Source organism: Carya illinoinensis, chromosome 15 (genome assembly GCF_018687715.1).
Source record: "Carya illinoinensis cultivar Pawnee chromosome 15, C.illinoinensisPawnee_v1, whole genome shotgun sequence".
Classification (NCBI taxonomy): domain Eukaryota; kingdom Viridiplantae; phylum Streptophyta; class Magnoliopsida; order Fagales; family Juglandaceae; genus Carya; species Carya illinoinensis.
Window position 1 is genome coordinate 20,238,239 of NC_056766.1, and position 72,089 is coordinate 20,310,327.

Here is a 72,089-nt window from a genome sequence, read left to right on the forward strand (position 1 = left end):
GGACATCTTTCCATGACATTGTTGAATATTAGAGTTTTCAATATTGTTAATAGGTTGGAGATGATCATCTGATGTATCATCGATTGATGTAATCATTTGATCAATATCAGATGGCATTGAATGTTGAAAATCAATCATATTTCTTTTTGAAACATGTTTCTGAGCATGTCTTTTTGTTGTTCTTTGCTGCAATTGATCTTTTTTGTTTTGTAGAAGATCTTTAGACGACATTTTTTTTGTTGATTATTTTTTAAGCAGAATTTTATTTAATTATTTCCTGAAGTAAATATTTTGGAATTAAATAATAAAATTTTATCATTCAATATATTAATAAAGTAAATTATAAGTTCAAAATTTTAAATTAACATAAAATAAAGAGTACATAAAGCAATAATTACAATCTAATGTAAAATATTTAAACAATGATGCAATTTAATTTTCTCAAAAAGGTTATTGATTGGAATAGAAAAGAACATATAATAAATATATTTATTTATATTATATATTTTATTGAATAAAATATTACTTGCTAAATAAAGATATAGTTTTAAGCATGGATTGAACAAACGAAATAATTTGTAATATATAAGGGAAAAAAATACTTACAATTTCTTTAGTTAGCAGGATATTTGTTGACTTCAGATCTTTTACTTGAAAATGTAATCCCTATTTTTAAAAAATAAAAATGTATGTTATTTTTAAGAAGAAATATATTTTTTTAAATTTTTAAAGAGATGAAAATGTTTTAATTTGTTGCAATTAATTTTGATGAGAGATATTATAATAATTATTTGTAAACACAAAAATAATACAATTGATAAACGAAATTGTAAGAAATTGATGTTTAGTTGATATGTAATAGTAAGAATACTCATTTGTTATTATAATATCAAATTTAAAATGTTAATAACATTCAAATATTTTTTTAAGAATTTCTTTTGGAATTTTTAATTAATGAATTATATAAAAGAAGTGATAAAAATTTATATTATATATTAAGTTTGTATTTATTTTAATTTTTTTAATTCATACATTTATTTTAAATGGTTAAATTTATTTAAAATAAAATCTAAACAGTTTAAATCAGAAATAACATAAAATTATAATGTTTTATTTTACAAATATTTACAGTTAAACAATTGGTCATAAATTTTTTTTTTTGAATTTATAGCTATAAATTTTATAGCTTGATAAATTCAAATTTACATAGAAATCAATATCTAAATATGGTATTATTTTTAAAATCACTATGTTTTATAGTGATTTTGAGATTAAAATTTGATGCAAACACCATTATTTAGATCGAAGGCTATATTAAAATTTTTATTGACCATATGTTAATTAAGAAATATTTGCAAAAAATAACATTTATATAATAACTATCATGAAATATGTTTGAATAAATAAAATTGTTGTTAAAAAAGTAAAATATTGAAGTATCGATGGACAAATAAAATGCAAATATTTTGAAAGAAAAAAAAAATTAATACATTTATCATTGTAATTGTATAATTAATATCTAAGAATAATTTGATATTTATATATAATATTGCGATAGAACAATATTTTATAACTGTTGGTATTTAATTCTATTACATAGAAAAAAAATATATATTCATCCTTAAACAAAAATCCATCCAGAACATTAAAATTTATATGCAAAGATTTTATATTTAAATATTAAAGTTTAAAGAACATATTTATAAAATTTAAAATTTTTAAGAACTAGAAAGAAGAAAAATAATAAGCAAAAGTTTTTTTTTATTATTATTTTTTGATGTTAATAAATGTTTTAAAGATATAAATTATTATTAAAGTTTTGGATGGATTGATGTTCAAGGACAAATAAATGTTTAAGAAAATACAAACAGTTAATAAGTCAAATAATTTTAAAAGAAATGTATGAATTTACTTTTGTTAGGAAATAAATTTCACCTCAAAAAAATGATGTGTAAATTTATGAACTAACAACGTATAAAAGACATATTGTAAATATATACAAAGATTTTAAATAAAAGAAAGATACATTAATATGTAGTAAATTTATTATTTTTGAAAAAATTTCATAGCATTTGTTTATTAAAAAATTAAAGGACAAATATGATAAATAGATTTTTGCAATATTTTAGCAAAAGCTACAATAAAAATATTTAAGACTAAATATGTAATATTAAATATATATTTATACAAAAAATAAATATTTAATATAATACTTAGAAATTTTATGTCAAAAGATTATAATGTTATTTAAATTTTGATTTTTTTGTTAACAAGAAAGCCTCTATTTTTTACAACAAATAATGCATTAGATTTTTTTTTTCTTTTAAAGAAATATGTACCAATAAATATATAATTGAACAAAAAATAAATGTTTAATATGATAAAACAAATGAATATTTACAAATTTCTTACCAAATGATTATAATGTTATCTGAATTTTGATCTTCCTGTTGACAAGATAGTCCCTAATTTTGACAACAAATGATACATTAGAATTTATTTAATAAGAATATATATTTTTTTTAAATCTAAAGCAATGTAAATTTCATTTATAGAAATGAAACCACCAAAATAAATGTGATAAATTTTATTTGAAATTTAATCAAACTTTTTAAGCAAAAAAATTAACATTTTATTGTTACAATCAAAATAATAAATTTTTGTAAATAAATTTTTTATGTTTTTGTAAAGATATAGTTTTAAGCATGAATTGAATAAAGTAAAGAATTTGTAGTATATAAGGAAAAAAAATACTTACAGTTTCTTTAGCTAACACGATATTTGTTAACTTCAGATCTTTTACTTGAAAATGTAATACCTATTTAAAAAAAATGTATGTTATTTTCAAAAACAAATATTTTTATTTAAAATTTTTAAAGAGATGAGAAAGTTTTAATTTGTTGCAATTAATTTTGATGAGGGATACAACTGATAACATTCAAATTATAATGTTTAATTTTGCAAATATTTACAGTTAAAGAATTGATCATAAAATTTTTTTTTGAATTTATAGCTATAAATTTTATAGCTTGATAAATTCAAATTTACATAGAAATCAATGTCTAAATATGGTATTATTTTTAAAATCACTATAGAATTTTTAATGTCTAAATATGGTATATACATATTTAATTTTTGTACATACAATGATTTTAGATAAAAGAAAGATATACTAATATGTAGTAAATTTGTTATATTTTTAAAAATTTCATAGCATTTTTTTATTAAAAAATAAAAGTCAAAATATTATAAATAAATTTTTGCAATATTTTAGCAAAAGGTAAAATAAAAAATATTTAAGAGTAATGTGATTTGAATTTTGATTTTTTTATTGACAAGAAAGCCCTTATTTTTGACAACAAATAGTACATTAGATTTTTTATTTTTATTTTGAAGAAATATGTACGATTAAATATGTAATTAAACAAAAAATAAATGTTTAATATTCATAAAACAAATGAACACTTACAAATTTCTTACCAAAGGATTATAATGTGATCTGAATCTTGATCGTCCTGTTGACAAGATAGCCCCTATTTTTGACAACAAATAATATATTAGAATTTTTTTAATAAGAATATATTTGTTTAAAGATGTAAAATAATGTAAAATTCATTTATACAAATGAAATCACCAAAACAAAATAATTTAATAACTTTAGATACATCAAAGTAAAACTAAAACGTAAACTACCGTAATTGTCAAATAAAGTGAAGGGTAAAATGGGAAAAAAACATTGGACGAAAAAAACAAAAAAAAAAAGGTGAAAAAAATATCTATTGTTCCTAACACTGTACATCGCGGATTCACGCTTATATTATCATTATAGATAAGATTTATATATTATATATTTGTATATTACATTATATATATTATATAAAATGAGAATTCCAATATTATATTTGTTGCCGATATAATATATTATTAGATGAATTTTAATCCTTTTTATGAAAAAATAGCCACTATTTTTAATAACAAAAAATACAAGAAATTAAAACTAAAAAAAGAAGAAGACTTTATTAGTTGAAAGAAGAATATTAATTTTTAAAAAATTAAAGCATATAATTTTTTTTATTATTATATTTTTAAATAATATAAACAAATTTAGTCGTTATTTTTATTGTTATGTTTTTATATATTTTTTCTTTCTTTGAAATTGTTTTTTTACAAAATATAACATATCTTTAAAATTTTGAACAATTTATTCGTAACTTGAATCAATTTTGTTTTATTTTTTTTTACAGCAATTTATGTTTTTTTTCCTAAATAATTTTGTTGGTTGTTGATGTGTTTTTTCAATAAATATGTATATTTTAATTTGTTTTGTTCTTATTTTTTATTTTTTTGTATACACAAATAAAATGATAACTTGTCATTTGCTGGTATGAATTTTTTATATATTTTAAAATCTATTTTTCTTAAGTTACATGTAAATTTTTTACTCTATTTTATATTATTCAATACGATTGACCATATTTAAGCTAATTAATGTTAATACTTATATAAATTGACTATATTGACTATTTTTATTGATTATTGGCATATATAAAAATGAAATGTTATGTTCTTATTTATTATTCAATTTTATATGTATATTAAATTATATTTTTATTTTTAGCTACATCTACAATTTTTTTTCTTTATATTACTTAATATCATTGTTTTATTATATGTAAGAGTTTTAGATTGGGTTTATTCATGTTTCAAAAATTTTTTAAATATTGAAATAAATGACTACTCTAATAATTGATTACATCTGTGTTGAAACAAATAAAAAGTAAAACATAAAAAAGACAAAAATAGCACTACAATTGGAAATGAAAAGCATGAAAAGATTTAGTTACTGTGATGACCCGTTTTTGAGTGTATTTTCGCTGAAATAATTGTTTTTATTTTAATTAATATATTAGCTATTTATTTTAATTTATTTGCGTTTTTAAAGTTGGTTTTTAATTTAATTTATTTTATTTGATGTTGTGTTTTATTTAGTTGTTTTGTGGTTTTTTAATCTTTTTAGCGGGTTAGTTTTGCTTTCCGGAATGAGGTTTGGACCTCATCTTTTCCCTACATCTTTTTCCTTTTTCCTCTCTTTTTTCTTTTTCTTTTTCCTTTTTTTTTTCTTTTTTCTTCTTTCTTTTTTCTTCTTCTTTCTTTTTTTTTCTTTTCTTTTCTTTTTTTTCCCTCCTTTTCTCTCTCCCCGACCGGCTCCCCCTCCCCCCCGTGCTCTCTCTCTCTTCCCTCCCTCTCCCGCGTCGTCTCTCTCTCTCCTCCGGCCCAGCGCCGTCCGGCCACCTCCCGACCTCCCACCGGTCCCATTTTCTCCCCCTCCCTCCGGTGCACCTCCCCACCGAAAACCACCCCCAACCGGCCGGCCATTTGGCCGGAAAAAGCTTCCAAAGGGCGCACAGATTTCACTCCGATCCGCCGCCGTCGCTCCACCTCCGGCCACCATTTCTTCACCACTTCATCACCGACCTCTTGCCGTCCTAACCCACCCATTTCCGGCCTCCATCGACCACCGGAACAGCTCCCACGAGCTTGTTTTCCGATTTGCCATTTTCGGCCATTTTCGGCCATTCCGCCGCCACCCACGGCCGTCCGTCACTTCCTATAGCTTCACAACCACCTCTAGACCATACCCTATCAATCTCGTGTCCTAGTTTGTCCCCGTTCAAAAGTGGGTTTTTCGGACCCACGGCCACAATGAATTTTCACTGTGACGTTGCTGTTTTTCCGCCGTTTGCAACGCCGTGAGCTTTCTAAAAATACCGTATAGCGCTGTAAGTATTTTCCAAACCCTATTTTCAGATTTTAATATATATTGCTCATTCAATTGATTTATTTATTTAATTATTTATTTAATTGTTTGTTGTTGGTTGTTGATTCCGGACTGAGTCCGAGGAGTTTCGGGGGTCGGATGGATTGAGGACGGAGTGTTTGTTTGGTTGGTTGTTATTGGTTGTTTCGATTGGGCCGTGTGGTGTGCGTTGCATTTTATTTGTGTGCGTTGCATATCGCGTGCATGTGCATCATGTTTATCGGCGTTTTGGCGTTTGGGTGCGTGTGTCTCACGAGCCCAAGCCGTGATGGGTTATTATCACGGTGGAGCTCCTCTGGTCACTCGGGAGCGGTCAATACTGAGTGACATCCCCTGAGTAGTCGTCTGGGCGCTGACGATGTTCGGTACTAGAGGATGGGTCTAGCCCGGTACGTGCGGAGCACGAGTCTAGGCATCGCTCTATTCACCGATTCTGAGGCCCTGCGCGATGACGGAGTAGTATTAGAGGATGGGTCTAGCCCGGTACGTGCTGAGCACGAGTCTAGGCATCGCTCTACTCACTGACTCCGGGAGCGGAAATTAGAGGATGGGTCTAGCCCGGTACGTGCGGAGCACGAGTCTAGGCATCGCTCTATTCACCGATCCCGTGGCCCTTCGCTGGCGAGGGCTAGAGGATGGCCCGGCCCGGTACGTGCATGGCACGAGTCTGGGCATCGCTCGTTTAGGTGTCGCACGCGTAGCCGTTCTCTACGGTGTGGCACTGAGCCAGGGTGTGCGGATGATCCCTAGGGGAGATCATGGTGCATACGGAGCGGGTTGTGGTATGGTTTTTCGGTTATGATCCATTTTCTGGGAAAATGGTGGTTTGGGCCATTATCGGGGATAATGGCGAGGTTTGGCTTTATGGAGGTTGGTGGGCCTTATGGGTTTTGGCGTGCGTGGTAAAATATATGTGTTGCGGGGTGTGTGTTTGTTTGATCTTGCTTTCTTGTTGTTTGGGTTATATGTATTTTCATCTGGTAGTGTTTGGGTCATACTTACCTGCGGAACCTTTCTTGGTTCCGTAGCTTTTGGTGCAGAGTTCGAGGAAGAGGAGGAGGAGGCTGAGCCCGAGGATGCGGCTCCGCCGGGTTGCTGATGCTGTACTTTATCTGTATTGGTGTTTTTGTAATATTTTATTTAAGTATGTTTTAAACAGTTTGTATTACATTAAGAAAAAAAAAATTCTGGTACTTAATTATTGACTTGCTTTCCGCTGCGTTTGTCTTGTGCACTTTGTCGCTCTTGCACACACTTGGCACACGTCGTTAGGATGGTGGTCCGGGTTGTCACCATCCGGACGTCTCGATTTCCCCGTGTTTGGGCGTGGGGATTTGGGGGCGTCACAGGTGGTATCAGAGCAGTTTGGCTCTGGGTAAAACCACATGTCCCGTAGGTAGTACCAGAATGTTTTAAAGTTGTGTTTTAAAAATTATGTTAAGTATAGTTGTTTTATTTGTTTATTTGTTTGAGTTTGTTTGTTTGTTTTATTTATTTAGTTATGTTTTAACATGCCGGTTTCTTTTGTTTCTTGTTGTGTTGTGTTGTTTTGTTTTTGTTGGTTTTATGATGGTTTTATTTGTTTTCTTAAAGGAGGGTCAAGTGTGGTGTTGTGTCAGGAAAATGGGAAGACCAGGAAGACCAAGGAAAAATACTCAGGAACCGCAAGACAATACCTCCAGAGATGACTCCTTAGCCGAGGCGATAAGGCAGATGACGGAGTTCATGCAACAGAACATTAGGCCACAACAGGCAGGGCCTTGGCCACCACAAGGAGGTCCTTGGCCACCACAAGAAGGACCTTGGCCACCACAAGGAGGGCCTTGTCCACCACCCGGAGGGCCTTGTCCGCCACAGGGAGTGTATTGGCCACAACCAGGAGGTCCTTGGCCATATCAGGGAGGGCCTTGGATGTATCCGGGCGGGTCAAGTAGCATGGTGCAGGCCGGATGCACCTATGAGCGCTTCCTAGCGCATCGGACTCCACACTTCACTGGAAATGAGGATCCTCTTCAGGCTGGAAGATGGATCAGAGACCTGGAGAAAACCTTTGAGGTGTGTGGATGTACTGAAGCTCAGCAAGTACTCTACGCCAGCTATCTTTTGCAGGGTATTGCCTCTGATTGGTGGGATACCAGGAGGGTGATGCTGGAAGCTGAGTTGGGATCTTTCGCTGCAGTGACCTGGCAGCGTTTCAAGAAAGAGTTCAATGACCGCTTCTTTCCCGCCTCAGTAAGAAAACAAAAGGCAAGAGAATTCTCTAATTTGGTCCAAGGGGGCGCAACAGTGGAACAATACGCCCGGAGGTTCATAGAACTTGAGCAATTCGCTCCTCATCTTGTTGCCACTGAGGAGTTGCGAGCAGAGCGTTTCCAGGAGGGACTACACCCTGATATACGCCGTTTGGTGGTCAGCCATCGGATATCCACTTTTCAGGAATTAGTGGATGTGGCCACCCTTATAGAGCGGGAAAATAATCTGGGTATGGGCTCCCCTCCAGGGCAAAAGAGGCGGAGTTTTTCTGGTGATGGAAGCAGCTCGGGTTCGCCCCAGAAGTTTGTTCAGCGGTCCGGGACTCGATCGCAAGCATCCTTAAGTGTTCGCATGGGAGGACGTGTACCTGTATGTGGAATTTGTAATAGAGCTCATGCGGGCGAGTGCTCTTCTGGTGGAGCTCGATGTTTTACTTGTGGCCAGCAGGGCCATTTTTCCCGAGAATGTCCAAGAATGGTTCAAGGGAACCGTGGAGGTAGGCGCGGTGGAAGAACCAACCCGAGACAACCAGTGCAAGCCCGGGTTTATGCTGTCACACCCGGAGAGGTGGATGATGAGGCACCAGCGACCCATGATGCTGGAGTAATCACAGGTATGGATTAAATTAATTTTAAGTTGGATTTAATTTTTGGTGCATTTGGCTCTTTCTTTGTTTTTTTTTGGATTTCATGGGTTGTGTGTTTGGTTCAGGAAGAGTTCGTTTGTATGAGTTTTATGCTTGTACTTTGTTTGATTCCGGTGCTTCACAATCGTTTGTGTCTTCCACGTTTGCTCGGGTGTGTAACTTGGTCACGGAACCGTTGCCGAAGGCCATGGTAGTGGCGCTACCCGATGGCGAGAGGGTGTGGTGTTCCAAAGTTGCTTTGGGATGCCCGTTAAATTTTGAGGGAAGGTTTTTGGATGCTGATCTGGTAGTGTTCAAGCTGTTGGGTTTTGATATCATCCTCGGGATGGATTGGCTATACCGATATTCTGCGACTATTAATTGCAGAAGTCGGACAGTTAGCTTTCAACTTCCGGATGGTGATTGTCTGGAATTCGCGGGGAGTAAATTGAAAGAAAAACCGATGATTATATCGGCGATACAGGCAAGAAGAGAAATTGCATGGGGAGCGGATGCATTCTTGGTCCAGATGGTGTCCACGCCGTCTGAGAAGAAGTCCTTGGCAAACATTCCAGTTGTGGAAGAGTTCCCCGATGTGTTTGTGGATGATTTTCCCGGACTACCCCCAGTGCGAGAGATGGAGTTTGTTATAGATTTGGAACCTGGAGCGGCTCCTGTGCATAAGGCTCCTTACCGCATGGCACCGGCTGAATTGAAAGAGTTGAAGACTCAGTTACAAGAATTAGTAGAGAAGGGATTTATTCAGCCTAGTACGTCGCCGTGGGGTGCTCCAGTTTTATTAGTTAAAAAGAAAGATGGAACTCTTCGTATGTGCATTGACTATCGGGAGTTGAACAAGGTGACCATCAAAAATAAATATCCTCTCCCGCGGATAGATGATTTATTTGACCAGCTTCAGGGAGCAGCCGTGTTCTCTAAAATTGATCTGAGGTCGGGATACTACCAGTTGAGAATCAGAGAGCAGGATGTGCCTAAAACTGCTTTCAGGTCGAGGTATGGACACTATGAATTTAAGGTGATGCCGTTTGGGTTAGCTAATGCTCCTGCTGCTTTCATGGATTTAATGAATCGGGTGTTCCAACCTTATCTGGATTCTTTTGTGGTGGTATTTATTGATGATATACTGATTTATTCTCGAGATGTTGAAGAGCATGTGTATCATCTTAGTCTGGTACTTGAAAGATTGAGAGAACACCGGCTATATGCCAAGCTTAGCAAGTGTGAGTTCTGGTTGGAAGAAGTTAAATTTCTCGGGCATGTAATTTCCAGGGGCGGGGTGGCAGTTGATCCTAGTAAAATAGAAGCCATTTTGTCATGGCCACGCCCGACTACAGTACGGGAGATCAGGAGTTTCTTGGGGCTCGCCGGTTATTATCGAAGATTTGTTGAAGGTTTTGCTCGCCTATCCGGACCTCTCACAGCCTTGACTCGGAAGAATACAGAATTTATATGGTCAGATAAATGTGAGAGAAGCTTCCAGGAATTAAAGAACAGGTTGACGACGGCACCAGTGTTAGCACTCCCTGAACCGCATAAGCCTTTCGTAGTCTTCAGCGATGCATCCAAGTTTGGGTTGGGTTGTGTCCTTATGCAGGAAGGACGGGTTGTAGCCTATGCATCTCGTCAGCTTAAGGACCATGAAAAGAATTACCCGACGCACGATCTGGAATTGGCTGCGATTGTTTTTGCACTCAAGATCTGGCGGCATTTCTTGTATGGGGAAGCTTGTGAGGTATTTACTGACCATAAGAGTTTGAAGCATTTGTTTTCCCAGAAAAATTTGAATATGAGGCAAAGGCGGTGGCTGGAGCTAATCAGTGACTATCAGTGTGAGATCAAGTACCATCCAGGAAATGCTAATATAGTTGCTGATGCTTTGAGCCGGAAGTCACATTTGGAAGACGAAGCTGAGCCGTCGGAAGTGGATTCGTTACTTTGTGGGATGAGAAGGCTCCTACTAGAGAGTTCGCAGCAAGTGGAGATTTTATCATCAGTTCTTGATATTCGGGTAACCGATTTTGAAGAATTGAAAGCTCTCCAAAGAAAGGATTCGAAGCTGCTGAACATCAGGAAAAGAGTTCGAAAGTCTCGAGGGCCGTTGCACTATAGCTTGGATAGTAATGGGATATTACGGTTCCGAGATCGCAGAGTGGTTCCAAAGGACTCAGATTTCAAAGAGCGGATCATGGCGGAACCTCATGCGGCCCCTTATTCTGTTCATCCCGGCAGTACAAAAATGTATCGGGACTTGAAGAAGAATTACTGGTGGGATGGAATGAAGAAGGACATCGCCTTACATGTTGAAAAATGCCACACATGCCGACAGGTAAAGGCCGAATATCAGAGACCTGCAGGTGTGCTCCAACCCCTCCCTATTCCTGAGTGGAAATGGGATGACATCACGATGGATTTTGTTGTGGGTATGCCGAGAACGCCTAGTGGGAAGAATTCTGTTTGGGTGATTGTGGACCGGTTGACGAAGAGTGCTCATTTTCTGCCTGTTAATAACACCGACTCTTTGGGTAAGTTAACCCGTTTGTATGTCAAGGAGATAGTGCGGCTACACGGCATACCAAAGAGTATAGTGTCGGATCGGGACCCGAGGTTCACATCGCAGTTCTAGAAGAGTTTACAGGCAGCTTTGGGTACTAAATTGAAGTTCAGTACTGCTTATCACCCGCAGACAGACGGCCAGTCAGAACGCACCATTCAGACTTTGGAAGACATGCTGCGAGCGTGTGTCATGGAATTCCAAGGGAGTTGGGAAAACCATTTGCCGCTCATTGAGTTTGCCTACAATAACAGCTTCCATGCGACCATTCAGATGGCTCCCTACGAAGCTCTTTATGGGAGAAAGTGCAGGTCGCCTTTGTGTTGGGATGAAGTTGGGGAGAGTAGGGTAATTGGACCCGAACTAATTCAAGAGATGCAAAGCCAAGTCCGGATCATCAGAGATAAAATGGCGGCAGCTCAGAGTCGCCAGAAAAGCTACGCTGATACCAGGAGGAGAGAATTGTCATTTGAAGTTGGTGATTGGGTTTATCTTAAAGTCTCTCCCATGAGAGGTGTCAAGCGTTTTGGTAAGAAGAGGAAGCTAGATCCGAGGTATGTCGGCCCTTTTCAGATTCTGGAGAGAGTAGGGTCCGTCGCCTACAGAGTTGCTTTGCCAGATTATTTTGGGGATGTTCATGATGTCTTCCACATATCATCCCTAAAGAAGAGCTTTGGACAGCAAGAGCCACGCTTCGTCGACCCAGCAAGTATTCAGTTACAACCGGATCTCACTTATGAAGTTGTTCCGTCGCAGATTTTGGATTGGAAGGAACAACAATTGAGGTCCAAGACGATACCGTTGGTTAAAGTGGCTTGGGGAGATCCGCTAGCACAAGACTTCTCTTGGGAGCGAGTGGCGGACATGAGGGAGCAGTATCCATATTTGTTTGAATGATGAAGGTATGTATTTTAATCTTGGTCTCAGTTGGTTCATGTGTGTTTGTGTGGCTTGGTTTAAGTTGGTGGTGATCTTGCAATTTCGAGGACGAAATTGTTTTTAAGGAGGGGAGGATGTGATGACCCGTTTTTGAGTGTATTTTCGCTGAAATAATTGTTTTTATTTTAATTAATATATTAGCTATTTATTTTAATTTATTTGCGTTTTTAAAGTTGGTTTTTAATTTAATTTATTTATTTGATGTTGTGTTTTATTTAGTTGTTTTGCGGTTTTTTAATATTTTTGGCGGGTTAGTTTTGCTTTCCGGAATGAGGTTTGAACCTCATCTTTTCCCTACATCTTTTTCCTTTTTCCTCTCTTTTTTCTTTTTCTTTTTCCTTTTTTTTTTCTTTTTTCTTCTTTCTTTTTTCTTCTTCTTTCTTTTTTTTCTTTTCTTTTCTTTTTTTTCCCTCCTTTTCTCTCTCCCCGACCGGCTCCCCCTCCCCCCCCGTGCTCTCTCTCTCTTCCCTCCCTCTCCCGCGTCGTCTCTCTCTCTCCTCCGGCCCAGCGCCGTCCGGCCACCTCCCGACCTCCCACCGGTCCCATTTTCTCCCCCTCCCTCCGGTGCACCTCCCCACTGAAAACCACCCCCAACCGGCCGGCCATTTGGCCGGAAAAAGCTTCCAAAGGGCGCACGGATTTCACTCCGATCCGCCGCCGTCGCTCCACCTCCGGCCACCATTTCTTCACCACTTCATCACCGACCTCTTGCCGTCCTAACCCACCCATTTCCGGCCTCCATCGACCACCGGAGCAGCTCCCACGAGCTTGTTTTCCGATTTGCCATTTTCGGCCATTTCCGGCCATTCCGCCGCCACCCACGGCCGTCCGTCACTTCCTATAGCTTCACAACCACCTCTAGACCATACCCTATCAATCTCGTGTCCTAGTTTGTCCCCGTTCAAAAGTGGGTTTTTCGGACCCACGGCCACAGTGAATTTTCACTGTGACGTTGCTGTTTTTCCGCCGTTTGCAACGCCGTGAGCTTTCTAAAAATACCGTATAGCGCTGTAAGTATTTTCCAAACCCTATTTTCAGATTTTAATATATATTGCTCATTCAATTGATTTATTTATTTAATTATTTATTTAATTGTTTGTTGTTGGTTGTTGATTCCGGACTGAGTCCGAGGAGTTTCGGGGGTCGGATGGATTGAGGACGGAGTGTTTGTTTGGTTGGTTGTTATTGGTTGTTTCGATTGGGCCGTGTGGTGTGCGTTGCATTTTATTTGTGTGCGTTGCATATCGCGTGCATGTGCATCATGTTTATCGGCGTTTTGGCGTTTGGGTGCGTGTGTCTCACGAGCCCAAGCCGTGATGGGTTATTATCACGGTGGAGCTCCTCTGGTCACTCGGGAGCGGTCAATACTGAGTGACATCCCCTGAGTAGTCGTCTGGGCGCTGACGATGTTCGGTACTAGAGGATGGGTCTAGCCCGGTACGTGCGGAGCACGAGTCTAGGCATCGCTCTATTCACCGATTCTGAGGCCCTGCGCGATGACGGAGTAGTATTAGAGGATGGGTCTAGCCCGGTACGTGCTGAGCACGAGTCTAGGCATCGCTCTACTCACTGACTCCGGGAGCGGAAATTAGAGGATGGGTCTAGCCCGGTACGTGCGGAGCACGAGTCTAGGCATCGCTCTATTCACCGATCCCGTGGCCCTTCGCTGGCGAGGGCTAGAGGATGGCCCGGCCCGGTACGTGCATGGCACGAGTCTGGGCATCGCTCGTTTAGGTGTCGCACGCGTAGCCGTTCTCTACGGTGTGGCACTGAGCCAGGGTGTGCGGATGATCCCTAGGGGAGATCATGGTGCATACGGAGCGGGTTGTGGTATGGTTTTTCGGTTATGATCCATTTTCTGGGAAAATGGTGGTTTGGGCCATTATCGGGGATAATGGCGAGGTTTGGCTTTATGGAGGTTGGTGGGCCTTATGGGTTTTGGCGTGCGTGGTAAAATATATGTGTTGCGGGGTGTGTGTTTGTTTGATCTTGCTTTCTTGTTGTTTGGGTTATATGTATTTTCATCTGGTAGTGTTTGGGTCATACTTACCTGCGGAACCTTTCTTGGTTCCGTAGCTTTTGGTGCAGAGTTCGAGGAAGAGGAGGAGGAGGCTGAGCCCGAGGATGCGGCTCCGCCGGGTTGCTGATGCTGTACTTTATCTGTATTGGTGTTTTTGTAATATTTTATTTAAGTATGTTTTAAACAGTTTGTATTACATTAAGAAAAAAAAAAATTCTGGTACTTAATTATTGACTTGCTTTCCGCTGCGTTTGTCTTGTGCACTTTGTCGCTCTTGCACACACTTGGCACACGTCGTTAGGATGGTGGTCCGGGTTGTCACCATCCGGACGTCTCGATTTCCCCGTGTTTGGGCGTGGGGATTTGGGGGCGTCACAGTTACCCATTCTGCAAGTAAATTTAGTTTTATAAATTTAAACATTCTTGTAGTTTTCTATTCTTGTTCTTTCATTTTGAGTTTATTTGTACATCAATCATAAAGTTGAAAACTAATCCAAAAGAACCAATATTAAAACTCTATTTTATATAAATTGACCATATTGACTATTTTTATGGATTATTGACATATATATAAATGAAATGTTATGTTCTTATTTATTATTCAATTTTATATGTATATTAAATTATATTTGTATTTTTAGCTACATCTACAATTTTTTTTTTCTTTATATTACTCAATATCATTGTTTTATTATGTGTAAGAGTTTTAGACTAGGTTTATTCATGTTTCAAAGATTTTTTGAATATTAATATAAATGACTACTCTAATAATTGACTACATCTGTGTTAAAACAAATAAAAAATAAAAAATAAAAAAAAATAAATTTAGTTTTATAAATTTAGTCACCCATTTTACAAGTAAATTTAGTTTTATAAATTTAGTTTATATTTAGTTTTATAAGTATTCTTTTAAAAAGTTAAAAGAATAAGGGAAAACAATTTTACTTAATAGCAAAATGTATAAAATGAAGAAAGTAAATATGAAATCAATCTTATACTAATATATAGGTGGTCGAAATGATGAAGAAAAAAACCAGAATCTGATAAAAAAGAAAATAGACAAATTTGAGAGAATAACAGAAAAGTAATATTATAAAAGTATTAAAATTAGATTTCCCATAAAATTATCTTTAATTTACCAAAAGAAGACATTATCCAAATTTTTTTTGGAAAATTATACTTATTTTTTTAAAACCTCTAACATTTCATTTATTATTCTTTATCTATTTTACTCTATTATTGTTTTATTATTAATTTTTTTACCTCTATTTATAAATTTAAGAACTCAATATTTTTTCTTATTTTTTAAAATGTTACTTTACTGAATATTTAAAAAAAATTAGATATGATAAATTTTTTATATTTCCATAAATATTTAAAATATTTTTAAAATTATAATAAATATGAGTATAATAAAACTGTAGATAATTAGAAGTAAATAAATATAATAAAAAGTTTAAATGATTAGAAGAAAATATTAATATAAAAATAATATTTAAAATTAATCCTATACTAATGTATAAATGGTGTAAATGATAAAAAAAAAAAATACATATGCATATCATCTAATTACATAATGTAAGAAATTCATTCATTTATACAATACAGTTAATTTTTATAACATATTGAGGAAAACAATAAAAACGTACCTACAATTCAATGGCTGACTGAGAGAGTAGAATGGAATAGAGAGCCACAACGAAATGAAAGAAATTTCAATATTTAAACTGCAGTTCAATTCAATTTATCAGATGAAGATATCAGAATTAACGGTAAAAAGACAATAACACCAAGCGGGCAAAGCAAAACGACACTGAGAACAATGAAGTGAACAATAAAAATAAGGGCAAAATCGGAAATAAAAAAACAAAAAACACATCTGTCGGTGGGAAGCCAAAAAGACAAAAATAACTATCGATGAAATATAACTAAAACGTAAACTACCGTAATTGCCAAATAAAGTGAAGGGTAAAATGGGAAAAAAAATGTTGGACGAAAAAAAAAAGGTGAAAAAAAGATTTATTGTTCCTAACACTGTATATTGCGGATTCGCGCTTATATTATCACTATAGATATAGATATAAGTAAATAAATGTAAATCCTAATCCGGTAATAAACAAAACACAACATGGCAGAAAAGTAAATTTTACTCTAACCCTAGACAACCCTATATAACTATCATTAACTCTAATTCCCTCATTTCTCCCCCTTCCCATTTCAGCTGCCGTCCTCTCTCTCTCTCTCTCTCTCTCTCTCTCTCTCTCTCTCTCTCTCTCTCTCTCTCTCTCTCTCTCACAGCTTTCATCTTCTTCTTTGATCTCTGTTTGTATTTTCTTCTCCTCTTAATATTTTACACTTCCGTCCGCATTTCTTTTACAGCTTTCATCTTCTTATTTGATCTTTGTTTGTTTTTTCTTCTCCTTTTAATCTTTTGCACTTTCGTCCGCATTACTCTTATATTACATTTATTTGATTTATTTTTTGTTCATTTTTTGTTTGTTTAGATTTAGATTGTTCTTTACGGTATAATATACATATATATATATATATATTTTTAAGCTTTCAGATGTGAATCGTTTATTTCGTATATTTTTTGTTGCTTTTTTATATATCTAGATCAAGATTGTTCTTTACCATTTTAAATTTTTTTTTGTTTTTACTTTCAGAACTCCAAGCGAAAATTTCCTATGCTAATTTTCATCTTCTTGTTTGATCTTTGTTTCTATTTTCTTTTCCTTTTAATCTCTTGCAGTTTCGTCCGCACTACTCATCTCTTGCGTTTATTTGGTTTTTTTTTGTTCATCTTTTGTACATTTAGATCTAGAATGTTCTTTACGAGAATTTTTTTCTCTCAGTTTTCATCTTCTTGTGTTGATCTTTGTTTCTATTTTCTTTTTCTTTTAATCTCTTGCAGTTTCGTCCACACTACTCATCTCATGCGTTTATTTTGTTTTTTTTTGTTCATCTTTTGTGCATTTAGATCTAGAATGTTTTTTACGGGAATTTTTTTTAAACTTTCAGATCTGAACCGTTTATTTCATTTATTTGTTGTTGATTTTTTATACGTTTCGATGAAGAATGTTTTTGACGGTTTTTCAAAATTTTTTTTGTTTTTACTTTAAGATCTGAACAAATTTTTTTTTGTTTGAGTTTCCTTCTCATTTTTTTGTTCTTGTTTTTGTCTGTTGCCTTATTTTGTTCTTCCGTTCTCTTATTTTGTTGTTTGATGTTTGGAATTTTCAGATCTGTACAACAACTTATTTTTTTGCAAATGATGTATGTAACGTGCGGATCCTCCGTGTACAGGCACGACATCTACGGCCGTGAAGCACCATCCTCGCATTCGTCATCCTTAGCCGGTGACAACCACCCATCCCTCACGGCTTCTCTGTGTATATTTCAACATCTCTTGTGTATTAAGGCACTCTGTTTGAGTCTCCTTTTTTTATGCATATTTTTGGATATTTTGGTTGGATTTGTTCTTTGTTGGTTCTTCCTCGCGTGGTGGCTCAGATCCATTGCCTATGGCCGCGTGTAACAGCCGACAACCACAGCGGAAGGTGAAATATTTTTCATTTGTGTAATATTTCACCATTGTGTATTAACGTACTCTGTTTGGGTTTTAATTTTTTAATTTTTAATTTTTTTTATCTGATCGATATTTTCAGTTTGTTGGTTGGATCTGTTGTTTTTGGTTGAAGGAAGTTTTTGTTTTTCCTGATGGATATTTCTGGATTTTTCCGTTGAATCTGTTGTTTGTTGGGTCTTCCTAACATTGCAGTTCACATCGGCTGATAATGGCCAGTCGGCAGCCCACGACCACGCCGGAAGGTGAAATTTTTTTCATTTGTTCATTATTTTCGTGTATTGATGTATATTATCAGTATAGATAGATATTTTTCACATCTAGACGAAATTTTTTCAACTGGATAGTTTTTTTTTTCAAAAATTTTGGAACTCGGTTTTGTTTTTTCACTCTTAACTGCTGGTTTTTTTTTTGTGTTCTCAGGACGTACGAACAAATCTGAAGATTAAATTTTAGAAGATCCAATTTGTATGATGGGTTTAATATTTTTGTTGGGTTTACTCTGTAAATAAAGATGTAAATATGCAAATATAGTTTTATCTTTCCATTTTTTTTTGCTGTAATACACATGCATATCATGTAATTACATAATGTAAGAAATATATTCATATAATACAGTTAATTTTTACAATATTGAGGAAAACAAATAAAATGTACCTACAATGCTGAGTGAGAGAGCAGAACGCAGTAGAGAGCCACAAGGCGGAATGAAAAAAATTCTGATATTTAAACTACAGTTGGATTCAAATTGTCAGATGAAAAGATAAGTATTAACGGTAAAAAGACAATAACATCAAGTGGGCAAAGTAAAACGACACTGAAGACAACGAACTGAACAACAAAAATAAGGGTAAAATCGGAAAGACAATAAAGTAAACTAATATGTCAGTGGGAGGCAGAAAGACAAAAATAACTGTTGGTGGAATAAAAGTAAAACGTAAACTGCGGTAACTTCCAAATAAAGTAAAGGGTAAAATGGGGAAAAAATGTTGGACAAAAAAAAAGGAGGGGGGAAGATTTTACTGTTCTTAACACTGTAGCAAGCGGATTGTCGCTTATATAATAACTATAGATATATATACAAAAAACAATATATAGCACCGTCACTGATCCAAGGCCACATTTAGATACCATGAAATATATAATCAAATAAAAAATTATGAATAATAATGAGATAATTTTTAAATAATAATGAAATAATTTAAGTTAAGATTTTTATTAATTGGGTTTTCAAAATATGAGAAAAAAAGTTAAATAAAAATATTATAAAATTAAAATATTGTTAAAATATAATTTTTGTTTTAGAATTTGTAAAAGTTGAATTATTTTGTGTTTTATGTGGAAGTTTTGCAAAGTTGTAATAATTAGATGAAAAAGTACGAGAGAAATTGAAAAGTGTTTATGTTTGAGTAGTGCTTGGATGTTGAGATGAGATGAAATAAGACGGGATGAAATGAGATCAATTGCTTATCAAAACATAGCCTAATGCCTCATTTGGTTACACAGATGAGAAAACAAATTTATGAGTAGTGAGATAATTTTTAAATAATAGTAAAATAATTTGAGTTAAGATTTTTATTGGGTTTGGAAGATGAGAGAGAAAAAGTTAAATAAAAATATTATAAAATTAAAATATTTTCAAAATATAATATTTTCAATATATTTTTATTTTGAGATTTGAAAATGTTTCAATTATTTTTTTTATTTTACATAAAAAATTTGAAAAGTTGTACTGATTAGATGAAAAAGTATGATGCCGAGAAAAAAGAAATATGAGAGAGAAATTGAAATGTGTTTGTGTTTGAGTAGTATTTGGATATTGAGATAAGACCAACTACTTCTCAAAAAGTAGCCTAAGGTCTTATTTGGTTACACATATGAGATTAGATGTGATAAAATGAGATGAGAAATTTATAAATAATAGTGAGATAGTTTGTAAATAGTAGTAAAATGGTTCGAGTTAAGATTTTTATGGGTTTTGGAAAATGAGAGATAAAATTTTAAATAAAAGAATTATAAAGTTAAAAGATGGTTAAAATATAATTTTTTAATTTAATTTTTGTTTTGAGATTTGAAAAAAGTTGAATTATTTTTTGTGTTTTATTTGGAAGTTTAGAAAAGTTGTAATAATTAGATGAAAATGTTGAAAATTATAAATTGAAAAATATTTCTGTTTGAATGGTGTTGGAATCTTGTCCCCCCACTTGTAATTCTACTCCTCAACGGTATTGAAATGGAGATTTGGGTGTGATGGGTTGGGCCCATACCAATAGTCAGGGTCTGCAGGCATTGAGAAAAACGGGCTAGAAGGATTTAGAGAAAAGAGCCCAAATGGGATTAGTCGTATAGGAACTCAATCGACGGCTTATCTCATTTACCCCCACTTGGCACATTAATGGGTCTGAGATTGCTTAGGATTTGGTCCCCCTAGAGATTTAGGTGCGTTAAATGCATCCCAAAGTGGCCACCCTTGAGGTTGAACCCCGATGCCAGTTGAGGGTGGTTGTATTAAATGTTGCGCCGACAAGAAAGGTGATTACCATGATGGATGGGCTTTATGAGGAATAGGACACGAGAGAGTGAAGATTAGTACCTCGAAGAAGGGAAAAGATGGTACTTAATGGGTAAGGTTGTTTCTTTTTTATTATCTCTCTCATGATTTCATCTTCCTACAATAACTGATTTTGACATTGGAGGATCCCTTGCTCTAGCAACCCCCCATTCTTTCCCTGTCGTAGTTTTCAAACAACGGTTCTAGCGGATTGCTACAAACAAGCCTAAATAGTTTACGCTTTTTGTGGGATTCTACTCTGTTTAGCCTAGAGATAATAACATGCCTTTCGTATGCCAGCCACTACACGCTCATGTGCAACAGCTTCATTGGTCAACATAAAAGGAAGAATAACGGAGATGGAAGAGTTGGTAAAGAAGTTGATGTCAAACACTGAAGTCCTAAGGTAGGAAAAAGAGGCGTTGAGGAAGAAGATCACAAAGTTCAAAGAAGGCACTAGCCAGAGCAAGGCTGAGCAAATGGAAAAGAGTCACAAACCCCTGAAGACAACGAGCAAAGGCAAATCTCCTCAATGGCAATTACGAGGAGATAGATAAAAAACTAGGAGGGTCTTTGTTTGCAGACCAAATGCTGAGCAGCATAGACCTGCCTTATAGTGTAGAGGTAATGGCAGTCCCGCTCCTGCCCAAGTTCAAGGCCCCCCCAAATTGTAATGTATGATGGATCTAACTATCCAACACAGCACCTAGAGATTTTCAAGACTCACATGACGCTGCACGGATTCTCAGGGGAGATAGTGTGTTGGGAGTTCCCTCTAACTCTAAAGAGGTGTGCTTGGGTGTGGTTCAAAACAGGCATCATCCACAACTAGAAAGAGTTGGGTAAGCAATTCCTTACTTAATTCATGGCTAGCCGAAAGAGAAAACGACTGGCCGCATACCTTCTCACTATGAAGCAAAGGGAAGAGTAGAAGGAGAGCTTGAAAGCATCCATGTATCGCTTTAACAAGGAGAACCTAGCCACCAATGATCAAGTTGAGAAAATTACATTGGTGATGCTCCTGGGAGGCATTTGGCCCCTTAGCCTGTTCATGGCTGAAATTGTGAGAAGAACCCTAGTAACCCTGTGGGACTTCATGGACTGGGTGGATGACTTCATCAACATTGATGACAACCCCCGAGCCTTGACCGTGCCACGGCATGCCAACCTCGATCGAGTCACTAGGACCCTTAAGAGGACCACAAGGGCAACAATCCCTGACAAAGAGCCTCCGGCAAGGAAGGGTTAGGCAGACAAAAGTGGCAATGGTGGAAGCTCCACAAGGAGGACGCAGGCAAACATGAACGTGCAGACACGGGAATGCAAGTAGACGAGGGAAGAGGGCAATCGCAACTTAAGGGGCTCGTAATGAACCTACCATGAAGAGGAAGGCCACTGAATCAAGGATTGTTAATTCTTGACATGAAAATTCATGCACAAGATCAACAATGATGTGAGGAAAGAGATCCAGGGAGAAGCCTTGAGAGGCCCCAATGTCCATCGCCCATCGGCCCCAAGGCGGGCGAGTCTAGATAGGCGAGAACTAAGATGGAAGGGTTGATGGAGCGAGAGCCCCAAGAGAAGGCTCGTGAGAAGAAGGGAAGCAAGCCACTAGGACTGGAATGCAACAACGCACCCTTGGCAGGGATACACACCATTGCTAAGGGGCTCATGGGAGTAGCATCAAGCAGAAAAGCCTACGCAAGAAAAGTGAGGTACAAGGAGGTTTTCAGCTTTGGGAGCCCAAACAAGCCCAAACCCAGAAGACCCCCACCATAGCTTTTGAAGACACTGAGCGTGAAGGGGTCATCTATCCCACGATGACGCCTTGGTGGTAACTATGCTAGTGGCCAACTACATGAGCTAGAGGATATTGGTGGACAACAGTAGATCCGCCAACATCCTCTTCTGGGAAGCCTTCGCCAAGATGGGGATCAGTTAAGATAGGCTACGCCCCTCCCCCACAGCGCTGAGAGGGTTCTCCGCTGATGTTGTGCAACCTATGAGAGCTATAACGCTCCCCGTCACTATAGGGGCAGGAAGGGTCACTTTGACAACCATGACTGACTTCTTGGTGGTCAAGGCCTAGTCCTCATAGAATGCCATAATTGGACGACCGGCCCTGAACATCTTGAAGTTGATAACCTTGACCTACCACCTAAAAATGAAATTTCTAATGGTAGATGGCGTACGGGTCGTGTGTGGAGAACAAGTCTTAACAAGGGAGTGCTACATGCAAGAGCTCCAGGGAAAGGGGTGCAGCAAACCCGAGCCCTATACTAGGACGGTGAAGGATGCCCCCAATGCTACTTGAGCCCTTTCTTCTCTAGTGACATATATTTCTTATTGTTTCTCTTATATGTGCAAACGAACCCCAATGTAAAGAACTCTTAATGCGAAAAGGGAGGTTACCGCATTTATGTACTGTTTAATTCGTATGGGGCTAGTAACTCGCTCTATCCAAAGCTATCGAAAGAGGGGAACACATCTCCCAAGTGTCCCACTCCCCCCTTGTCAACCAAGAGCGGTTGATGCCAAATCCAGCCTGGCTCTCGAGGCTGATGCTCCGCACTTGAGCCAAGGTGACCAAAGGGGGGAAAACCTCTTCCAAGTGTCCCACTCCCCGCTCGCCACTCAGAGAAGTTGATGTTAGATCCCACCTTGCCCTCGAGGTTGATGATCCACACTTACTCCTAGGCAATCAAAGGGGGGTATACCTCTCCCAAGTGTCCCACTTCCCTCTTGCCGCCCAGAGCAGTCGATGTCAAATCTTGCTTGGCCCTTGAGGCTGATAATCCATACTCCCTCCTAGGCGATCGAAGGGGGTACACCTCTCCCGAGTGTCCCACTTCCCCCTCGCCACCTAGAGCGGTTAATGTCAGATCCTACGAGGCCGATGCTTCGTGCTTGCGCCTAAGCAACCGAAAGGGCGGAATACGTCTCCCAAGTGTCCCACTCTCCTCTCACCGCCCAAAGAAGTCGATGCCAGATCTTACCTAGCTCTTGAGGTCGATGCTCTGCTCTCATGCTTAGGCAACCGAAAGGGGAGGAACACCTCTTTTAAGTGTCCCACTCCTTTCCTTTCTCACCACCCAAAGACAACCAACTAGGGTTAAGTTGCTACGGAAGAAAAATAAGTCTATTGCATCCCCACCTAAAGGCAAAAGAGGTGGGAGAAAAGCAAAACCAAACATGCACAATAGGAGGAGGCTTGAAGAATCTCATTCATTAATAATAGATCTGTAATTACAAGATATTTGGAGCAAAAGCCTTGATGACAGGCTCCCCCCACCTCCTCCCGGGTGGGTAAAATACAGGAGGGGTGAATGAAGGAAAGAGAAAGAAAACCTACGAGTGAGTCATCGGTGAGGTTGTGAAAACATCAAGCATCAGGTGATGCCTAAGGGAGTCAAAGGGAAGGCAATCCATCTAGGTCAGTGTGAATTGGGCTAGATCCAAGGCTTTAAGAAGCACATTAGGATTTGCCACCCAGTATTCCTTAAGCTTCTCCAACCCACAAGAATACCAACAACTCTAAGCCTATTGAAGAGGGGCTTAGCCACAATGATTTGGGGAGTGATTCAATGGAGCTTTTTGTTGGCTTTGGCAAGATCAGCCTCCAACCTCATCTCCCTTTTGCCCCAAGATTGTAACTCCCCCTCGAGTAGCCTGTGAGACTCCACCAGTTCGGAATGTCTGGCCTTGGCTGCCTCTTTGCTTTCTCAAAGCTCCAAACACTATGCCTCCAGCATATCCCTTTCAGACTATAGCTGGCTCAGCCACATGTTGCGATTGGTGTCCACTACCTTCTCCTAAATGGCAACATACTCCTCACAGAGCTTCTGGGCCTCTACCATCTCTTCTTCAAGACGATGGGTCCATAGCTACTCCAACCCCATCTCCTTGGCAGTAGCTATCTTGATAGACTTGAGATGGGAGATTTCCTGCCTCATGATCACCATCTTGGCCCGGAGGGTGGACTCCACCTTGTGTTCATCTTTGGAAAGTCGTTGGAAGAGCTTGTTCTCCTCTACGATCTCGTTGTAGGCCCTCTTGGTGCATTACAACGTCTTCCTAAGGCAAACCATCTCGCTTTACACATGGTCACTCGCCCAGTGTACCCAAGGCCTCGACTTTATTCTCCATCTTGGCCCATGCATCCACCACCCAGGCTGCTAGTGACTTGATGGCCTGTCGATAGAAAAATTGTTAGGAAGGTGATTCTTGAAGGTAAAGCTATAAAAGAAGGAGAAAGTGAAACACGCTAAGGAAAAGATATTGTTTAGTTGAGCAATCATTGCTTTGATCACCTCAGCCCTAGCATCCCTCATGGATGACCAGGCGGGATGGGACTACAATGCCTCCTCGTCACTTTGAGGTTCCATATCCCGCGAGGGCCAAGAGTGGAGGTGCATGAAGCACCTGGCCCCTGTGACGGCGCTGACCCTCATTCCTTGCCCACTTCAGCCAACTTTGGACCTAGTCGTCCCTTGTGGTGCCAGTTGACGGAGACCTTGCATCAGCTTCAGAAGTGGAGGGGACGTAGTGGTTGAATGACCCCTCTTACAAAGAAGAATATTTTTCCTAACTGAGTATGACCGAGTTGTAGTGAAAATGTTAGGAGGTGTGAGGCCTGGGGAAGGGGGTGCAAATTGTCCCCTCTGCCCACCAAAACCTTTGGCCATCTGAAGTTGAATGCCAGTAACCCCTAAATACTTAGGGGCTCCCAAATATTTGACATGGGCAACGTCAGCCGAAGCCCCAGAGCCTGACTCCACCAATGTCTCGAGGAAGGTGGCCTGCAGTGCCTCGCCGTTTGATTCCCAGGAAGAAGCCCCTAGACTACTAGACGAGGTGGAGGAGGCATCCTGAGCAAAAAGGGATGCCAAAGGCACCCCTGAGAAGGATGCGCTAGAAAGGCTAGGCCTGCCACGAGTCCCCACTAGGTTTGTGAACGTGGTCCCTTCCTCTGTATGGGGCTTATTCGCAGCCTTGAAAGACGTATCCTCTAAAGGGCGTTTGGGTGCTCGCGGGGTAGGAGACCCGCTTATAAATTTTTGACCCCTCATGTGTGATGGGTCGGGTGCAATAAAAAATTGGGCTATGTTTGTCAAGGATAGAAGGACATCAGACGACAGCTACTCCTCGTGTTCTCCAACCCAGGCATACACCAGTTGGATGCAGGCCCTCTTTGGATTGAACAAGTTGAACTCTATGCTTTTATCATCAGGAACAACCCTCCAATCAGACTGGAACGAGAAATCGCGGGCGGCAACCTCTTAGGGAGGGAACTCCCATCCACCTCTCGACATGAAGAAGGACTTGCTTCGCTATTGCTTCACATTGGAGTAATGTGGCTTGAGACTGGCAAGCTTGAACTTTGTTCGGGCATTGAAGCTACAAATATTCCTCACCAATGTCCAGACCATGTGGGTGAATAGGAACTACCTCACGATCAAGTCTGGATATTCCTCCCTACGGGTTCCAGGACTATGTACCACACCACGCAGCACAATAGGAAAGTCCTCCAAGCAAAGGGGTGCAGCTGTGTTGGAGTCAGGCCCAAGAAGTCCAAAACATCGTATACTAGTCAGCAAAGGGGAGATTGAGCCCCGTGAGGGAACATGCCGACGTATAAAGCCACCCTCTTGGAGTTGCCCGCTAAATCGACCGTCACGCGGCGTGCCTCGGAAAGCTCCAGGACCATGAACTCTGGGACTGAGTACATTCCTCGAAGGGCATCAAGAGCGGTAGGGGCTAGGGCAGAAGTCCAAGCAAACCCATAGTGGGAGAAGGACCTGCCGCGGGAGACATTTCTTGAAGCCATGGAAGAGGTCTCGGAAGAAAGGCCGGCACAAGTAGAAATGCAGCTGAAAAAAAGTGATGAACGGTGGGAAGTCACATAAAAGGTAAAGTGGAATTCATGAAGGGGATTGGTGGTGAGAGTTAATAGAGTGGGAGGCGACGGTTGAGAACCCCAACGGGAAGTGTGATGGGACAGGGCGAAGCAACAATTACTCGTATTCTTGAGGCAGAGAAGTATACAGACGCTCGAGTAATTCACAAGAGGAAACAGAGCATTGCAAAGTGTGGGGGAATTTTAATTTCCCTTCGCGCCTACGAATAGGGAATTTACAAGGTAACTAGCATAGAGATTTGGGTGTGATGGGTTGAGCCCCTACCTCTTGTCAGGGTTTGCGGGCCGCCAAGAAAACAGGCCGGAAGGATGTAGAGAAAAGTTCCCAAACAGGTTGCTCAGTCGACGGCCTATCCTGTTTTCCCCTTCCCGGCGCATTAATTGGATTGGGATCGCTTAGGATCTGGCTCCCCAAGGGGATTAGGTGCATTAAATGCATCCCAGAGTGGCCTCCCTAGAGGTCGAACCCTTGTGCCAGCTATGGGTGGCTACATTAAATGCCGTGTCTCGCTGCCACGGCAAGAAAGGTGACAACCATGATGAACGAGCCTTATGAGGGACGAGACACGAGGGAGAGCATAACAGTACCTCGAAGGAAGGAAAATATGGTACTTGTTTCTCTTTTATACTCTCTCTCAAGATTCTAGCTTTTTACAACAGCTAACTTTCGTATAAGAGGATCCCCTACTCTACTCAACCCCCCTTCCCCAACTCTTCCCTCTTGTAGGTGTCTAACAGTAGTTCCAGTAGATGACTACAAAATAGTCTTAACAATTATTTTATGCAATATTTTTAGTTGGAAACAAAAGGAGTCGAAGAAGAATGAGAGTGGGGAACGACACAAGACATAGAAAGAAAGAAAATTGAAAAAATAAAATGAAATTCCTATATATATAGTTATTTATTTTCCCTGAATTTGTATCCATTGAAGCAAAATCTGACTGCCAGTACTAATTATATATGTAACTTGTAACTTGGGCTAAGCTTGAATTTGGAAATACAACATGATTTAAATAAAAGAGACAATAATTTTCCATAAAATACAATATCTCATTTCAAAGTTTCATGCATAGTCAAACCGAATTAATCTGTCTTAGGAAGACTTGCAAATGATAACGATTTTATTCTACTTATATTCTTTGGAGTGCCTCCTCTTTATCGGTTCTATTAGTTATAAGTATTGCATATTTTAATTTTAAATAAAAGAAATGATATTTACAGATAGATGTGTAAATTTCACACACTTTTTTTAAAAACATAGGTAATTAAATCTGAGTTCAGTATGAAAACATTATTATTTTAATAATACAATACTCTATATTTTTTAAAATTACATTTAATATTGGTTTATAACTATTGACTAAAAATTAATATTTATTTTGATCTTCAAATGCGAATTTCATTGCACTTTAAATATGTATTAATTAATGCTTAAACTTTAATTTTAAATTTTTTATATATTGTTCTTGTTATAAACTATCTTGAATTGTATGACCACATTTAGCTAGTCGTCAAACGCATAGTGCTAGTCATCAAACGCATAGTGCTAGCATAGTGAGCTAGCCGTCAAATGCATAGTGCTAGTCGTCAAAAGTATAGTCCCCTTTGTACTCCTATATATATCGTTGAATCCTTTAAAAAATTCATATGTTTCATAACCTCTCTGAGCTCTATCTCTTTCTCTCTCCTTTTGAAAATTTTATAACACGTTATGGCTCTCTCTTTTCAATGATTTCATAACACGTTATCAGCACGAGCTCAAGCCACTAGCACGCTGCCTGCCATTCCATCTTCTTCAGAAATCAAATACCCACTACCCTTTGCAAGATTGCAAGTCCTTCAGATCATGAGGATTTGAGAAGCCATGGGCAGATCAAAAGCTACGCCTACTTAGAAATTAAAGTTTCAGAGTTATTTGGTGGTCATTACCCTCCACCAGAGCCAAACGCCGAGCTCAATCTCTCTACACCATGCACGTCAATTAGCAGCGACCTCACCATGGGTTCTCAAGATGGGTTCAGTCAGTCTAAGGAGTTCCTGGACTTGGTGAAGTTCATCGACGAGCACAACACTGCAGAGAAGAATCGGAGAGCTGGTTTTCAGGAACCGATGCTTTCATTATTAGCTCAAGCCTCCAACTAGCAAAGACAGGAAATTTTTTTTTTTAATGATTTAGCATGCCATAATTGACTAACAAATTCCATTAGCTTTCGAGAGTGGTTGGCATATTATATTTAACTAATAATTTCTATTAGTTTTTCCTACAGGAGAAGAAAAGTCAAAAGGCATGGGGCTTGTCGGCAACATATGAACAAAGAAAAAATAATAATAAAATAAAATAATGAAAGAGAAGGAGACCTACATGGCCACCTCTGGAGCTTGTGCCAAAACGAGCAGGACCCATGCCTCGCAAGCTATATTCTTATTTTTCAATTCCGTGCTAAACATTTGAGTTTCATGGGCTGCTATTTTTCTTGACTTTCTGACATGTTTACTTGATAGGTTCTGATTATTGAGGCACTGGATAAGTTAGACTTTTCTTGAAAACTTTTGAGTAAAAAGTGGAGTTAATAACACACACAAAAAGCTTTCACATGATAAAGTCTTCAGAGACAGCTACAAGAGATTCAGTTGAAAAAAAAATTATGAAGTTAGTAATCTTTAACTTCAAGTAAGTTTTTAATATATTATTTACAATTGCTGAGGTGAATATTTATGATTATATTCATTATTATTACTTGATAAATTCTATATTTATTTACATAGTTTAGATACAAGTTTTATTTATTGATGATATGATTTATCTGAGCATGGAAATGGAGCATCCCTGAAGGATCGCCCTAAATCAATAATAGCTTTTGAGTATCTCATAGTTTTAAATGAGTGATACGTGTACCAAAAGCTCATTATGATTTATGCACCTGAAGTTGGATAATTGAAATTATGGAAAGAATATATATTTGAATGAACGTCTCGAATGTGCTCCTGAATTAGCAATATCGAGTATGCTCCTGAAGTAGCAATATGAAATGCAAACGTTCACAATATATTCTAAATTTATATCTGATCTTTCAGTGACTGAGCAAAATAATGAGCTTTTGATAAGAATCATTAGTCACGTCTTACTAGATCTACATCATTCCCTGAAGTGAATGATAATGAATTTATATCATTCTATTCCCTGAAGTGAAAAGAATGATGGGTTTCATTCAAAGAAACTAAGAGATTGGACGTGATAATGAATATCTTTTCGGGCCAGAAGTTCGTATTGGAAAAGTTATAAGCTTTCTCTTTGAGATGATATTATACAATTATTGAATCAAATATTATGATGCATCAAAAAGTGATATGATTCAAAATATTTGTATCTTTTCATGGTTATCTTGATCATCCAAAATCAATTATGATAAGTCGAATGATTTTCATATGGACGTCCATAAAAGAACCAGAAAATTCTTTTACTATAAAGTCTTACCACCAGAAGTGGAAAGAAAAATTTGCTTGAAGCAAATAAGATGAAATTATTCGACGTTGTCTTGATTATCATATGTGAACCAGAAGTTCAAATGATAATTAAATTTTGGATTAATAAGATAAAAATGTCTCATATTCTAGCTGCTAAAATCCCAACGAGGATTGAAGTCCCTGTAGGATAATTAAGAAATTCAGCAGTCTAAAGACATGTCTAAAGGCATGTGAGACGTATTGATACAAAAGATAGAGCATCTCAAAAGAGAAATGTACAAATAATTTGGTGCTTTTGAAGAGGCCATACCCATAGAACAAGTAATAAAGTCCATCCAAATTTTCTGTATAAAATTCTCCTATATAAACTCTTGAAGAGTATAAATCTCCTGAAGAGTGCCTCCTGAAGAGGTTTTTCATGAAAATGTTTTCCCTTTAAGAGGGACAGGTACCTGAAAATAACGAGATTGATACATTTCATGAGTAATGGAAAAATTATGGAGAGATATAAAATCGTTGTCGACAACGTATTTCCATATGAGATGGCAATTGACATTACCAGAAGTAATTGAGAAAGTGAATCAAGCACCGTCGAAGAATATGACGTAAAATATTGGCCAAATTTGAAAGAAACAATTCCTGCAGAATTGATTCACTAGTAAAATATGATGCATCGGGACTTATAGTCTAAACACCTAAAGAGGTGATGCTTGTTAAATGTCAGTGGATATTTATAGAAATGAAATAAAAGTGTGATATATAAATCACGAGTCAGTTTCTCAATTCCTACAGAATTGATATCACTAAGTAAAATGTGATAAATATGGACTTGAAGTCCAAACACCTAAAGAGGTGATTTTTGTTAAATATCAGTGGATATTTATATACATGATATAAAAAGCCTGAAACTTTTAATATAAAAATGTGATATAGAAATCACAAGTTAGTTTCTTGAAGAAACAATATTGATATGCTTTTAAAGTGGTTGAAATCATATTGAGATTTTTATTAGCTTGAAAGTTACCGAGAGTTTGGATATGCATGACTAACTGCATATTTATATGGATCATTGGATCATGATATATATATGAAAATTCCTGAAGGATAGAAAATGTCTGAAGCTTTTAATATGAATACATCTGAAAATATGTATTCTATCAAGTTTCAAAGATCCTTATATGATCTAAAGCAATCCAAACGCAAATGGAAATAAGCTATTATTGCAGTTTATATATATGATTTAAATGTCATTGAGGCTCCAGAAGCCCTCATGAAAACTGCACATATTTGAAATATAAATCTGAAACCCTTGCGGCTTCAAGGGGAAGATGGATGATGTTATTAGTCATGAAATACCATCTTTTAATACAATTAGTATTTCAGATTCATATTATGGGTTTGATATGAAGTGTGCATTATTAAAGAAGAAATAAAAGGGAGCACACAGAACATCTACCAAAAGATAGAAACACAAATATATTTATGAAATATTATTTTATTATCTTGAAACAAGAATTACAGAAATTTGAGGCACTTTGCCTCATTCTTCAAAAGTTCTTGTTCTTCAAAAATCTGCATGGCATCCCTATCTAAAGGGGTGGGCAATCGAAAAGAAGATTTAAGTAAGGATTTTAAATTCCTATTCTCTTACTTTATTGATTCTGTCTTCATGTTGGACTCCAGAAGAAGTCGCTGAAGTATAGCAATATTCTCGTGGAGATTGTCAACTACACAAGTTCTGGATTGCAGTCGCTGAGAAAATGCGACAATGGATGATGAGTATCGGGTACCGAGACTCACAAGCTCATAGATAACTTCATTATCTAACCTATGAGTCAGATCATTATATTGCATGATAGCACCTATGGTAGAAGCAGGAATAGCTGATGAACGAGGTGCAGAGTACCTCATATATTGGCCATGAGAAGATCGCTGAGCCATTGTAGGATAAGAATGCAGATAGAGATTGCAGAGTACAAATGCAGTATGATTACAGAAAAGTGAAGAAGATGAGATGCGAATGAAGATGAGCTGAATATCTCTTTTATAGAGAAAATTATGATACAGCATCTCTCGTGAAGCAAGAGAAAAGAGATGAAATATAACTTCATAGCTTTGTGGCACCTGACAGCATGCCTGACAACTGCGGCGCCTGACAGCACGTCTGACACCTCCAGATGAGTTGAAAATGCGCGGTGCTTGTTTGATCTTAAAAGGCTGGCCACCGTTTTTATTAAAAAATGAGGTTAACGGTTTAATGTTGATGAATTCTCCACTAACTGTGTTATTTACAAGAATTTCAGAAGAGTACAACTCCAGAAGAGTAGTGATGAGCAGAAAGATCCAGTTGTGATAATTTTATCAACATGGTTCAAGTCCACAATTAGTTGGATATGCAGATGCAGGTTATCTTTCAGATCCACACAGAGGTAGATCTCAAATTGGATATGTATTTACTTATGGAAATTCTGCTATATCATAGAGATCTGTCAAACAAATACTATCTGCTACCTCTTCAAATCACTCAGAGATCATTGCAATTCATGAGGCAAGTCGAGAATGCATTTGGCTAAGATCAATGATCCAACATATTCAAGAAAAGTGTGGTCTTCCAGTGATTAATGATAGTCCAACAACTTTATACGAAAATAATGCTGCTTGTATTATTCAAATTAGAGGAGGATATATCAAAGGTGATATAACCAAATATATTTCACCTAAATTCTTTTATATTCATGAACTTCAGGAGAAATGTGAAATTAACGTCAAGCAGATACGATCAAGTGATAATCTGGCAGATTTATTCACAAAAGCATTACCAACTGCAACATTTAAGAAAATTGTGCAGAACATTGGAATGCGGAGATTTGAAAACCAGTTATCATACACTTTTCAGGAGAAATAATGTCTTGAAAACTTGTGCTGATTATACTCTTTTTCCTTCGCTAAGATTTTATTCCACTGGGTTTTCCTTTGCAAGGTTTTAATGAGGCAATCCTAAAGCACTTCACGGTTCACATAAATACTGTACTCTTTTTCCTTCGCTATTAGTTTTTTCCCACAGGATTTTTTCTTGGTAAGGTTTTAACAAGGCATATTTTTTAAATATGGTCATCCAAATGGGAAGTGTTATAAACTATCTTGAATTGTATAACCACATTTAGCTAGTCGTCAAACGCATAGTGCTAGCATAGTGAGCTAGTCGTCAAATGCATAGTGCATAGTGCTAGCATAGTGAGCTAGCCGTCAAATGCATAGTACTAGTCGTCAAAAGCATAGTCCCCTTTGTACTCCTATATATATCGTTGAATCCTTTAAGAAATTCATAAGTTTCATAATCTCTCTGAGTTCTATCTCTTTCTCTCTCCTTTTGAAAAGTTTATAACACGTTATGACTCTCTCTTTTCAATAATTTCATAACAGTTTTCTCGACTTATTCAAATAAGTCTTTTGTGTTACAGTGTTATTTTCCCGTTAATAATTTGCTAAGATGCCATGTCACCACCAACTACTGAATGTCTTGTCATTTAAAAAATAAAACTATTAAATGTGAGAAAAAAAAATCATTTATAAGGTTGAAAATGCTTATGCATACGTTATTCCCTTCCCATCGATAGCCTTATCCGTACATATTTTAATCCTTTAAATACATTTAGGGGTGTACAAGTAACCGACAAACCGGTCGTAACCGACACAGACCGGCCGCCGGAGTCAGGAACCGGCCGGAACCGCCAGGGAACCGGTCGGCGTGCGGCAGAAAATAAACAAAACCGACGTTTGTCGGTTCGGTCGCGGTTTGAGGCCGGCTCAAACTGCTGAACCGGCCGACAGCATATACATATATTTTTTTAATTTATACCTAAATCAAACGACGCCGTTCCACTTAAGTTGAACAGCGTCGTTTGATTCTCTTATTATTAAAACACATGTAAATGACGCCATTTGTATTAAAGCAAACGACGCCGTTTTATCTATGATAAACGAAAAAAAACATAAGTAGAACGACGCCGTTGGATTTAAAACCAAACAACGTCGTTTTGAACTCCTTCTTCCTTCTTCTTCTTCTTCTTCCCCGATTCACCTAGGTTTTACAGGTTCTCTCTCTCTCTCTCCTCTGTAACTCTGTCTCTCTCTACTCTCTCCGAGCACCAGCGTCTAGAGGAACCGAGAACCGACCGTGAACCGCCATAGAACCGCCGGAGTAGATACGGACGGTTTTCCTCCTCCCCATCGACCGGTTACGGTCGGTTGCTTCGGCGAATCTCACCTCATCGGTCAGCGTCGGTTTTAGCCAAAAACCGCGCCGATGAGGTCGGTTTTCACCCCTAAATACATTATATAAAAATAAATTTATAAATTAATATAATTTGATATAATATATTAGATTATAAAATTATTTTTATCATAAAATAAATTAAATAGATCACATAAAATCACATCATTTTATAAATTTATTTTTATATACGAATAATATTAGATACAGTTTAAAAATATGTATGCTCAGTACACTATTTTTACAATCCATATTATTTTATAGATTCATTTTAATGGCAAACTATATATTTTCTCAAAGAGAATATACGAGACTTACCTACTATAAGATTATAAATATTATTTTTAATAAATTATAAAATATGTAAATATTATATACTTATTTAAAAAAATTAAGTGAATACGACACTAATACGATAAAAGTAATACTTTAATAATGAACTTCGTTACTTTTTTAAAAGAGTTATGCTACACAACCCCTCAACCTCCCAATACTCCACTTATTTTTTAATTTTTATTATTTTATTTTTTATTTATTATTTAATATATAAATAATAAATAAAATAATTAAATTAATTTAAAAAAAATAAATTCAAAAAAAATATTAAAAAAATATTAAAAAATAAAAAAGAGGTGGGGTGTTGAGGGGTTGGGGGGTTAGGAAGATTTATTCTTTTTAAAAAGTCAGTTGCATAATCCACAGTTATATAGTATAATTTTCCTCCGCAATAGCAAGCGTGCAAGCAAACCTCAAGTAAAGGAGCTGCTATCTGGTTACGATCCTGTACGTACACTTGGCGGGGATGTATCCAAAACGAACACGTGACGTGACACAATTCACAAAGTGCTTTGAATAATTAGTTAACGAAGATTTAGGGGACAGACATTAATAACAACGTCAAGTCAAGCAATAGAAATAATAAAATTAAAAAACTTCTAAGAATAAAATAAAAATAGTAAAAATTATTTTTAAGACGGTGTGTAAAATATATATAATAAAATATTTAAATGAGATCATTTGATTTAAAAAAATAAATTTATAAATTTAAAATTTATAAATTAAATCTTAATATTTAAATTAAAAAGATCTGCACTGTCGTAGAATAATTTAATGAAAGAGTTAGGTAATTTAGTTACATATAATTATTTATATATATATTTTATATACTTTATAATTGATTAAAATATTTATTTTATATTAATTAAATAAATAAAAATAATTATACATAAAATTTTTACTCATATAAAAGACTTTTGGGCTAAAAGAAAAATTGAATAAAGTGTAGTGTAGTGCCAATAGGCCAAGTAGTGGTTGGAGGGGGCCATGGGGGCCGGGGCTACCATCGCCTTAATCAACTCCCACTGCGCCTTAATCAACGAGTCATGCTACACAACCCCCAACTCTCCAACACTCCACTTATTTTTTAATTTTTATTATTTTATTTATTATTTATTATTTAATATATAAATAATAAATAAAATAATTAAATTAATTTAAAAAAAATAAATTCAAAAAAAAATATTAAAAAAATATTAAAAAATAAAAAAGAAGTGGGATGTTGGGGTTGGGGTTGGGGTTGAGAAGATTTATTCTTAATCAACTCCCCTAATCCCTATCCTACTCTGCATATTCCCCACGTGCACATACTGTTCTCTTGCTTCTGTTATCTCCACGTGCTCAAGTTCACCGCTCACCTCACCACTTGCTTCTTCCTCTTCTCTCTCCTTCTCTCTCTCTTTCTGCTCTGCTCACCACTTTCTTCTTCCTCCTCTCTCTCTTTCTCTCACTCTTTCTGCTCTGCTCTGCTCTGCCTGATCTTCTTCTGCAACTCTCTCTCTCACTCACATGGATTTTCAGAGATTTCTTGTGCTACTCTCCATCTCTACGCTTTTTTCTAAATCCATAATCCCATTCGCCAAGCCGATAACGACCGCCGACGAAGAGCGGCCGTTCCTCGACCCGAGCTGCCTTCTCTGTCCCAAGTCTTCCGTAGCGATAAAAAACCGGACCGTCCCATCATCCACGGCCGACTCTATACCCGTCTCGACTCCCGACTGCGCGGTTTGGGGCGCCAAAGCATGCGCTGAGGCGGTTTTAGGTTACGCAAGGAGACCGGAGACCGCGGAGTGGATCAGAAGCCTAAGGAGGAGGATTCATGAAAACCCGGAGCTTGCTTTCGAAGAGTTCGAGACCAGCAAGTTGATCCGAGAGGAGTTGGATAGCATGGAGGTTAGCTACAAGTACCCTTTGGCCAAGACTGGTATTCGGGCTTGGATCGGCTCCGGCGCTCCGCCGTTTGTGGCAATCAGAGCTGACATGGATGCACTCCCAATTCAGGTCCCTTCCTTTATATATGTATATATACGTATATTGTTTTCTTTTTGGCTCTGATTCTTTAGGTTCATTGTGGAGGAAAATTAATAGAAGCTCCAAGATGTCCAACATTTTTCTACAATTATTATTATTGTTTTTGTTATTATGTTCATTTAGTTTTGGCTTTTTTTTTACTTGGTGATTTTAAGCGTACAATCATTTTGATGTAATACCTAAGAGGCCACACGAATTAGATTTTGATCTGGTAAATTATAAATTCATAATAAAAAATTTTATATTGAGTTATTTTTATATATTCATTATATATTTTATTAATTTAATTAATTATATCATTTTTTTTAATATAAAATAACTGATTTAATTAATTTATATTAATAAAATACGAAAAAAAATATATAAAAATAACTATAGATTGCAGGATTCATTCCTAATATATATTGGGTTTTCCTTGTTTATGCTGTCATGGAGTGAGTGAGCTCTCCGTCCGGTACTTTCATCAGATACATATGTACAGTTTCGACATACGAAATATCCCATCTCATGCGAAATAGAAATTATATATGGGATAGTTCAGATTCCGAATCAAAAGTTGTACCATCATTCATGGCGGCTTTTTTCAATTTTGGTTTTGCTTTTTGTATTTTAAAACTGTTGTACTGGAGTAGGATCTCGGGTCTGTTGTCGTCAGGTATATATAAGTATAATGTTCAGAGTCACATGCATGTGAATTTTGCATTTACCCATGTTGCACGTAATAGATTGTGAGATGCTTGAAATCCGAATGCAAAAGTTGTACTTATATTAGTTATATATGTCTATATATTCGTGTTGACATGTGAAATCGATTAAAGGACAGTTCAGATCCCAAAAACAAAAGTTGTACTAGCGTGGCGGCTTAGAAGGGCTTAATGATAAAAAAAAAAATTTGAATTTTTTTTAGTGTTTTTTTAAAAATATTTTTAACAAATTTTATAAAATTAAATTCATAAATTATTATAATATAAAATAATATATTAGATTATAAAATCATTTTAAATCTAATATATCATATTAAATTATAAATTTAGTTTTATAAAAATTTTTTGTGACTTTAATAATTTCTTACTTTTTAACATTGGGCTTTATACAGTTGCATGTGGACTATAAAGAACGATAAACAACATTTTATGATCCTAATTAAAGGCAGAACTATAAATATGTTGCGGCAGGAAGCGGTTGAATGGGAGCACAAAAGCAAAGTTGCGGGGAAAATGCACGCTTGTGGGCATGATGCTCACGTTGCCATGCTTCTTGGCGCTGCCAAGATCTTGAAGAGTCGCCAACATCTTTTGAAGGTTTGACCTCGGTTCATTCATTTGTGTTACTGATCTATTATATATTCCTTACTCTCTGGTCGTTTGAACTTCACTTTGGTTTTTAAATTTTACCCATGCATTTGTGTCAATGGCTTGGGTCCGATAGTATATCTTTGCCTTAATTTCTCTGATAAGATATGTATCGAAGTCAAGTCTCCATATTCCAACTCCCTTTTTAGAATGAAAAAAAAATTGTTTGTGTTAATGCCTTAATTTACAGTTAGGAAGGGAGGAAAGAATTATTTCTAGCCCACAACGATGATTTAGGCTTTAATATGATATTCTTCACTTTCATCCATAAAATAAAAAATAAACAAATAAATAAAAATAAATAAAGAGAGACATAAGGATTTAAGTGGTTTGGCATAAAAGCCTATATCCATAAGTTATTTTAGGGTGGAATCTATTATAATGGGTGATTTTACAATTTCTCATGGCTCACACATCTCAATATAATGGAGGAATTTAAGAAAAATCCTTTGGAGTTGCTATGTGTAGTGAAGTTCGGCGTAAGGAGCTTCTGTGGAGAGCCTCTCTAGAGAGCTTGTGGAGAGTTCTTGTGTGTTGGGGTTTGTGGATAGTCTCCACATTATATAGAGGTCTATTTATTTGGAGTTATTGAGTCTAACTTGCTTTGCGAAACCTTTTTCTTTTAAAAGTCTGAGTGTCTTTCTTTTAGGGAGTCTAAGTCAACTTGTCCTATATTTTCTTAGTTTTATCTCTTTACTTGATTTCCAGCCTTATTTCAAGGCTAAATTATAGGCGGCTAATTTGATTCCTATAGATTCCCACGATTTTTAAGGGCAATTTGTTGAACAAAAAGGTCTTGAGAATCTTTAAGTCAATAATCTGGACAATAAATTTTAAAAATTGTTCTCTGATTTCCTATTTGATCCTAGGTTTTCTATCTGTTTTGTGTTAAGTGGTGAAGAGCTCAACTTGGAGAGATAAGCGGGAGATACACTTGACCACATTAGGTGCAAGCACAGAGCTCTGCTTGGGTAAGAGATGTACTCGACCGCATTAGATGCGAGTGTGGAGCTCAATTTTGGATTTCTTTATTTGTGTGGATGTTTGCCATGAATGATTATTTATTGTCGGCGAAGAGTTCATATTTCCATGATTGGTTTTTTATGTATATTTTTGTAATCGTTTTTGTTATTGTTCGTAGTAGTGGGTTTTCTGCCCTTTGGTGTAAATTGTTGTTAGTGTTTTCGTTTTGTTGTTGGTGTTGGAGTTTCTTTGTAGTAACCCACGCTTAAGTGGTCAAGAAGCCTATTGACTCCCTGGGTCCATCTTAGATAGTTGCCAAGCCCGTCGACTCGTTCCTGAAGGAAACCCGTGCAAGGCAGTTCTAGAGCTCGTAGGCTTGTTCCTAAAGGTAACTCACTAGCGATGGTTGTGGTAGGAGTGTAAACACTTGTTATTTGCCGAAGAAAATGTTGTGCTTGTATTGCTATATAGGTGAAAAGGGTTCGGTAGTCCAGAGAGTTGCCTGCATGTTAGGTGCTGGGAGGTTAGGCGGTCCTTGACCTTTCCTGCTTGTTGGCTTGTCATGAGGGAGGTCAGACAGTCTGATGATTTATCTTGCTTGTTGACTTTCAGCGAGGTGTTAGGTGGTCATTGACCTTACCATTTTTCATAGGCACCTCAAGTATTTGGACTCGTCATTAGTATTTAAGGGTTACGTAGTCTGTTGACTTTCATGCCATATTTCCTTGGCACTATGAGTCTTTGTACTCGTTATCGGTATTTAAGGGTCGGGTGGTTTGTTGACCTCTGTACCCTTTTTCCTGGGCACCACGAGTCTTTGAACTCGTCATTGGTATTTATGGGTTGCGTGGTCTATTGACCTATGAAACCTTTTTCCTGGGCATCGTAAGTTTTTGTACTTGTCGTTGGTGTTTAAGAGTTATGTGGTCTGTTGACCTCTGCACCTTTTTTCTTGGGTACCTCGAGTTTTTGGGGGATACTTGATTGCATTGTTGTGGCGGGAGGCTGAGTAGGACCACCCTGAGAGGTTTTCACTAAATATCAAATTGGTTAGTGTAATACAAATTATAAGTTTCAGATTTATAAACCTGAGTCATTCCTCTAGAGTGTGGTGAAGGCTTATGACACACAGGTGATCCCCTTGGGTAGCCATGCTTTGGTATTGATGAAGACTCAGGATGCCCGTGATACTGAGTGGTCTATTCTAATGTAAACAAATTAAGATACTTGCACGACACTCAAGAGGGCTTTGTAGAGGGTGTTTTGTGTCACACAAGCAATTTCCTGTGAAATATATTTTCCAAGCGTATTGCCACTCAGATTCTCGTGGAACCTTGAGGAGTTTTAGTGGAGAAAATCTCCAAAAAAATCAAATTTATTAGTAGAAAAATGAAATTCAAATAGTAAGTTTGAGAGAGACAAACTAGAGCAATTTTTGCACATGCTTTCCATTTTCACAACCAGAATTGTTTGTTGCTAATAGATTTTTTTTATGTAGTGAAAGTTGTACATTTGTTACTCGCTTGGAGTCCATGGCGATAGAAAACACTAATGGTCCAAATGGTTGGCACTACGCATACTCGGTCATGGGCGACGAGAACTTGCGGGCGAGGAAGTTCTCCATGGGCATGGAAATTCTTCATAGTCCAGTGTGTCAAAGTCAATGAGGGTGGCAAGGAGCTTTGTGGTGTGGAACCTTGGTCACCCTAATGTGAAACCTGAACGTACTGCATGCTCATTGCCCGTTGGAGGTGCTATGTTCTAGTTGTCCGCCACAAGGGTGGCAAGCTCAGTGGGAGTATCACTAACTGCTAAAGGCCGTGTTCCTTTAGGTGTGAGGTCATTGTTACCACTGGGGTGGCGGGGACTATGGAAATGCTCATATTTCTGGCATTGTTCCGCGCCTTTGTGGAAATTCATTTCCATTTCTCTCTATGGCTTCTAATGGTGGGAATGTGGGTGCTCATGCTACCGTGTAGTTGCCTACGAGAACATAACTCTTGCGATGTGCTTGTTGCCTGCCACAAGTGTAGCGGGTTGTAGGGAATGCCGATGAGTTGAAAGGGGCTATCGTTGCCAATGACTTCATTGCCGGCAGCAAGCCCTATCTGACCGCCCGTCTTGGTGGCCGAATTTGGGCCATGTCATGGACAAAGGTGGTTGGCAGCAATGCTCCTTCGTAGAACTGCGTATGGCGATGAAAACCATCAGGTTAGACTTTTGTGGCTGAGGACTACCTCAATGGCAATAGAAAATGCCATTGGGTCAGGAGGCAATGGATGGTCGCCTCGCCAGCTCACGAAGGCTTGGCTCGCAAATACGCAACATGCATGTTAGCATGCTTCCTTTACACGCATTGTGTGCACAACACGGACAGTGTGCCACCGCATCAAGGAATCGATAGTGGAAGTTGTCTGTCCTCGTACTCGGACCTGAGCTGTGCTATGCATGGAGGCGGTTGGCCCTACAAATGAATCAACTAACATGCACCCGTATGGCCATGCATGCACTCCACTAGTTTATTGATCTCTTTTTTGTTTCTTTTTTTTATAGGGTTAACAAAATAAATGGAACAATAACATATTAAACAAAATAAATGGAACAATAACATATTAAAATCGAAAGATAACAGTACGTGTCATGTGCACAATTCACATCCAATGTGCTCAGTTCATGTCTTACATGCACAGCACAAACCATGCATCCTTCATGCCCATGTCATCTTTTCCTTCTTCTTTGCATGTGTTCGTAAAATAAAATTAGCAAGTAAAAAGTGAAAAAACTTATCTAAACTTTTGTAGAAGATGTCATGAGATGGAGAATATCCTTCTTCCACTTCTGGTGCAGAAGGTTAATCGATTCCACAAACGCTGTCAACTGTTAATACATTGATTTGCACACCAGCTCAAAAGGGAGGAAAGAATAATCCTGGCCAACGATGATAATTTGGGCTTCGGTATGGTGTTCTTTGCTTTCATCCATAAAATAAATAGTAAATAAACAAATACAAATAAATAAAGAGAGACACATGGATTTAAGTGGTTCGACATAAAAGCTTATGCTTAGTGGTTGTTTTGGAGTGAAATCTACTACCATAAGTGATTTTACAATTTCTCATGGCTCATACATCTCACAATATAATTGAGGAATTTGTGAAAGATCATTTGGAGTCGTTATGTGTGGTAGAGTTTGGCATAGAGAGTTTCTATGAAGAGCCTTTCTAGAGAGCTTGTGGTGAGTTTTTGTGTAGAGGTCTTGTGTGTCGGGGTTTGTGGAAAGTCTCCACATTATATAGATGTTTATTTTTTTAAAATGAATGAATCTAACTTGTTTTGCGAAGTCTTTTTTTTTTAAGAGTTTAAATCAACTTGTCCTATTTTTTTTTTTTAAATCTTTTAACTTGATTTTTAGGTTTAACTCGAGGCTAAATTATAAGTTACTGATTTGATGTTTACAGTTTGTTTTCTTATTTTTCATTTTGGTTAGATTGTAAAATGGTAGGTAAGTAATATTTTGATTTTGTAAAGTTCAATAATAATTGTTATGGGGTCGATCGGTTGGTGCACTAGGGTAAAATTTGTGTGGACAAGATTAATGGATCCCGAAAACGTGCACAATGATGTGTTAGCTGTATGGGACAGTAATGAATTGAATATGTTTTTGCCAATCTCGTATATATATGCAACACGTGTTATTTTCCAACTAACATGGGCATCAGTACTTACTCTTGGTCATGATCACACTTATGGCAACATATGTAAATGTCCCGACAAGCTCTAATTTGTTCAATTTTTTATATTTTTTGTTTTGTTTTATTTTTATTTTTAATTTTTATAAAAAAAATTTGTAATCATAAATTATATAATCATCGTATAATCGTTTTAAAAAAATTAAATAAAATATGAAACTTATAAAAAAAATTAATTTTTAAACAATATACCTTACTCTTTTATAAATTGATTATATGGTATTTACGTACTTTATAATTATACATAGAATTACTGTAATTTTTAGTCTAAATATTTTAGAAAAAAATTTAAAACATCTGGACTCGATTGTATTTAATGTTAAGATTCACATTTGCCTGGCCGTGGACATGAGTGTTTAATACAATAGTGGGATGAAATTCCTTGTCAAGTGGTCATGTCAACTTGGAATAATTATTAAATTCTCGACATCTTTGATAATTTGTGTCTGAATTTTACTTATAGTAGTCGAGCATTAATGCATCTTTGCCTAACATATATATGTCGAGTGTCCTTTAGCATCACATTTAAATTTTGGATATTGCAGACGATAAAGAGAAAGATATTAATAATCGGTCATAATACTCAATCTTTCACATGATTGCTCACTACTACTACCTATTTTACAAATTAAGGACGTGGTAATGAATAAAAAAATAAAAAATTTTATGTGTAATTATTTATATATATATTTTTATGCATTTTATTGATGTGATTGATTATGTATTAAAAAAATTAATCCAACTAATCATATCAGTAGAGTGTAATAAAGTACGTAAAAGTGATTATATATATTATTAGTAAAAAAATAAAAGAATTTTACAGATATAAAGGGATCGCATAAATTCACATAAATTCATATGATATATTAGATTTATTTTATAATTAAAAGTATATTTAGAATATCACGTACCATGTCAAATCACATGCGTTAATTAGTTTATGAATTTGCTTTTGTGAAATATGTTTGTTTGTGACTAAAACATTTTAAAAAAAATAATACTGAGTCATGAATGATTGATCTCTCTTGACTGCTTGGTCCTTAAGCAGGATATCTGCTGCTTAACTTTTTTTATATTTTTAAATATGCTTAAAGGATCATGTTGGCTTGTTAATTTTTATGGAACCTTTTGATTTGTAGCAATAATCACTCCTTTTTGCCAATTAAGTAGCAACGTCGATTAATATTCTTATTTTCTTTAGATGGTTGTAATTGCTGATGAATAGATTCTTTACTTTGTTGGGTGATGTATTCAAGGATGCCAAAATTATTTTATTCTTTTCTTGTATGCATATGGTTTCCACCGAGACAATAGGTAGTTCAAGTGGGACCATTAGCGGGGATCCGGCCTCTCATTTTGCTACTATATTGAGTGTAAAGTGAATGCGTGCAGCACATTTTATTAGGGTAGTATAAGAAAAATGGGTATTTATGATTAATTATTTACGATTATAACGACAATTTATAATAAAAATAGACGCATTTTGATAAAAAAATAAACAGTTTTTTGATAGCGAGTGTTATACAATATTATAATTGTTTTGCAACTTCAAATTGTGGGAATTGTACCAAAATCAGTACTTTGGAGTACATGCATATATTATTGAAAAATGGTGATAGTTCAAGGGTACAAAAAAATATAATTTCCCTTTGAAAAATTCTGCTGATATTTTTTACATATTTGACGTCTAAACAGACTAGTGCTAGAAACTGACTACCTCGTTCGAAATATACATAATACCGAAAATCATGTGTTGTTTTGGATGGATGAGAGAGAATATTGCGAGCCAATGTGGGTGTGCTACGTACGTATTTAATAGAATATGATTCCTGTTCATTGTCTCATTAACGTGTTATATTATTGATTGACAAAGTCATGTTCTATAGGCCAGGAGCGATTGATTGAAACATGGAAATATTCCAACCAATTTAAACAAACAAAGAAAATCAATATTTGCTTTGTTTATTGATAATTCCTGTTTGCTTTATGTCAAATTTTGCCAATGAAGATTCGTGAAGATATAAAATAAAATAAAAAATAAACAACGACAGTTTGAAATTTTTGTATGGTCGGCCGTCGATAGGGAACAGTGGTGCTGTTGTTTCAGCCTGCAGAAGAAGCAGGGAATGGTGCAAAAGGCATGATCGGAGATGGGGCTCTGGAGAATGTGGAGGCCATATTCGCAGTTCATGTATCCCACATGCATCCCACGGGCATCATCGGATCAAGACCTGGTCCTTTGCTTGCCGGCTGCGGCTTTTTTAGAGCCGTCATCAATGGAAGAAGAGGCAGTGCTGGGGATCCCCACCACTCCGTTGATCCCATTTTAGCAGCCTCAGCTGCAGTTATCAGCTTACAAGGTATTGTGTCACGCGAAGCAAATCCACTGGACTCGCAGGTATATATGTGTGCGCGCACATGCATGCGTCTGTTTGTGCGTATTATTTTGCGATGCAATTAAGAATTCGGGAAGTTTGTGATAATGTGTCATCTTTGTCACTTAGGTTGTCTCGGTAACATCGTTTAATGGAGGTGACAACCTTGACACGATCCCAGATACTGTTATCCTCGGTGGTACCTTCAGGGCTTTCTCTAACACAAGCTTTTACCAGCTTCTTCATAGAATAGAAGAGGTTTGTCTCGAAACCAGTACTTCGATTAGTTACAGTACCTCTAAAATTGGACCTGCCATGTTCCTCCCACCCGTCCCTCTCTTCATTTTTCTGGCATCAGAAAGACAACAATTGTTTTCTGGGTACCCTATTTATAATTTCTTGAAAAGTGATTCACTGACAAGTCTTAAAACGCTAATTGAGCTAATAGCAATCAATCTGCATCATCACAAACAGGTAATTGTGGAACAGGCCAGCGTTTACAGATGCTCGGGAACGGTTGATTTCTTCCAAAACGAGTCCACTATATATCCCCCCACCGTGAATGATGAGAAAATGTACGAGCATGTGAGGAAAGTGGCCATTGATTTGGTGGGTCCAACGAATTTCAGGGTGGTTCCACCAATGATGGGTGCTGAGGACTTTTCCTTTTACTCTCAGGTGGTCCCTGCTGGCTTTTTCTACATAGGCATAAGGAATGAGACCTTGGGTTCTACCCACACAGGTCACTCACCTTATTTTATCATCGATGAAGATGTTTTGCCTTTAGGCGCGGCAGCTCATGCCACCCTTGCAGAAAGATATCTCAACGAGCACGAATAACGTGCATGAATCAGACGAGGTGGATGAATCAGTGCATCTTGTGCAGAAGACACAAGCGACAAGGAGTTCATCATGGCTAGCATTCTCTATGAATTCTGGTCAGATGGGAGTTTAGTGATACATAGGATGATGACACGCTAAACTGCTATATGAACTCTACATCTTATTGTACGTAGTTAGTTGTTGCTATTGTTGTCAAATATAAGAATCATTGTAAAATTGTAAAGGTTACTGGATAAGAACTAGAAGGAATGGAAATACATATTTCGCAAGCCAAACGTGCCCTTCGTCTGTTAAATATAACATCTCTCACGTAGAAGTAGCCTAACAACGCCTTTCTTCATATTGCCCAATCTCAGATAAGTGGAATACAGCCAAGCAAAGGGACTGTGAAAGGGAAACCGAGAGGTCTGCGTGAGGGATCTTTAGGTGCAGAAACAGAGCAGAGGAAGGGATGACCATGAGCACATTGAGCTCAGCTAGCTAAATTCCGTAGAGAGAGATGACTGAGCACAGAAGAATGGCAATTCACGGGGGAAGAAGACGGTACGTTATTTTTCACCAACATCGAGATGGATAAATGCTTAGGGTGATCTGGCTTCCATGTGAAGGGGATAAAATATCTCATGCCTATATGAATAAGCTCAACTTGCCCATCAAAGAGTTATCACTAGAAGACAAAAGAAGAGAGAAAGGGAGACAAAGAGGGGACAAGGGAGACTATTTTTTCCCTATTGTGCAATTTTATTAAAAGTACTAATGGCACCGTTTGTAGGATCTAATTCACTTTCTACTTCAGAGGTGGGAGAAGAATGATTTTTTGGCATGCTAAATAATCTCCGAATGAGCAAATGAAAATGAAGATTTCTTCAGATAGGTACTCCCAACCTTCATGCTCTTATTTTTATCAACATAACAAAAATCAGACCAACTTTCCTCGCTCATGTGGTTGATAATACTGTAGACTTAAGTTCTTGCACATGGCACTTTCAGCTTAAGTGATCGGGCTATTCATCTTCCCGACCCATTGGGTGTAGTTCACACAAGGGACACATGCACATAGCACATATACTAGCGAGCAAACATTGTGCACCTAAATGCACAATTCCATACAAAGTCCACAGTCCATACACTTAAATGCTCAGTACTTGCAGAGGAAGGCTAGCACATATACAACTATACACAATGCCCTTGCACATGCATGTCAGCAAGCAAACACAGTGCCTAAATCCTTGACACTGTGCTCTATGTACAATGCTAAAGTGTTGGCTACCAAACTATTACTCCCAAGTGCAAAAGTGTACTAGTTGTAATAAAAGGCAGCACCCAAGTTCATCTCCATAGGACAAGAGGGTTTCAAGCAAACTGATTCTATGAAATTGTGAGGATTCAGATTTGAAAAGAATTCGGATGATAAATCAATTGGGAAATGAGTTTTGTATGAAAATAGGAAAATGAACCAGAAAATGACTTATTTACAATGAAGGATTTGTTGCCATTCGAAATGTATGATGGAATTTGATAGTCTCAAATTTGGAAATTTTTGGAAAGACAATTTAGACTTTGAAAGTATAAACTCAAGCAATAGAAAAAAATGTATCCTACAATAAACTGTAATTATAAGCTCACTAATTTGCAACTAGAATTTTAATTGGAGAATTGAAAATCACATAATTAGTAGAAACAATTTAAAAGACACCTGGGTTACGGTTTTAAGATTTCCCTTGAACTCTTCACAAGAGTTCTTGGGTACTACCCATCAATTATTAATCTATTCAAGGCATTAAGAAAAACCAATTTGAAGATCGTAAACTTAGAGGTCATGTACCAAGACTCTGTAAAAATATATCACTAAACATTAATCAAATTCTAAAGTCATGTTCCCAAAACTTAATTTTTATCCACCACTCCTACAATTAATTATGGTATTAGAAGTTGTTAAAAATGGTCTCCCTAAAATCACAAGTGCTAAAGAATTTGAATGGGCAGTTACTTTCATGTCTAGTACTACAAAATCTACTGGATAGTAGAATTTATCTACTTGGACCAAGATATTTTCAATAATACACTTTGGTTGGGTTAGGGCTGAGCAAGGAATTTCCTATTTTCTTGATCACTCAGGGAGGTGGTCACTCTTGTGAGTGCTCCTCTAATGTCATTTACTGCTCGTGTATTTTGATTGTTTATTGTATTCTGACTTTGCATAAACTGCTGGAGGCTCATGGACAGCTGCTGTATGGTATCTTCCAGGTTTTTCTTTTGCACTAGAGGTGTGTGGTTCGCATACTGTGAAGGTCTTAGGGCTGTTAGTGTTGAATATGAAGCATATTGAGCAGGTCTTGGCAATATTGGTTGCTCATTTATCCAACCAAAATTGGGATGGTTTCTCCAAACTAGATTATGAGTGTTAAAATATGGTCCAAAAAATTTTTTAGAGATCATATTTACAATATTCGATTGGTCAAGTAAAACCTCTTTAAACGCAGAAATTGTTGGGCATGCACCAATCACATGCCCTAGATCTTCACATGTGTTACATTTTTCAGAAGTAGATGGTAAGAATTGCAACTCATTGACATTCTTTAGCTCTATAGATTATACCTTCTTAGAGAGTAATGCAAGTCTAACATGTAAATCATCATATTCTTTCAAATGATACTTTCCACCCCCACTTGAAAAGTTTTGATTTTCAGATCTATCATACACCTCAGAAACATCCCATAACTAAGCATTTTACGACAAATAGTCAAATTACTCAAATGCCTACAAGGGTTCTTTATTAAAAAATTTACTATTGCACATGGTTTCCACAAATTATCTCATTTTTTGTTGTAAACCCTCATGGAAAAAATTTATGACCCTCCAATCTTCATATCCATGATAAGAACATGCATTTAATAAGTCTTTAAAACGTTCTATTATTTTTTAAAAATTCAGTTTACATTTCCTACCAAGTCCCAATAGACCTTGTGCCTAAACTTGGACTCAGCTAGTGAACTAAAAATTTAAAGCAATGTTACCTGCAAGTATACAGGTGTTGTAGTACCTAACAAGGTCGAATCCACATAGATTGACATACATGATAAGACAAATAAACTCAAAAATGAAAAGAAATTACTAAAAGGAACGTGCAATCAAATAGAAGAGAAAATTAACGAGATGAATATTTTTAAAGTGGTAGAATAAAACTAAAATGATAAAAGAAATGGAAATGGGGAACGACTAAGGTTTCGAGAAGTCGATAATAATTTTGAACATTGTTTCCAATCGATTTATTTCAATTAAACTAGAATAATGATTCTTTTTAATTAGTAGATTTAGCATGTAAGGTTAAGAAAAATAATCACTAATGATTAAGCATGAACGATTGATGATTATAACATTCACAAACTCATTTGAATATCATGAAAATTTTTTCAAGCATTCAATGTATTCAAAATTCATAATGAATCAAGATAAATATATAGATAATCAAAATATCCAATACTAAAACCATTCGATCTATCAAACTCATAATATAAACTTTAAAATTGATACTAAAATAATGTTTAAACCATTAGACTTTACCTCTAACCTTAGTACAAAAGTTTAGCCAACCATACTCATGAAATGAACCATGGAAATCAAATAAACATTTTCCATAATAAAACTAAAATAATATCAAGTCAACACTAGAAGAAAAATAACCCTCAGAAGAAAGATAAAGAGATTGAGCTAAAAGCTCCCTCCGTGCAGTGTGTTCGTAAGTCCCCGAGCTCCAGTCTGTCTGCTCCGTTTTTCCGTCTCTCTCCCTTGCTCTCTCTCTCTCTCTCTCCAAAAGCCAAACAAAAAGTAAGTCCCCCTTTTTTTTCTCTCTATTGTGCTTGTGACGCCCCCAAATCCCACGTACGGATACGGGAAAATCAAGACGTCCGGATGATGACATCACGGGTCATCACCCTATTGCCAAGTGCCAAGTGTGTGTACATGTAACAAGTGTGCAAAAGAAAACACACAGCGGATAAACAAGGTCATATAACTAAGTATCAAAATTGTTCTATATTTAATACAAAGCCGTTCAAAACATACATAATAAAATATTACAAGCCACAAATATTATTTTAAACCAAACTACAAAGCATAAACTCCAAATCAATACTCCGATGGAGCTGCCTCCTCGGGCTCAGCCTCCTCCTCCTCCTCGATCTCTGTATCAAAATCTACGGTACCAAAATAGTGCCGTAGGTAAGTAAGATCCAAACGCCACTAGATAAAAACATATTAAACTCAAAAAATATGTATGAAAGAATGCAAATGCACAAATCCTATAAAACCACATTTTTCCACTCACGCCAAAAATCCCATTTGGCCCCAAAAACGTATTACTTTCTAACTCATGCCAAAAGTCTCATTTGGCCCAAAACATATCCTTTAAACATAACTTCGCCATTATCCCAGATAATGGCCCAAAACTAGACCATCAGAGCACTGTAGGCGGGAATCGCAGGTGGGACTCTACCACCATCCCTACTCACCACCGTCCCTACGTGTGCACCGTAGGCGGGAATCACAGGCAGGATTCTACCACCGTCCCTACTTACCACCATCCCTACGCCACGTGCACCGTAGGTGGGAACCTCAGGCGGGATTCTATCACCATCCCTACTTACCACCATCCATACACGTGCCTCTGACTCAAACCAGTCAATCCAACCGTTCACATATACCATAAATCATTTCTCGCTTACAAGCCCAGTTTTCATTTTACAAACACATGTACATGCATGCAACTACACGAAAACCTGATTTTTCCTTTTTAAACATGAACATGCGTGCACTATACAATGTAAACATCAAGGCACAAATATCTCAAATAAATAACAGCATCAACCAAACAACTCCGACCTCAATCCATCCGACCCCCGAACTCCTCAGAATCAGTCCGGAATCAACCAACCAGACCAATAATTTATTGTAAGAGCAAAAATATATTTAAATCTAAAATAGAGTTTGCAAAATACTTACAGCGCTATAAGATATTTTTTGAAAGCTCGCGACGTTGTAAACGGCAGAGAAAAAGCAACGTAACAGTGTATTTTACACTGTGGCTGTGGGTTATAAATTACCCACTTTCAAACGGGGACAAACCAAGACACGAAATTGATAGGGAATGATCTAGAGATGTTTATGAAGATAAAGGAAGTGAGCTTTGGCCGTGGGTGGCGGTGGAAGTGCAAAAATGGGTTGATCGGACAGAGGCAGTCTAGACGGCAGAAGGCAAACGACGGTAGTGAGGAGAGAGAGAGTGCGTAGCATGCGCAGAGAAGAACGGAAGAGAAGAAGAAAAAGAAAGAAAAAAAGAAGAAAAGAAGAAAAGGAAAAAGGAAAAAGGAAAACGGGAAAAGAAAAGAAAAGAAAAAAAAAAGAGAAAAGAAAAGATGGAGAAAGAAAATGAGGTCCAGTCCTCATCTCCTGAGTCCAAAAACTGATCCGACGAAAACAATTTTAAAAACCATAAAACAACAAAAATAAATTAAACACCATATCAAAATAAAATAAAACCAATTAAAATACAATAATTTAAAATAAAAGAACTAATATATTAATTAAATTAAAAAATTCCTTCAGTGAAAATACACGTAAAAACAGGATGTCACATCCTCCCTCCGTTAAAAACAATTTCGTCCTCGAAATTGTTTGATCAAACACCAGTGCTAAAAATAAGATATAAGATACAACTCTGAACATATTTGAGAGATACATATCATCAACAACTCCCAACAAATTCCAATAGTTATTATCTTCATACCATAAATTGCTAATATCAACGATGTCTCTGCTTTACCTTCCGAACTTTCATCCTATTCCAACTTTGGTAACCTAATAGCCACTTCCAAAATTAACCATCAATAAACAAAATTTGCACGACCAAAAGATTAATCTCCCATTAAAACTCTGAATCACTAATAATTCCTCAAAATCAATACAAAATTTGAATTTCTTAGCATATCCAAAAATCATGCTTTTGTGCGCACTCTGATAACTCACCAAAATACATAAAGGCTATATTCTCAAAAATTAATATCATGAAGTACAAGCTCAATCCACACTTAATCACAAGAAAACCTTTACCACATTTCTATAGAAAATAATATATCTCCAAAACCACAAATCTCCACTCATTTCTCAGTTGGCCATCGCTGCCCTAATCAAAAATCAACATTCCGCAAAAAAAAAAAAAAAAACACCCATTGATTGATGACAGAAATCGATACTAATCAACCTCCAGACCCCAAATTGAAAACACATAACATTATCCCAAAATACACCTATCTCTTCTAAAGATAAGGAACATATCCAAAAGGCCCAAGTCCTTCCTGGCCAACCAACGAGAGCGCCTATAACTTCTATCCGATATCTCACACTTCAAGCTCATTACTATATTTTGAATAACATCTAATCTTGCAATAACTAACTCACTATAAACTACCATTGACTTCAAGTCGCAATTAATTCTCAAGATAAACACAACAGTTGTTACAAACCATCATCCCAATGGGTAACTTGCTTCGATTGCACATTCCGTCCAACTTACCAAATATCTCAAAGCCAAAATCTCTTGAATTTAATATTACCACACAGATTCCTCTTCAACTCCTACCAAGCCAAAAATAGATGATATTAGGACCAGCACTCCCCGAAATCCATACGCATTTACCATTACTACTCATCGATCTCATGTACTCTTAGCCAACACCATAAATCATTCAAACGTACAAGTGATCCATTACCACATTTCCATCATTTGGACTTATATCCTCAACTCAACAAGATTCATTCCTGAATCTACTCAACTTATATCCTTAAATCAGCAACTAGCCATTGCTTAAAGTTTGGTACTGAGAATGACCTTAAACCTGCTAAGAATCCATTCCCAAAAGTCTACGGATCATATAGCTTCAAATTCAATCGTATTCAATACCAACACAAAATCTACTATTTCCAACACCCTGATGGACCTATATCTTTCGAATCGATAAATATAATTTCCTAAAATCTGCTACTACAACCTAGAGTTAACAATAAATATTTTTTAAACTAGCTTGATATCTTCAATCCTCAAAGAAATACACGAACTAGATCATTACCTCCAATCCTCAAAGAAATCTACTCTAGAAAAATTTTCATATCAATAACTCAACTCTAATCAACCCTATTTTAATGGTTACAAACTAATCACTCACTAGAGTAGATCAAGCTACAGCACTAAATCTGTAAAACTAAGAACTCAATTCTTATTATAAATCAGTCCTTCAACTCTGCAATTCTAAAACCTTAAATCAAATAAGAATCATCTTCTAGAACTTCTAAGATCAAAGAACTTACATCCCATAATAGAAAAATCGACTCCCAAATCTTTCAAATTCTAAAACATTAATAGATAATAAATCATTTTCTGAAATTCTCAAGATTGGTGGCTTTAATCCAAAACATTCACCTTAAAAGCTTGTAAAATCTAAAGCCCCAATTGCCACCAAATTACACATCCGAATCACGAAATCTAAAACTCGAAATTTAATTATTTCCCCCCAAAGCTTGTCGAACCTAACACCTTAATTACCATAAACTTATTTTCCTAAAATCTATAAGGCTCCAAACTTTAAAACTTTGCTAAAACTTCATAAAATCTATCCTTGAAATTTGTTGAACTTACAACCTAATACGTTATAGACCATTTCATAAACTCCACAGAACCAAAGAACTCAATTATTCTACTTCCCTAAAAGATCACCCAGATCATGCCATTCTCTCCAAGCCTCGATAATATAAAAAAAAAACAAACAACACAAGGCATTCATCACGAAGGATTAGATTAGACCCATACCTGCCATGATTCCAACATTCTGAGTCTCCGTAACCTCGCCTCCATCGGTACCAAGAGTCACTGCGTACATTCGAGCCCAAGCTAATTCTCTGGTTAGTTCTACCACTACGACGAGCTCTACGGCTTTCTTGAACTCGACTAGGGCACTCACGAGCAAAATGCTCCATCTGACCGCATTCAAAACATTGGTTACTACCCAGACGACACTCACCTGCGTGAGCTCTATTACATCTTCCACAAACTGGCACTTGTCCTCCCATATGCACTCCCGAGGCTGCTTATGGTCGAATCCCGGTCTGCTGAACAAACTTCTGAGGCGAACCCGAACTACTTCCTTCACCAGTAAAACTCTGCCTCTTTTGTCCTGGAGGGGAGCCCATACTCAAATTAACCTCTCGCTCTGCAAAAGTGGCTAAGTCAACCAATTCTTGAAAAGTGGCAATCCGGTGGTAGACTACCATTCTATGTATATCAGGACGCAGAACCTCATGGAAACGCTCGGCCTGCATCTCCTCCGTAGCGATGAGGTGGGGAGCAAATCGCCCAAGCTCTATAAATCTTCGGGCGTACTGTTCCACGGTCATACTCCCTTAGACTAAACTTGTGAACTCTCTTGCTTTTTGCCGCCTCACAGAAGCAGGAAAGAATCAATCATTAAATTCTTTCGTAAAATGCTGCCAGGACACAGTGGCGAAAGACCCCAATTCTGACTCCAGCATTACTCTTTTCGTATCCCACCACTCAGAAGCAGTGCCTTGCAACAGATAGCTGGCATAAAGTACTTGTTGTGCCTCAGTGCAACCACATACTTCAAACGTTCTTTCTAAATCTCTGACCCACTTTCCAGCCTAAAGTGAATCCTCTTCTCCCGTGAAAGGTGGAGTTCTATGTGCTAGAAAGCGCTCATAGGTGCATCCAACTTGCACCACTCAACACGACCCTCCTTGTTGCAGCCAAGGCCTTCCTTGTTGTGGCCAAGGCCCTCCTTGTTGTGGCCTAAAATTCTGCTGCATGAACTCAGGCATTTGCCTTAGCGCTTGGGCTATGGCATCATCTCTCGGCATATCATCCCGAGGCTCTTGAGTAGACTTTCTTGACCTCACCATCTTCCTGCCACAATACAACCTTTGACCCCCTTTAAAAAAACAAATAAAACCAACAACATAAAACCAAAAACCAAAACCAAATCACATAACAAGAAACAAAAAGAAACCAGCGCAATAACATAACTAAATAAATAAATACAAGCAAACTAGCTCAAATAAATTCAAATCAAATAAAAAAAATCAAATAGCAACTTTACTTAAAATAAATTTTAAAACACAACTTAAAAAAATATTATGGTACTACCTACGGGACATTTGGTTTTACCCAGAGTCAAACCGCTCTGATACCACCTGTGACGCCCCCAAATCCCACGTACGGACACGGAAAAATCGAGACGTCTGGATGATGGCATCACGGGTCACCACCCTATCGCCAAGTGCTAAGTGTGTGTACATGCAACAAGTATGCAAAAGAAAATACGCAGCAAATAAAAATGTCATATAACTAAGTACCAAAATTTTTCTATATTTAATACAAAGCCATTCAAAACATACATAATAAAATATTATAAGCGACAAATATTGTTTTAAACCAAACTACAAAGCATAAACTCCAAATCAATACTCCGGCGGAGCTGCCTCCTCGGGCTCAGCCTCTTCCTCCTCCTCGATCTCTGCATCAAAATCTACGGTACCAAAATGGTACCGCAGGTAAGTAAGATCCAAACGCCACTAAATAAAAACATATTAAACTCAAACAATATGCATGAAAGAATGCAAATGCACAAATCCTATAAAACCACATTTTTCCACGAATGCCAAAAATCCCATTTGGCCCCAAAAACGTATTACTTTCCAACTCACGCCAAAAGTCTCATTTGGCCTAAAACATATCCTTTAAACATAATCTCGCCATTATCCCCGATAATGGCCCAAAACCAGACCATCAGAGTACTGTAGGCAGGAATCGCAGGCGAGACTCTACCACCATCCCTGCTCACCACCATCCCTACGTGTGCACCGTAAGCGAGAATCACAGGCGGGATTCTACCACCGTCCCTACTTACCACCATCCCTACGTCGCGTGCACCGTAGGCAGGAACCTCAGGCGGGATTCTACCACCGTCCCTGCTTACCACCATCCCTACACGTGCCTCTGACTCAAATCAGTCAATCCAACCGTTCACATATACCATAAATCATTTCTCGCTTACAAGCCCAGTTTTCATTTTACAAACACATGTACATGCATGCAACTACACGAAAATCCGATTTTTCCTTTTTAAACATAAACATGCGTGCATTATACAATGCAAACATCAAGGCACAAATATCTCAAACAAATAACAACATCAACCAAACAACTCTGACCTCAATCTATCCGACCCCCGAACTCCTCGGACTCAGTCCGGAATCAACCAACCAGTCCAATAATTTATTGTAAGAGAAAAAATATATTTAAATTTAAAATAGAATTTGGAAAATGTTTACAGTGCTATAAGATATTTTTTGAAAGCTCACGACGTTGCAAATGGCGAAAAAAAAGTAACGTAACAGTGTATTTTACACTGTGGCCGTGGGTTATAAATTAACCACTTTCGAACGAGGACAAATCAAGACACAAAATTGATAGGGAATGATCTAGAGATGTTTATGAAGCTAAAGGAAGTGAGCTTTGGCTATGGGTGGCTGTGGAAACAGCGGTGGAAGTGCAAAAAGGGGCTAATCAGAGTTGAGCTCGTTGGAGCTGCTCTGGCAACGGATCGGGGCCGTAAATGGGTGGTTTAAGAAGGCAAGAGGTAGGTGATAATGTGTTGAAGAAATGGTGGCCGGAGGTGGAACGACGGTGGAGGAAAGAGGGAAAACCTGTGTGGCTTGGAGGAGCTCGTGGCGGCTAACGGTGGCTCTGATGGCGGTGAAACTTGGTGGGGAGGTTTACCGATCGGAGGGGAAGAAAATTGGGTGGGTGGTGTAGGCCATAGTGGCCGAACGGCGGCGGTCTGGGCGGCAGAAGGCAAACAACGGTAGTGAGAGGAGAGAAAGTATGTAGCGCGCGTGGAGAAGAAAGGAATAGAAGAAGAAAAAGAAAGAAAAAAAGAAGAAAAGAAGAAAAGGAAAAAGAAAAAAGGAAAAATGGAAAAGAAAAGAAAAGAAAAAAAAAAGAGAAAAGAAAAGATGGTAAAAGAAAATGAGGTCCAGTCCTCACCTCCGGAGTCCAAAAACTGATCCGACAAAAATAATTTTAAAAATCATAAAACAACTAAAATAAATTAAACACCACATCAAACTAAAATAAAACCAATTAAAATACAATAATTTAAAATAAAAGAACTAATATATTAATTAAATTAAAAAACTCTTTCAGTGAAAATACACGTAAAAATGGGGTTTCACAGTGCTAAATAAAGTGCAACGTCCTAAGCCTCCAGTCTCTCGTTTCTTGTCTGGTTCATCAGACCCACATCGTCCAGCGTTTCTCTCCTAAAAATAAAAATGAAACACTCCTCTCTAGTTCGCTTCGTTCCAGCGTCTCCCTCGTGCTATTGAAGAGTAAGTCCAATGGTAAAAAAGAAACTTTATTTTCCTATCAACGTTCCAATCCCTCCAACTACAGTGCATCTCACTCGACCTAGCTTCTCAAAAAGTTTTAGCCCTCGAGTTCTCTCTAGAGACCAGCTTCTCTCCACCAAACTAGCCCCCACACCAGTTAGGAGGCCAAACAACCACTACCTTGAAGTACCGAAAAAGCCCCTGTTTTCCCTATAGGAAAAAAAAAAAAAAAAAACAGAGCCTTGCATCCTCCGTGAGCCTAGCTTCATACCAAAACTTCTCTCTCTAGTCTTTCTCTCTACACAACCCTACTGCCTCACCAACTCCTGAGCAAGCCAGCATACGTCCTCCTTTTCTCCATAAATCACTCGACCCTTCCCAAATGAAAAGTATTTTCTTTCCCCTTTTTTTTGCTGCCTTCGGCATCCCAAGTAGCTCTCCTTTTAGATTTTTCATGTGATTCCCTTTTTGTGTGCAAAGCAACTGCCAAAAAGTCTCATGCCGCGTCTTGTTTTCAAGCCAAAAGGGCCAACTTCTATTTTCCTTTCTTTCCTCAAAACCCAACGACCCAAAACAAGAAGTGGCATGCATATGTTTCATGGCTTCATGCTTTCTCATCTTTGTCTTGAGTACCGATTCTTTGATATTTCTTTTGATAACATATCCATCCATTTGCATGGATTTTGGGGGAGAAAGCTTATTTAAAAATCATTCTAAAAACAAGAAAGTAAAGAACATACAAAATTAGAAACTAAAAAAAAAAATTAAAATAAAGAATAGAATATCACAGTTGTATTAAACAGATGAGAAAATATTATCCAATTAAATCATAAGTTATAAAGTTAAGCACAAATCATGATATTAATCAATTTAAAATCCCAACTCGTATTTATGCCTATTAACCAATTTTTCATCTAAAACCAATAATAATGTTATGAAATAATTAAAATGTATTAATTCTAAATGTATGAAATATACAATATTTCAAATCAATTATACCCCCAACTAGTATTTTGCTAATCCTTGAGCAAAATAGTAAAAATTAATTGAGATGAATATTGCATAAAACTTGAAATCCAAACAAAAACAATCAATCTTGTTTTTGTTCTTTTTTTTCCTATTTTTTTAATATAAGGCTCGGTAGTCTTGTAGTTTACTTTTTCTATTTTAAATCAATGAATATTAATGGGGACACTTCAACTGTAAGCATGTGCAAAATTTTCTTTCAAAACTTGCCCTTCATTATATATAGATCATACTAATTCTCATCTCATAAATATCGCATCACAGTCTTTCAAGTCACACCTCAACGAAATATGATGCATCATAAGTCATGATGCTTAGGGTTGAAAATAAATCTTCTCAATTACTCCACTAAGATGCTCAAATTTTACAAAAATGCTAGGAGTGTGTGTTAATCATTTGTATTTCAATGCACATCACAATTTTTTATTTTTTTGGTTACTTTTTTTTTATTATTTTTTTACCTAACACATTTTCAATAGAAAACCCTCCCCCCAACTACATATGACATTTTCCTCAATGAGCAACAAATGAATTTTTGATGACGTATGCTATACAGACATGAATTAAAGCAAGATAAACACTGTAGAACTTATATTAACATGAAAATGATTAAGCAAACAGGAAAAAAGTCACCTGAGATACTCGAGTGCACAAAAAGATTATATTTCTATCAAAGTTAGAAGACACAAAAATAAAAAAAAGAAAAAACAAAACAAACAAATACGGTATATACAATGAGAAATTAGAAATTACTTCTGATAAGCAGGATCCTGCAGAGTAGTGGAGTCAACATCTGGAATAAAATCACCTAAAAATGGTTTCAACTTTTGTCCATTAACTTTTAAAAACATTACCATTCTCTGGGTTTTCTATCTCAATGGCCCCAAAAGGATAAATAATGTTTACAATAAAGGGACCAATCCATCAGGATCAAAGCTTGTCAGGAAACAAATGAAGTCTTGAATTATATAACAAAACTTTTTGGGAAGACTCAAAAGACTTTCGAAAAATATTTTTATCATAAAAAATCTGCATTCTCTCCTTGCAAACATGAAAGTTTTCGTAAGCTTCATTCCTGATTTCCTCTAACTCATTAAGCTGAAACTTACAAAGAGAGCAACCTTTTGTCTGCATCAAAATTAAATTACTTAATTGCCCAATAAGTTTTGTGTTCCAATTCCACAGGCAAGTGACAATCCTTTTCGAAAATGAGTCTATATGGGGACATACCAATTGGAGTTTTAAAAACAGTACAATATGCCCAAAGTGCATTGGTTAGTCATAAAGACCAATCTTTGCGACTTGGGTTAACCATCTTATCTAAAAAGAAATTGATCTCCCGATGAGATACCTCAACTTGGCCACTTGTTTATGGGTGATAAGGGGTAGCAACCTTATGAGTAATACCATATCTTCGCCTTAAGATCTCAAAAGGCTTAATGCAAAAATGTTTACCCCCACCACTGATAATGGCTCAAGATGTTCCAAACCTTGATAAAATATTTTCTTTCAAAAATTTCAGCACAGCTTTGTGATCATTTTTCTTGCATGGAACAACCTCAATCCATTTGGACACATAATCAACAGCTACCAAAATGTAGAGATTGCCAAAAGAGATTGGGAAGGGTTCCATGAAATCGATGCCCCAGTTTAAAATCAAATTCTTTTCTTTTCATCTAATCAACAATTTTTCCAAATGAGTCAAATATTCATCAAATGAATTACCAAAAATAGAAAAATCATCCATGAATATTTCAACAAAACGCTCTACCATGTCACTAAATATGCTCATCATGTATATTTGAAATATAGCAGGAGCATTACAAAGTCCGAATGACATCATTCAAGAGATGAAATGACTCGTATCCAAGAGTCTTCTCTCTGTATCTCCTAGAGTCCTAGGCGATTTCAGAGGAGAAGTTGTGAGTTTTCCCGTGTGGAGAGGTGCGCTTTGTAGTGTGTCCTCAAAGGAGGAGTGTGTTTTCTGTGTGTGAGGTAGTCTTGTTAAGGTGGTCATGGAGGAGTTAGAAGCGAGATGGAAAAAGTTGAGATTGTCTGCGGATGAGGAGGCAGTTCTAGACTTCTCAGGGGGGATAGTGAGGATGTCTAGCGGAAGGGACAAAGAAGCTTAATTGGGAAAGTCTGTTCTGAACGTGCTGTTGGGAAGGAAATTATAGCCAATGCTATGGAGCGAATATGGCGTATTAGCAGGAAAGCATAATTCCATGAAGTTGCACTAAATACTTTTGTACTGACTTTTGCTACTCATGCTGATAAGGATAGAATTCTTGATGGAAGACAATGGCTCTTTGATAATGCATTATTTGCGTTAAGGCTATATGATGGAGTTATGCAACCATCTCAAATACAATTTGTTTCTGAGGTTTTTTGGCTGCAGATTCATAACCTGCCACTTAATCAGATGACAAGAGATTATGGTCTGTTAATTGGCAATTCAATTGGCTCTGTCATTGATGTTAATACAAAAGATGATGGTGTGGGGTGGGGTAAATATCTCAGAGTGAAGATTGAGTTATCACTGCATAAACCTATTGCACGTGGTCGCTTTGTTAATTCTTTTGGTAGAAAACTATGGGTGGATTTTAAATATGAAAAACTGCCAAAGCTGTGCTTCCAGTGCGGCTGGTTATTGCATGCAGTTTCTGGGTGTCAAAAAGGAAGTGCACACAAAGAGAAATATGAGGATGAGGCCATGCAATATGGTACGTGGCTACGGGCTGACACAGGGTCTCATAAAAGATACCTTTTTGTTGATGGTATTGACAAGTTGGATGGGACGAAGGCTGACGTCCTGGGGTATCGAGGGAATGGAGGGGTTTTGAGTGGCAGGGGTAGCCGTGATAAGGAGTGTTTGCCGAAAAGGGTATCGGTGCCAGTTGCTGCTGACGATGGAGGAGGAAGTTCAACTGATAGAGATATTGGTGGATTTCAAAAGGTGGTTAGTCAGAGTGGTGGATTAGAAAGCCAAGATGACGGCTGTGATACTCAGCTAAGTGAGGATTTGAATTCAAATGATGCTACTGAGAATTTTCCAAAGGTGGAAGTCTTACCAACTTTAAAAATACCTACCTCTCAAGCAGATAACAGTCCTGTTGGTGATTACTCAATCTCTGCTGGGCTTGACTCTTTAAGTGAACCTATGATGAGGTTTGGGCCTAATGTAAGGCCAACTTTGTCACCTGTGGTACCATTACAGTCTTTTATGGTTACAGAACAGTTCTTGGAGCCAACTTTACAACAGGAGGCTGTGAAGAGTATCTCTCAAACGCAACCCTGTTTGAAGGGATTGAAAAAATGGAAGAGGAGGGCTAGGAGCAAAGGGGGGCAAATATTGGAACAAACTTCTATGACTGGGCAGAAAAGGTTAGTGGATGAGGCAGAGGACAACCTTGCTGATCCGACAGTAAATAAGAAAGGGAAATATGGTTCTGGTTTTGTTGACGAATTGGCGGCGGCTGAGATACAGCCCCGCCAAGCATTATAAAAATATTAAGCTGGAACTGTCGGGGGCTTGGGAACCCTCGAACAGTTCAAAGCCTTAGTCTTCAACTTAAGGCAAAATTTCCTGACTTGGTTTTTCTTATGGAAACCAAGATGTGCAATAAAAGGGCCCAATGGGTTGTTAAGAAAATGAAGTATGAAGGGCACATTGCTGTTGATGTCATTGGTAGGAGTGGGGGCTTAATTCTAATGTGGAAACAATCTGTTGATGTTGAATTACTGAATTTCATGTAGACACATTAATGTCTTTATAACTGATGAAAGAAGTGGGTGTAGATGGCTGTTGACTTGTTTTTATGGTGCACCTGAGGTCAGCCTGAGACGAAGGGGATTTGATTTGCTGACTTCCTTTCAACCAGTGAATTTAGGGTGGTGTATAATAGGTGACTACAACGAGATATTGACAAATGATGAAAAGGTGGGTGGCAGGCCAAGAGTTGAGAAACAGATGCAGAATTTTAGACAGGTTTTATCAAAGGGTTCCCTTTTCGATTTAGGTTGGAGAGGGGATAAATTTACCTGGTCTAATAGACATGAAGATACCTCTTTTACTAAAGAGAGGTTGGATCGTGTATTGGCCAACAAAATATGGATGGGTTCTTATAGTTTTTTTCAGGTGGACACACTTACTGCAGTATGTTTAGATCACAGACCAATTGTGCTTCACTATGCTACTCATCAAGTGACACACTTCGTTCATGGCTTTTTTAAATATGAAGTAGGATGGAGTAGAGAAGAGGGTTGTAGTGGAGTAGTGGCATGTGAATGCAGGAAGCATACTGGTGAAAGGAACCAACTAGCAGCAGTACAGGCTAAGCTAGTACAATGCAGTAAGGGGCTTAAAAGGTGGAGTAGAACTATAGAGAAAGACAGATTGAATGCTATCAAAACAAAGACAGCATCTATATCCTTATTACAAAAAGATGAAAAGGCAGAAAATGTGAGGGCTTAGAAACAGTTACAAATAGAACTAAACCACTTATTGGAACAAGAAGATCTAAAATGGAAACAAAGAGCAAAAAAGCACTGGTTAGAGAAAGGGGACAGAATACAAGGTACTATCATGCCTGTGTTACTCAAAGAAGGAAGAAAAATTCTATCAAGCAAATCCGGGACACGAATGATGTGTTATTAACTGAGCAAAAAGACATTACACATGGGTTTTGGCACCATTTCTCTATGACATATTGGACTACCAATCCTTCCAAGGAGCAGATTGAGCAATGTGTAAGGGGTGTGAAAAACAGGATCTCAGTTGATAAGAGAGTAAAGCTAGAAAAGGAATTCTATAGAGAAGAAGTGGAACTTGCTTTAAAACAAATGTCTTCCTTTAAAGCCCCTGGACCAGATGGATTTAGTGCTGGGTCTTTTCAAGATCACTGGGAAGTGGTGGAAGATGAGGTGTCAAGTTCAGTGCTGGAGTTTCTCAAGAGTGGTAACATGCCTAGTGGTTTAAATCATACACATATTGCTTTGGTTCCTAAGGTACATTCTCCCTCAACTATGCATGAGTTTAGACCTATTAGCTTATGTAATGTCCTATACAAGTTAATCTCAAAAGTACTAGCTAATAGAATGAATGAGGTGCTGTCACAGATCATATCATGGAACCAAAGTGCTTTTATTCCTAGTAGGTTGATAACAGACAATATATTGGTTGCTTATGAACTCTTACATACGATGCAATCAAGACAGAAAGGTAGCTTGGGAAGTATGGCAATTAAGCTTAATATGTCTAAAGCTTATGATAGGGTGGAATGGGAGTACTTAGAAGCTATGTTGCTGAAACTGGGTTTTGGTTGTAGGTGGACCAATCTAATTATGACTTGTGTTAGAACTGTCAGTTATTCTGTAAACGTCAATGGGATACCAGGAGATAATATCACACCTTTAAGAGGATTACGCCAAGGTGACCCCCTCTCACCATATTTATTCCTTATTTGTGTAGAAGGATTGAGTGCTTTATTTCAGCAAGCTGAGCAAAATGGATGTATAAGGGGAGTTTCAGCCTCAAGAGGTGGTGTGAGAATTAACCACCTTCTTTTTGCGGATGATTGTGCCATTTTTTGCAGAGCAAAACAAGAAGAATGGGTGAGGGTGGAGCAGATCCTGTGGAAATATGAGTGTACCTCAAGTCAGGTTCTTAATAAACAGAAGACGTCTATATTGTTTAGCAAGAACTCTCATCCTAGTGCTCAGAGGCTAATCATCCAGTCCTATCATGGGATGGTGTGTGGAAATTACAATAAGTATTTGGGCCTTCCTACTGTTGTGGGAAGATCAAAATATAACACTTTTCGTGGTTTGAAGGAGAAGATTTGGAGAAGAATTACTAGCTGGAAATCTGTGTTTTTGTCCAAGGTTGGTAAAGATATTTTGATTAAAAGTATACTTCAAGCAATTCCAGCTTACACTATGAGTGTCTTTAAGCTGCCATTTGGTTTGTTAAAGGAAATAGAGACTATGATATCTCAGTTTTGGTGGAAGAATAACAAAGATACAAAAGGCATTCATTGGTTAAGATGGAAGAAACTTGGACAGGTGAAGAACAAGGGAGGTCTTGGCTTTAGAAACCTAATTAGTTTTAACAAGGCTTTGTTAGCTAAGCAGGTTTGGAGGATGTTGAAAGAGCCTTCCTCTCTAGTGGCTCAAATTTTTTAGCATAAGTATTTCAAAACCTGTCATATTTTTAAGTCCAAGGTGGGTCTTTCCCCATCACATATTTGGAGAAGCTTATGGTCCTCATTGGACTTAGTAAAGGTCGGGGCTGTTTGGAGGGTAGGAAATGGAGAAAATATTAGTATTTGGCATGATAAATGTTTGCCTCGACCCTCTACTTATAAGGTATAAACTCCTATGAACTCTCTTGATTACAATGCTAAGGTTGCAGACTTGATAAATAAAGAGACATGCACATGGAAGACTGATGTGGTGGATACAGTGTTCAATATGGAGGATGCTCAGCTAATTCTTAGTTTACCACTAAGCTGCAGGGAGGTTGGAGATAGTATTATTTGGGTGAAATCTCCAAAAGGGGTTTTTATTGTCAAAAGTGCTTACTTTGAGGAGCTGGAACTGCAAAAACAGGCTACAGGGCAATCTTCCAATGAACCTAATGATGTTATGCTATGGAGGAAGCTATGACAGTTACAGATTCATGGCAAAGTGAAGTTTTTTTTTCTAGAAGGCACTGCAGGGCATCCTACCAACAAAAAGTCAGCTTTATAATAAGAGAATTGTTGAGGATAGTTGCTGTCCTGTGTGCAATAGATATGAGGAAACTATTTTGCATGTTCTGTGGACATGTCCTACTACAGTAGATGTTTGGGGGGACTCGGCTAGTCTGTGCAAGAAGTGGAATTCAGATTATGAAGATTTAGCTGCTTTGTGGCTAGATTTGATGCAGAAATTGGAGGTTCAGCAGTTGGAATATATGGTTGCAGTTTTTCATAAGTTATGGACTCGTAGAAATCTTTGGGTGTTTGACCAAAGGTTTGTAAATCCAACCATCACCTATAAGTCTGCTGTAGATGAAGTTGACATGTTCAAAGAGGTAATGAGGGACTGTCAAATGCCCCATTCGAGACTACTAGAAGGGGAAACACTTGAGGAGAGAACCTATTGGAAGCCACCAGTGGAGCCTTTTTGCAAAGTAAATTTTGATGCAGCCTATACTGCAGCAACCAACCGTATGGGCTTGGGGGTTGTAATCAGGAATCAAGGTGGTGATGCAGAAGTTATTCTGGCTGCTCCTAGAGTACACGTCTCTTCTGTGTTACAAGCTGAGTGTTATGCCTTACTTTGAGCCATGAAACTTTGTCAAGAATTGGGGATCTGTCATGTTGTTTTTGAAGGAGATGCTAAACTGGTGGTTGATAATATTCAAGCTAAAGGTACTGATTGTTCTTGGACAAGTCACTTAATGGAGGACATCCAGTATTTGTTATCGTGGCAACCATATTGGAGGGTAGTGTTTGTTAAGAGGGATGGGAATAAAGCAGCACATGCTGCTGCACAATTAACAAAGAATTTAAATTCGGAAGTTGTATGGATTGAGGATGGTCCATATGAGGTGTCATCTGTTATTTTAAGTGACAAGAGTTGTATTGATTTTCATGATTAATGAGAATTCTTTCATTTAAAAAAAAAAGAATGGCATCATTCAATATGCAAAGGTACGAAATGGACATGTAAAAGTGGTATTTTCTTGATCCTCAAGAGCAATCTCAATTTAGTTCTATCTAGAATAACCATCCAGGATGCAATAAAATTTATGACCTGCTACCTGTTCAAGAATTTGATCCATGAATGGTGGAGAAAAATGATCCTTCCTAGTGACAGAATTTAATTTTCTGTAGTTAATGCACATATGCCAACCAGTAGTAACTTTAGTTGAGATCAATTCATTATTAACATTCTTAACTACAGTCACACCAGATTTCTTAGGTACCACCTGCATAAGACTAATCCATTTACTATCAGAAATAGAGTGAATGATCCTTACATCTAGAAGTTTTAACACCTATGCTCTAACAACCTCTTTCATGTTGGGGTTCAGTCTATGTTGCATCTCTTTAGAGGCTTAGCATTGTCCTCCAGATATATTCTGTGGGTACAAATCAAAGGATTGATACCTTTGATATCAACTATGGTCCATCCTATTACCTCTTTGTGTTCAATGAGAACATCAATTAATTTTCTCTCCTGAATTTCATCCAGTTTTGATGAGATGACAACTCGTAATGTCTCTGATTGGCCTAAAAAAACATATATGAGATCAGCAGGTAGAAGTTTCAAGTCAAGTTTTAGTTTTTGCACACTTGAGATGAGGGGCACGATATCATGAGTTGGCAATTCCTCAAAACGTGTCCTCCATTTATCAGTGTCCATTATAGGAGTATATTCTAACAAAACATTCATAGATGCAAGTATAAAATCGTCATTAAAATTTTTACCATGAATCAAATAAGCCTCAAGAGGGTAAAAAAAATTGACAAATAAAATTTCTTTTGAACAAGAGTTTGGATCAAATTTATTTCATGCACATCATCATCATCACTAAGGTGTTTACAAACATTGAAAATATTCAACTCTAAAATCATGTTGCCAAAAGAAATTATTATCACACCACTCCTACAATTTATTAAAGCATTCGAGGTCGCAAGGAATGGCCTGACTAAAATTATAAATTTGAGTGCAAACATCAAAGACAGTTTCAGTGTCCAAAACAATGAAATCCAATGGGAAATAAAATTTGCCTACTTGTACTAACACATCCTCAACTATCCCTCTAGGTATTTTTATTGAATGGTCAGCAAGTTGGAGTGTTACCTCGATAGGTTTAAGTTCACTAAGACCCAATTGCTCCTATACCGAGTAAGGTAGGAGGTTAACACTAGCACCAAGGTCAAGTAGGGCTTTCTCAGTTTTAAAATTCCTAATAACACAAGAAATTGTTGGACAACCTTGATCTTTATACTTTGGAGGAGAATTATTTTGAAGGATGGCACTTACCTGTTCTATGACGAAAGCCGTTTTTTACACTTTCATCATACGTTTCACTATACACAGATCTTTCAAAAATTTAGCATAAGATGGAATCTGTTTAATCGCATCCAACAAAAGAATATTAATTTTTACTTGTTTGAAAATCTCAAGAATGTTTACATTTTGAACAAACTTATGAGAAACTTTTGAGGAAAAGGGGCAGGTACTGGGGTTTTACAGGCATATCTAACTCAAACTTGTCAAGTTCACCATCACTCTTGAAATTTGAAGAATTGTTGGTTTTACTTACTTTTATTGAAACACTTTTATTAATTTTTTTTCCATTATGTAAAGTGGCGATGGACTTGACATGTTCAAATTTTGAATCAGAAGAATTTGAATTTCTTACCTCAAATTTCCCTTTGGTATTCAGCTAATGTTGAGTAGGAAACTTACACTTTTCTTGAACATACAATGCAAAGGTCAAGTCGCTGATAGAATTTATCATCTCATTAATGGCCTGCATTGTCTGAGTGTTAATATTAGCTTGCCCATGCATAAAAGTTTGTAATGTCTCATCATGCATGGGTTTTCTTATGTGGAGGCATATAAAGAGTAGAAGAAGAACGCACTTGAGGATTTTGATTTGAATTAGACTCATTCCTCCTACTAAAGTTGTGGTAATTTCTCCATCTCGGATTATAAATTTCCGAATAAGGGGAAAAAATGGTATTTTATAAGAATTCATAACATTTGCTTGTTTGGTGCAACACCTATTTAAAAGCAGAAATTGTTGGGTAATTCTTTGTTTGCAAAAGAAAAGTAGTAGCATACCTTGGTTTTGGGTGAGATTTAGCGAGTTGGATGGGTCGAACCTGAGCATCATTTAAAACCAGTTCTTTAAGTGCAGGTTGGGTTGGGTCAATCGGGTGGGTTGGGTTAGGTGGTTTCTTGCATAGGCATACATATTAATATATGGGTAAGTTAGTCGCTAACTCACTTTCAAAATACTTGTGTGTGTATGGTGATAAGAAACCATCATCCATGTTTATTATGCTTATTATAAATGTCATATTATGCTATGGTACGATTTATTTCAAGTACATGTTTATGCATGGGTAAGTTAGCTCTAACTTACTGTCAAGGTATTGTATATGTGTGTTAGTAAGAGAACAATTAGTCATATTCTTATGCTCTTATATATGTCACATTATGTTATGTTACGAAATGTTTATATATTACACATTAGCTATGTCATAAAAAGTTTATTTGTTACACAATATGCCATGTCATGAGATGTTTATATATTTCATATTATGTCATGTCATTCATTATACATATATGTCACATTACGTTATTTCATGTTACCTATCATTTTATTTCACATCACATCATCTCTCGAGTACAAAGTATGTCACAAAAACAATATTTTTCTCAGTCAGTCATGCCTAAATACTTGTGGCATAATCACTATGATTGTCCAATATCTCCATTTATAATTTACGCAATGTACTTCTAGCATAATAATTCTGATTGTTAGAATACCTCTATCAAAATGCTCACAGAAAAATCATTTTGATTGTCATTATATTTTCATTAAAACTATTAGTAAGTACTCCAAGCATGATTATTCTTATTTTTATGATATCTCATTTAAAATACTCATGGTGTAATCAATCTTATTTTCTAAGTAACTCTAATGAAATACGATGGGCAGAATCATTCTAATTGTTCACTATTTCTAACAAAATAGCTGACGAAATGATTCTAGTTGTTAGAGTTCATGTGCAGTTTTATGTTCAAGTTCATTTTCAAGTCAGTTTCTTCAAGTTTCAGTTTCATGTCATGTTATTTCACGTACTATCCAAGTTCAAGTTATGTCAGTTTAGTTCCAATTTATTTCAGTTTATGTCACATAAGTCATGTCACGTTATTCATGTTTTTACTGTCATCCATGCATCTGTACACTACTAGTTAAAGTTATTTGTAAACTAGCTGAGATTTGTAATCAAATTTACTAGGCTACTCGAATTATTAGCTTAGTATATTATAATAATATTTACATTCACTAAAGGAGTGATGCTTCCAGTACTCATTATGTTACAAATATTTGGACATACATTGTAACTTTTGAACATTTGTTATATGGATTTTATAAAGCATCTTTATGATTTTTGGATGTTACTTCTGAAACATAGAATTGCTCAAAAAAAAAAAAAAATATCCACTATGAATATAGTATATTGTTAGATGTACACTAGATGCATTGCATATTTATTGTCATGATTAGAGTAGGTAACATAGTGCTACATATCTTGACGCTTTAGGCTCTGCCAAATATCAAGCGGAATCTAGAGGGCGTCACAAGGTGGTATCCAAACAATGTCTCTGGGTTAAACCCACATGTCCCTAGGAACTATTCCAGAGTATAGGATTGTAATTTTAGTCTCTCTTTAGGCTTGAATTTTCCAAGTATAAGAGTTAGTACGTATATTTGATATGCGTATACATGTGTTTTAGTAAGTAACAAATGACATGTGGTAGAGTACCTAGGAACCTTAGTGGAGATAACAATCAGGAAGTTTAGAATCCTCCAATGGATAGAGGGCAAGGGTAAGCTGAAGCTGTATGTCTGCTGGCTGACGTGCTTAGACATTAGCAACAACAACAAGTGCATGCACCTAGACATAAAATTGGATATTGTTTGTATGAGAAGTTTATAGTTCATAGATACCCAATCTTTTTTGGTACCAAAAGGACCCTGAGGGTGGAAATGTTGATTATCGATCTTGGAAGGAGATACGAGATTTGTGGATGCACGGAAGACCAGAAGGTACTTTACACTGGGTATCCTTTTCAAGGAGAAGCTAGCATTTGGGAGGGATACATGGAGGTAGCTTCTAGTGAGGGAGCTGGGAACCCTAGCTATTTTGACTTAGCGAAGATTCAAGGAGCAATTTGACAACCAATTCATCCCAGATTCGGTTAAGCAATAGAAGGTGCAAGAGTTTACATCTCTATCACAAGGTAGCTTAACGGTGGAACAGTATGTTGCTAGATTCATAGAATTAGGAAGGTTCATACCTCACCTAATTTCTACGAATTAGAAGATACAAGTACAAAAGTTCCAGGGAGGACTTTAGCATAGAATTCGCAGCCAAGTGACTTGTCTTAGGATTGAAAATTACCAGGATTTGTAAATGTTCCTGCCACAGCTTATGCAGAGTTGAGGGTTTGACCACCCATATTATTCCAAAATGAAAGAGGACTTTACCTTATGCTACTGAAGAAAGTCAGGAAAGGAAGAAGATGTCTACTGTACTAGATAAGGGAAAAGGCATTGAGATTGGAAGCTCAATTCTAATCACATACCCATTATGTGGGATGTGTAGAAAGAACCATAGAGGTAAGTGCAAACTTACCTAGGACTCTAGTTTGGATGTGGCCAACTTGAAACTTGATTAAAAATTGTCCTAAAAGAGTTCGGAGAAATGGAACTATTCACAACGAAGATTCCAAACCAAAGCCACAACATCCAATACTAGCTCAAGTGTACATTATCACTCAAAGAGATACAGATGCTTATGCCCCAAGAACATATGGAGCAGGAGTTATTGCTGGTATTTTTTTAGAACTGTGTATTCTTAAGCTTAGCTAAGATTGTTTGGATTGCAACTAATGGCATTATTGCATTATTGTTATTATAGGGTAATGTCAAGCCGTTGAGGGTTATAGCTTGTACGTTGTTTGATTCAAGTGCATTACTAGTTTTAGTGACTTTGAATGAGAGTTCAGTTCGCTAACCGAATTGTTACCCAAGAGGAAAGAGTAACAATTCTCATTAGGATTATTACCATCCATACAAGTGCAGACATAGCATACCCTTTAGTAGTATGAGAAAGGATATTGCAGGTCGACTAAATAATATTCCACATATTGGAGTTTATTTGGGTCTTGAGGATAAACAAATGAAACAAACTATCCAATCTTCGAGGATACGATAGAGTTGTGTCTAGAAGTGTAGTGGCTAGGAGAAAGATTGGACTTATTAGGATTCAAGATATATATGATAGCAGGTTTACCTGGCTGCCATTAAATGGTCTCTAGCAAAGCACTGTATTTATGGAAACATAAATCGCCCTTACATTGAAGATAAATATGGGGAGATTAAAGTCTTCATCTTGAAGTTTTACATGATCAATAGGAACAGATCTTTTAGTTTAGAGTCAAAATTAGAAACAACCCTTGATCAATATGATCGGATCCTTTTGTTTATAGTCAAAATTAGAAACTCTACTCTTATGCCGTGTTAAATCACTATAGTAGTTCTAAAAAATTAAACTGATGTGAAGAAGTAAATTTAATCAATGAATTTGTATTCTAACAACTAATATGGTGGCACTAATAGTGAGAAGAGTGAAAGACGAGAGAGAGGGAAATATTGGAGGGACGGTGTTGAGTAGTGGAAGGGAAGAGAGAGATAGAGATGATGGTGGTGTAAAGGCGGGGAGAGGAGAGGAAAGTTCTTGTAATGGTGCGGAAGAGTACTTAAGTATAGGGTGGGGAATCGGGATGTGGTAGGGACATGGGCATTCTTTAGGTAAGGATAGAGTTATGCTCCAGTAAAGTGTAAAATTGTCATTTGATCATGAAAAAGAGTACATGATATTGACCATCTTTGTAAAGAGGCATGGATGTTTTTAAAAAATATCTCATGCTTTGTTGAAATACAAACTATTTTCTGTATTCTATTTTTTGAAATTTTGAAATTTCTTTCTTCGATTAATATTTATTAATTTTTAAAAATTAATGGTACTTTTGAAAAAGAACTTTATATAGAAAGAAGCAAAGAGATCAATAAAACCTCTTATATCAAGAGTAATATTAGATACAGATATAGAATGTGCAAGTCCGATCCCGCACATTCCTT

At 37.0% G+C, this 72,089-nt stretch overlaps 1 protein-coding gene and 1 long non-coding RNA gene across 2 annotated transcripts; both read left to right on the forward strand.

Moving 5' to 3' along the window:
• Positions 1-16,454: 16,454 nt before the first annotated feature.
• LOC122297374 lies at positions 16,455-18,444 on the forward strand. Its single transcript, XR_006238734.1, has 3 exons — positions 16,455-17,787; positions 17,896-18,058; positions 18,237-18,444. It is a non-coding gene; the product is annotated as an uncharacterized LOC122297374 (long non-coding RNA).
• Positions 18,445-35,715: 17,271 nt separating this feature from the next.
• LOC122297809 (IAA-amino acid hydrolase ILR1-like 6) lies at positions 35,716-45,936 on the forward strand. Its single transcript, XM_043108000.1, has 5 exons — positions 35,716-36,356; positions 37,562-37,687; positions 44,533-44,847; positions 44,954-45,082; positions 45,299-45,936. The coding sequence occupies exons 1-5, from the start codon at positions 35,865-35,867 to the stop codon at positions 45,662-45,664; spliced, it is 1,428 nt and encodes a 475-aa protein (XP_042963934.1). The 5' UTR covers positions 35,716-35,864; the 3' UTR covers positions 45,665-45,936.
• The last annotated feature ends 26,153 nt before the right edge of the window (positions 45,937-72,089 follow it).

Bases quoted from the DNA above. Each gene is read 5' to 3' on its own strand.
- LOC122297809 (XM_043108000.1), top strand. From the start codon at position 35,865: ATGGATTTTCAGAGATTTCTTGTGCTACTCTCCATCTCTACGCTTTTT. The intron at 36,357-37,561 runs GTCCCTTCCTTT...ATGTTGCGGCAG, and splicing joins TGGATGCACTCCCAATTCAG to GAAGCGGTTGAATGGGAGCA. The intron at 37,688-44,532 runs GTTTGACCTCGG...GGCCGTCGATAG, and splicing joins GTCGCCAACATCTTTTGAAG to GGAACAGTGGTGCTGTTGTT.